The sequence below is a fragment of the Wolffia australiana genome, chromosome 19, assembly GCF_029677425.1.
Source record: "Wolffia australiana isolate 7733 chromosome 19, ASM2967742v1".
Lineage (NCBI taxonomy): Eukaryota > Viridiplantae > Streptophyta > Magnoliopsida > Alismatales > Araceae > Wolffia > Wolffia australiana.
This window is the reverse complement of record NC_135853.1, coordinates 488,026-560,114: the sequence shown is the minus strand read 5'-3', so window position 1 is coordinate 560,114 and position 72,089 is coordinate 488,026. Positions and strand designations below refer to the sequence as shown.

The following is a 72,089-nucleotide window of genomic DNA, read 5'->3' as shown; positions in this document are numbered from 1 at the left end:
ACCTATGTTCAGATTTACATCCGTTTGTCGCAGGCTTCCGGAGGGTGTCGACCTGTCCAGCATGGTTCTCCTCCTCTCCTGCTGATGGTGTCTTTCTTCTGCTATAGTTTCCTGCTGAATTTCTGGTTCTGTGACTGTAGATTTTGGAGTTGCGTCGCGTGCAACGTTCTCTATACACTTTTCACCAGCCCTTGAACGTGTCACTACCATAGAACTTCAGCAGAGAGTTAGAAAGACAATAAGCTGAGGATTTCAAGTCCTGCAGCTTTAGGAGAATGAGTAAAGAGTAACTGAAAAGACAGAAAAGAATCTACTACTGTAATACCCTGCTCCCCGGCAACGGCGCCAGTTGATAAGCTCAAATTTTGGGTGTTTTTACTGGTTATTTATCAGTTAAATCGTGTGAGGATTGAGCTTATGCAACAATACTTATAACCTCACAGCCTTAGGACAAGTAAGGGTCGATCCACAGGGAGCAGAGAAAACAGCAGAAAATTCTTTTCAGTTTACTGTAGATTATCAGTTCAAGATTTTTAATTTCAGCTTTAATGTTCAGTTAAACTAACCTCAGTTAAGTTCTACAAATTATTCTTCGTAAAACTTAACTGAACAGAGCAGTCAGCAGAGAATTTCCTGCTGATGGTGTGCTCTTGCCCTCTGAGGCAAAGGAGCAAACCCCTTGCACGCAGGTGCGGTCTGTGCGCAGGTGAATGCTCACGCACGGGGTTGCTGCCCGTACGCAAGTGCTACTTGCGCGCGGGATGGCTTCCCTATGCGCAGGCTGCTGCTTGCGCACAGCGCGGGTGCCTGTGCGCAGGCAGCTAACTGTGCGTGGGGTTGCTTGCCTGCGCGCGAGATGGCTGGCCTGTGCGCAGGCAGTTACCTGCGCGCGGGCACGACCTGAGCGGCTCGTAGCTAGCTGCGCGCGGCCTCTACTGCGTGCGGCAGTGCTGCGCGCGGCGTTGGCTACGTGCGGCGGTGCTGCACGCGGCATTGGCTGCGTGCGGCGTTGCTACGCATGGCCTTGGCTACAGGAAGCTCGACCTGCTGGCAACCTAAGCGGTGGCCTTGGTTGCTAGCTGCCTAGGCCCTCCTGCAGGAGTCGATTTCACAGAATTTGCTGAAGAACAGTTTAGGTTTTCAGAAAAACGAGAGGGAAAATCAATCTGAACAAACAAAGAACTCAAAGATCAAACTAGAAGATGAACAATCTCGTTTGGAACAATAGGGAGGTACCACTCAGCACCTTCCCCTCCAACCTCGATTGTCTTTGCAGGGAGAGGATGCACCAACTGAAACTGAAACTCTCACACCACCTTGTGTCACGCCCTTCCGGCAAGATGACGATCGTCGTGCTCCAGCTACTCCTCAGCTTGCTTCTCTCCCAGCTCCAATGCTCATCAGCCTTGGAGGGTCTGCAGAAATCCTTCCTCTCCAAGCCCTAGCTTCCTTGAGAGAAATTCTGGACAACCTACAATGAACTCTTAAGAGAGTATTTATAGGTTTCTCTTAAAACATGCCCCGGGGGCATTTTTGGAATTTTCTTCTTCCTGATATCTCGCCAGCTCCTCCTGATCCATTTCGTCTTCCTTTGGCTGCCTTACTCTATTTCTGAACTCATTAATCAAAATTATCAGATATAATCCACTTGATTCAAAGAATCAAGTGGGGTTAGTAAATTTATAAAACAATGCATATGGATGGCAACCAACATGAATTAGATGGATACAATTGATGCTTTTATGCTCAAAAAGTCTAAACATTTGATGACGTATCGATAGTCATCATGCGTGTTCAACGTGCTGCCTCTCAAGCGCATGTCCTTATTTCTGTGACGCATTTTGCTCCTCCATGTTATGTGCCGGGTCGCCGATGATGGTGGAATCTATCTGTTTGACTTGGTCAGGATTAACCGAGTCGACCGGTTGCACTCGATCTGAATTGATCGAGTTGGCCGGCTTGACTCGGTCGGGGATGACCAAGTTAACCGATACGTCTAGGTCGGTGTTGACCGAGTCGACGGGTCACTCTATCATCGGTGACCAAGTCAATAGGTTCTTGTCGGTCAAGTTTGACCGCGTCAACTACTGTGACTCTGCTAGCGTTGTCCAATTTGACCAAGTTGACCAGTTCAACTCGGTCAAGGTTGATCGGGACAACTGTTTTGTCACGGTCCTGGTTGACCAAGTCGGCTTGTTGAACTTCGGCTGAGTTGACCAAGTCAACCTGTCCGATTCGGTCAGGGTTGACCAAGACGACAGGTATGACTCCATCATCGTTAAATGTGGAGAGACATATACGGAGAGAGATGAAGCTAGTATCTAAATGTGCCAACAAGACAATTATTGGCATCGAGCAACGGTGCTTAAAAGTAACCAACCTGAGCAGTAAAACTTTGCTTAAAGTGGGTAAATGGTCAACACTCTTTCTCTCGACCTTCTTTGCTTGAGGTTGAGTGAGAGGTTGACTATGAGGATCCTAAATAAAAGGAAGAATTAGATAAAACACATGGAAGGGGAGAAGGTTGGAGATAGGCCATGTTGGGTGGAAATTGATAATAAGAAGGGTGAGTAGGAGGTGGGAAGTAGGGTTAGTAGGAGAATGACCATGTCCAGCCCTAATCCTATTCATCTCTTGGGAATACTCACTAGTTAATTCAAGAATGCACAATTTAAAAAATAGCTTCATGGAAATGATGAATACAAACATAAGATTTAGGTTATTATCAATCCACAATGTTTTCCCTCTCATTACGTGATGCTTATCTTTGAGCACAAGAGGTGGATAGAGGGAGAGAGTGATTGAGAGAGAGGAAGGGGAAGAGAGAGGTAAATAAAGTGATAGAGAGAGAGTTAGAGAGGGAGATAGAGTGAGTGGGAGTGTCAAAGGGGTGTAAAGAGAGTGGGAGTGAGAGAGGGGTGGAGAGAGGAGTGGAAGGATATGGGCGAAGAAATACGGATAGAGGGACTCATAGAAGTGTGTAGGGATACAGCTAGAGGGAGTGAGAGAGGGATGAAGAGAGGAGTGGAGAGATAAGGATGAAGAGAGATGGAGAGAGGGAATGAGAGAGGGGTGTAGAGAGACAAATAGAGAGAGTGAGAGAGGGGTGAAGAGAGACAGACTGAGGGAGTGAGAGGGGTGTAGAGAGAGGGATGAAGAGAGACAGAGAGATGGAGATGGAGTGAGAGAGGAGTGGATAGACAGAGAGAGAGAGGGGTGAAGAGATATTTGAGTGAGAGATTGAGATTTCAGAGAGAGAGAGAGGCAGAGATAGAGAAGGATGGGTCAGTCAAATGACCTATTTTTTTTGTCTCTGATGTTGGACAAGATGAGAATATCTTGGTTGGGACTATTTTCGGCCGATACGGGAAGTGGACAAGAAATTTGGGATGCGACGAATCCTAGGCAGGATGATTCAGACGAACCTCATAAAATCTCATCCATCATCCCCGTCTTGGACATTATTGTGCTATAAATACCCTAAAGAGAGATACGTAGAGAGGTGAAGAATGAAAGAGAGAAAGGTAGAGAGGACACTAGATAGAGAGAGAGAGAGAGTCATAACCAAAAGGGTTGGGCAGAATTTGAGTCTGGTTGACGAAAAACCCTTCTATCTGTAATCTCTACTTCACGATAGTAGAGATACCATTATCTCTTGCAGTTCATCATCGGAAACTAGCAACAAAAATATAAACTCCATTCAGCCTCTGACTTTGTAATTATTCCTCAAATATACTATTATTGCACATTCTTATATATCATGGAAAATCCCAACCCAGCATATTGTTTTGAATGATACTCTGCATGGTACATGATTCACAAGGAAAAAGTCTTGTCATGTACCAAATTTTAGTGGGCATGATGGGCAACACATCTATTCACATATTCTATTATCAATTTAATATATGACACAACATTTTAGATGACATTGGATTTAGGCGGATGGAAGACATAAGGAGACAATAGGAGCTATTCAGAACATAGATAGGGACTGATATCTTGGCATTATAAGATTGTAAGAACTGATGATCATATAATGTGATCAGTCTACGAGTACAAAGGACAAAATTCCCTCAGTGGTGTTTCACAAAAAATCTCCAAAAACTTACTATTCTGGTATGAGGTTAGAAGATCACAACCTAGATAAACCTAAGTAGTATTGGGTTGTATATGCCTTGGCATGGATGAAGATGAGGATTCTGTGCTGCGAAAGACAAGTAATGGAATCAATAACAACATCATTAAAGTCATTGAAATGAAGTACCTCAGCACGGATCACATACGTGATTCCTTTAATCCTCGAACAAGTCACGTTGAGCTGCTCATGTGTGACACCTCTAGAAGTATCCATGCGGTCCTCGGCATGTCAAAGCGGCTCCTTCTCATTGACGAGCCCAGTTCACTCTCCGTCGCCGTCGTTACGCCATCCCGATCGCATCACGAGTGGAGAGGAGGTGTGGAGGGAAGGGGAAAGAAGGGGAAGACCCATGAACAATTATGGTCTGAGTGAATTTTGTTCAGGGTCTTCCCCATTTTATACTAAGAAGGTATTTTTCATAAAAACACCCAAAACTTAAGTATATCGTCCGACGTCCAAAAGACCATTTGTGTGTGACCCTCTAAGCCCATTTATCAGTCTAGATAACAACTCGAGCGGCCCAATAACTTTTATTGGCCTTCTAAGTTAATTAACTATATCATCATGTCGATTAACCAAGATTAGACTGATTTAACCTAATCGATAAGTTGAGTCTCCAACAAATGGGGTGCCAAGCTATACCTTGTGCTCTAGAAGATATAAAGGAGTGTGTATCGACTCAATCATGGAACCTTTTAATCATCGGTTTACCGTGTACATATAGTTCCTCATCGATTTGATGCTCCAAGGATGACTTAGGCTACGGTCAATTGTCAAACCCTAATCGGTCAGCCGATTTAGAACTGATGCGTTTGGAAATCATTGGATAACTCTTCTTTGATATTTCACTAGCTTGGCCAAAGACTTCATCGCATCGTCTTCGTTGAGTTCTCACCTCTTATACCGAGGGTAAGCGATCCTGTCTTGACCACTAAATCCTCTTTGTGAACTTCTTGATGCACCCGAACTAAAACAATTTAGAGTCCCATGATTAGGGGCACGTAAGTCATAGTCAAAGTATACCTGTCCGTCCACAAGACATCTTTGGTGTCACAGGTCTAAGGACCATCAACACAACTGTGACGTGAATCAACCTAATTGACAGTTTGTTATAATACCATTTAGGAAATTCATATAGATCAACTGAGTAAACTCTTTCCAATTAAGAGAACCCACTATCTATCCTTAGTGACTCCACACTAATGGCTACGCGACCGGCCAGACTCATCATATGAGTGAGGCTAGATAGTGTTATTTTGTCTAGATATTTTAATGTCCTTCTTGAGTATCCTTCAAAGTGGAATAATTATAACGCAAGATTAAAGACTAGTGATCCGTATGATAATCTCATCATAATTCACTGAATTCAATCATGTATACATGGACTTCATCATAAGCATCACATGTGAAGTATTATGAATATATTCTATTAATGAACATCAAACGAGATATGGAATGTGTGATTGGCTTGCTGGCCACCTATATTTCCATTAAGTAGAACACAAATGAATTTAGGTCCTAACACAATGTCTCAAAGAGGAAATGAATAGATAGGTCTTCTGAGATCCCACACCAAAACTTAGCAAACTATCATATAAATAACGGTGAACTGGATCTAAGGAGATAATGTATCTTTTGACTCTTTTTTATGGATCACAATAATTCAATCTCTCTCATTTTCTTATTCCTATGTCTTGTATATTTGATGACATCAAGTATGTAGTTATCAATATGTGTTTTATGATTTATTTTCATATTTATATAAATAATATGCATATAAATATCTCTTATTCATGTTGAAAATTAAATTAACACTCAATTTTCTAATGGGTCCTAACTAATCAAGTGTAATGATTTATGATCTTTACTCATGTGATTATCTTTAATCAAGTGGTTTCTTTTTTTCGTGATTTCATTGGATTTATTTTTATGAAAGGCCTTAAATAATTGTAATATTAGCGATCTATTGATGATGGAGAAGAAAGTGCACTAAATAAAAAATTAAGCCCATTGTGGAGTAGTCCCAATTTGAATCACAAAAGGGTCTTAAGCCCCATCAAAGGAGGGCCTATTTTTAAGAACAAATTCAAGTGAGTGATTATTTTTTTTTTCCTAGAAAGGGGATTATAAAATTGACTGGCCAAATTTCCAAATCCTGGCCACACATTGTAGGTTTCTGAAATTAAGAAACTAGGGTCCCTAGTTATAACCATTTTCACCCACATTTAAGTATCCCTGAATTTTTTCCCAAACTCTATTTTGGCAGTCTTCAGTGCAGTAGTGTTTCATGGATCCACTCTTTTTGAGTGTGAGGTTTAGTGAAGAAGGGACATAGATTATCAGATTTGGAGGAAACTAAAGAAGAGTGCATCCTAGGCTTGAAACAGAGTGACACTACACGTTTGTGCATTCTCATAGTTTCCTACATTCCACAGTCTATTTTTATTTATTTGGTTCTTTTAGGACCTTGACGGGCAAGACCCAAGGCTTCACAACACCACAAATGGTGCTAAAAAAATGATCATATAGGTCAATTTATTGCATTTTTACTAATCGAAGACCTAGAGATCTACGGTGTGTTTTCTATAGTTTTCCTACAGGCAAACCCTAGTGCCCTCTAAAAAATTATCTTAAACCATTTTATGTAGCTATTATGTGATTTATTAACATTAAAATATTTAAAAGGTTTCTCAAAAATATATTTAAAGTTATTCTCGACATTATTTAGGTTTTCCTTCATTCCATCTGCTTAAAGATGAAACTATTGCTTCTCTATATTTAGCTTTTGGCCTATAAATATTTATAATGTAGAAAATTCTTCTAATTGATTATTCCCTCTCTGTGGTACAACCCTCAAATCTATATTTAGTAAGAAACCATTATAAATTTGTGGTTTAATCTATGAATTAACGATGACTTTTGCCCTTTTCTAGCTTATCAATCTGACAAAGAAAAATGTACTTCCAATGTCCCATCCTTTGACCTAATACCATATTAAAAATCATCGAATCAACTGCTCTTGATATTTATCATTTGAACTACTTAAATAAAATGAATGATCATAACAGCTTCCCTCAAATCAGTTTTGAAAGCTTGCGAGAGTGTATTAATCCATTGAAATATGTCTAACATTGTGTTATGAAGTTCAGATTATTTCTACATTAGAAATTGCCTTTGCATGTGTTCTTGTTTGGTGGTTAATATTTTATGCACATTTTACCTATAATCATAAGTTTCCTCCTCAAATTCAGGTCTTAAAACTCTTAACCTTTCACTTTTCCACTAAACTCATATCCAGAAATTAGTTATTTTACAAAGAACTTTTTTTAGAAAGAAATCTGACTTTTTCATTTTTAAGAGCTGAAACTAAAAGCTTCCAAATATATTGTTTTCAAAATCAATTTTGTCATGGAGGGCCATTAGACATTAAATTAATAATATATATTTAAATCAATAATTTAAGATATGTAATTGAAGGGGATATTCAACTTGTCCAAAAAATATTAAACAGCCGATACAATAGCTTCCTACTCATCTCATTTGTTGGGACAGATTTCCATTCAAGCTCTTTTTCACTTTCCTGGCAAGACTTTCAAGTAAATTAGCGTTTGTTTTTTAACTGAAATAGAGTGTAGTGATAGATCTCTGGGTTTCTGCTGGTTGATAACATCAAATTTGGTCAACAAAAATGCCTTTATACCTCAATTATACCACTTCACTTTAGGTTTGCCCGTTCATTATTCGCCATTAAATTATAAAGTGAGAAATTTCTAATTTATTTTCCTAAGACATATTTTTTATGAATTTTGTTATTTTTTAGACTAATCTCACTTGATTCCTTAAAGAGGTGGATTTCTCACATATTCTTAGAGTTTTATTTAAAATACAGGACTTAGGTAAATAAAATGGTGGATTTGGGATACAAATGGGAGCAAAGGAGAAACCCAATCCATGTCTAGATAATAAAAAGAGGCCAAATGCACCATAAATCCATTCTTCAATCCCATTCAAGCCATTTTTAATAACTGGGTCAAAGAATTGTCTATTTTCAATTCTGGGATGGAAGGAACATGGATCCAGGCAAGAAATCAAGTAATCCTAGCCCTCCAAACTTGTGAAATCAAATACAGTAGCTGTGAGAGTTACAATAATTCTATTTCAACTCTTCTTCCCACTCTTTTTGTATCCCATCTTTGGTTTATGCTCACAACTTGTTGTTAGTGGCCCAGAGCATCAGTTTCTTTGATCCATTATTTTTCTACAAGTTTGTAAAAGAGAGATTTCATGTTTGATCAAGATTATTAGAGAAAAAGGTATGTGTGATATTTGGTAGTTTTGACTTTAATTTTCTCATAATTGGCTCTAGATAAGCACTTAGTGGATAGCCTCGACAACAAGCTTTTGAACACATTAAACTACACTAAACATTTCCTCTTGCAGAAAATGTTTCAGCATTTTGTGTCTACTACAAGTCACTGCCCCATTCTATCGTCCGGAGGCACACGCACCACCCACAATTTACACACCCCCTAGCGCAACAGCCTGTGCGTTTTAGCACAGGAGCGGTGCCCAAAGGTAGCCAGATGCATCTAATTATTCCCTGATCTAAAAATCCTAAAAAAACCTTTAAAATTTTAATAAATAATGAGATGCTATTAAAAATAAAATAAATATCAATTTTATTTATTTAAATAATTTTCACTAGCCTTCATTGATTTTAATGATTTTGATTTAAGGAAATATTCTAAAATCAAAAAAATATAAAATCACATGAAAAATATTCTACAATATAATTAATTGTAATTTACTCTCTCATTACTCGCTCCTTGTGGATTCCACCCTTACCCTATACAAAATGAGGAAATAATAATAATTTACGTTGCATACATCAGAGTCTTGAAACTACATATTTAACCGAAGTCCTAGTTTAATCACTAATTAATGATGTACATTGTGTGAACGTCAACCCTAATCACACTACCATGTTATATTTATGGTCATTGGATAAAATGTTAGTTCATTATTGTTTCAGTGTGATGTTTATAATGAAGTCTATGAATATGTGCAAAGACCTAGTGAATTATGATGAGATCATACTACAGTGATCACTAGCCTTTAAACATGTATTCCAAATATTCTTATTCAAGGATGTCAAATTATCTTGATGGAATAGCATTCTATGATTCTACTTATACAACAACTATAGTTGATAATCTAGTGGTTAGGGTGGCGACACTACAGGAAGAATAATGGGAGCTGTGTGGAGAAAGAGTTCATTGAATTGATCATAAGAATCCCTGAATGGTATTATGCCTAAATGTCATATGATGGTTGCCTAAGTGAATCATTGACCTGAGACACCAAGGATATCTCGTGTATGGATGAATAAATTTCGACTACGACTTACGAGTCACTAGTCATGGGATTCAAATAAGTCATATTTCAGATGTAGTAAGAAGCTCAAAGAGGTGATTGAGGATTCAAGACGGGATTATTCTCCCTTGGTATAAGAGGAGATTGACTCAAGGAAGACGACCCAGCAAACCTTTGGTCAAGGTAGTGAGGATATTAGAGAAGACATTCTTTAATGATCCCCATTACGCATCAATATTAATTGAATGACAAATTAGGGTTTGACAATCAACTCATCGGTACATATATTATTACCTATGATGGTAAGGTTACATGAGAGTGTATGAACACTACTCGGTATCTTCTAGAGCATGAGGTGTAGCTTCGCAACCACGGGCTCGAAATTTCACCTCTCGATTGGGTAAAATCAATCCTTACTTAATTAACCTATATGTTGATATAGTTAATTAATAAGGTTAGATGATAATTTTTATTGGGCCACTAAAGTTATTAACTAGAATGATTCATGGGCCTAGAGGGTCACACGCATAAGATTATAGGGGCTTTGGTGAATATATTTTACTTGATAGATTTTTGACAAAATATTTTACTTGATAGCTTTACGCTTGCGTACAAGACCGAGAGCTGTTTTTGAGGGCATGATTACAACTGAAATTTATGAAAAAACTCTTTTAATTTTGAAATTGCTTAAAAATTCATATTTTCCATATAAATATATCCTATTCCTAGTTCAAATTCATTTCTTCCTCGAATAAATTCCCAAAAATTCCAATAAAATTCCAGAAAACTCTAAGAAAATCATAAATTTGTCGGCACATTAATTACAAAAAAATTAAATTTTAAACCCGCCATTTTCATTTAAAAATAATTATTCCAAGCTCAAATAAATCCCTTAAAATTCATAAAATTAACAGAAAATTAAGGAAAAATCAGAAATCGCTTGAAAACATTATTTTCATGATAATAACCCTTCTTAGTCTCATTAAATGCATAAAACTATGCTAAATTGCATGAAATAAAGACCGGAATTAGGGTGTTATCAGGCACTCATTTCATGCACCCAAGACAGCCAGATTTGAGACCTCCCCCTTTCGCCACACTCATGTCTACTCAATCAAGGTGAGAGTCTCCAAGGAGAGTTGAAGAAGAAGAGGTAGAGAACATGTGGTTACTTCTAGAGGCCGGGCACATGAACCACTTTAGAACAATCTCAAGTGAGCACATCAAGGATGGAATAAGTTCCCCACAAGGTACATTAGATCTTTGATTTCAAAGACTGGTTATGAATCGCTTAACATGTTTCTGCATCCATGGAATCGTGTTTTCCATTGACAAACTCAGGCACCCAACCCAACCAGCAATAACTAATATATACTCTATGCCTTTAAGCATTTATGCTTTTAGAGACATTAGCATTACGGCCTTTTCTATTTCGTGAACATATGAAGAAGAATGCATTTAAGGTTGAAAAATTGTGAAAAGTATGAAAAATTTAAATTTTTGTACAATTTTGAAATTAGATCGTGATGTTCAATGTTCAAAGATTTCTTAAGGGTTTTCCAAACCCACACTCCCCAACTTGAACGTTTTATTATCTTTAATAAAACCTTCATGCAGATATATCATGAAATGATGGATGCATGTCAGGATGAGGATTGAAAATTTATGTTGAATGTGTTTCAAAAAAGTTCATATGAATAGCAATAATGGAGCATTTCCCTTATTATTCCCCCTAAAACAAAAACTAAAGCAAGAAAGAGAGAGAACTTGGGTTGCCTCCCATAAAGTGCTAAGTTTTACGCCTTCCATCAGACGAGACTAGGATATAGGAGACATCACAGGTACTCCTCGATGATGGATCTAGGAATCCATAATTCCTGAGAGGACGATAATCGGTAGGACTCAAGAATGGATGTCGGTATCCATACCCTGCACCCATTCTTCCGGGTTGGTGTGACCACTGGTCTCATATATTTGCGTTGTGTCGGGAGCCTCATCCAAGAATGGGACGGTACTCGCTCCTCCTGTTATCCCAGAATATGCTCATAACTCCTCATCATGCGAAGAGATCTATTCTTCCTTCTATGCCTATATCTCTTCTTCTTTCTCCTTGGCATGGAGGCTGCATGTATATTGACCTGCTATCGGTGAAAGATTTCAACCTCATGCGCTTTCTTAAGATTCGTGCACATGGTATTATTTTCCTCCTTCAAAGCTTTTATATCATTTTTGAACTGCTCATTAACCATATTTAAAGCAAAGAGACCTAATTTTGAGCACGGACATAGAGGTGTGCATGGAGGTCGAGTAGGCGTAAAATATGTCAAAACATTTGTTGAGGGAGGAGTAATATGACGGGAAGTGTCCTCATCAGCCTCCACAAAATGCTCACTCTTCAGCTTGGAGAATCCAAGTGTCTTGCGGGACACTTTGAAATGGTTCCCATAGGGTCACTTCTCCTTCGTCTAGATCAATTATAGCATGAGCTGATTTGAGGAAGGTTTGACCCAGTAGTGTGGGTGCTTCCTCTGATTTTCCTTTAAGAATGAGTAAATCTGACCTAAAAAAGCAGCCATCAATGTCAATATGAACATTAGTGATTTGCCCACTTGGAACCCTTTGAGTTCCATCATCAAAGCGTACAATGTGAGACGTGGGGACCATTTTCCCGTTGGATGTTATTTAAGGACCATCGAAGGTATGATGCTATGGCTCACTCTCAGGTCAATGTGTACATGATAGAATCAAGTTCCACTGATTTTACAAGTATTGCTTGCGTTTCCCAGAGTTCTCTATTTCTTCACAATTTTCCAATTTTTTGAAGGTTTCCCATGTAAATTTTCATGTAATACTGGGGAACATGGGGTGCTGGTAATCTCCGTTGCACCCCCTAACTCAACCTGAGCGATATCGGCTATGTGATGTGGATCCCCGTTCCCAATGAGTTTTATGGTACTAGATTTCTCTGTGAGCTGTGTATCAAGGATCAGATCTGGAATTTGAAATTCATCTCCAGGAGACACTGAACTGATATCGGGTCTCCTCTTGACCCTAGGTCAGTCAAACCTACAAGCGGCAAAAGGATATGTGCATCATAGGGTGCCACGTGTGACTCACTCTCTATTTGCTCCATTTGATCGACCAGTTTTGCTAATTGGATCAAAATCATATTTTAAAATTTAACTAAATTTTGGACAAGGGGAGCATGCAGAGGATGATTTGGCAAGTCAATGCTCCTCCGTTGCGCACAAGGTTGCAAAGAATCCTCAGTGGTAGCGCCCCTCACCTGGTCATCATGCCTGATATCGATAGATAGGTCATGGATCGATGTAGTGGCCCCTACGTCGTCCTTATGAGGAAAATCCATCTTGTGATGTTAGGGACATGAGCAATAGAAGCATGGGAGGTTATTTTCCAAAAAAAATGATGATGCTTCGTCCAATTAATCATCATAAAATTCAAATGTGATCACGGATTGATCGGACCCTCGGACGAAATTATTGTCCCTCCTGGCCTCTTGAGGTTTTGGTTTCCCCCATGCATTGACCTGACAGATATTCACCCTATACTCTGCCATAGTAGGAGTGATATGATCATTAAATACTATTTTTGGATCGGGTGGCAGATAATCACAGTTTCATTTGCGCCCAAGGTTGTTGCCCATCAACGAGCTCATCATTCAAGGTCATCACCTCTTCAGTCTGGGGTTTAATGTCATATGGGTTGATGGATCTGATGTGCTTGGATGAGCGTGAAGGGTGTTCTGGAATCTTGTTGATGGTCACTCGTACGACCTGGTCTCCAACTCGCAACTCTACCTTGCCTTTACCCCAATCAGTAACTGCTCTTGCCGTGGCTAAGAATGGGGAATGTAAGATAATCAGAGCTTGACTTAGCTTTCTACTCGCCTTAATGTCGGTGACTATGAAGTCGACCAAGAAATAGCAGTTCTCCACACGGATGATCACATCCTCCAAACACCATGTGGTTGTCGAATAGATCACATGCCAATCTCAGATATACAAATAAGGGTTGAAGCTCCCCAGGCTTTAACTGATCAAATATGGCCTTAGGGAGGATATTTATGCGTGCACCCATATCTAGTACGGATCGGGTGAACATCATCCCTCCAATCTCTATTGTGATCATAGGTGCTCCAAGGTCTCCCTTCTTGGAAGGAAGAGTGTCCAAGATGATTGAGCTAACTTCCCACTCGATTGGACTCTCTTCTACTTCCTTTGTGGAGTGTAAAGTCCTTTAAAAACTTGGCATATGATGGTATATGTCTTATCACCTTGACCAGTGGGATTGTAATCTCGATCCTCCTGAAGGCCTCTAAGAGGTGTTCATCATTTTCCTTGGCCTTAGGCTTAGGTCTCTCTAAAATGTGCAGGTATGGAACAGTGGAAGTATATGTAGCTGGATTGGCTCTGCACGCCCAACACTCTCAGTCGTAAAATCTCCCTCTTTTCCATCATCCTCACTATCATCTAAATGTCGATGATAATCATCCTCGTTCGTGTCGATAAATAGGGAGGGGTGGCTAAGATTTCCCATATATGGATCAGGTAGCTTCTTGCCACTCCGCAATCCTCTAATCGCGCATGCATTAGTGGCGATGGCATCATGAATGTCAATCATGTTAACATGATGCCCTTGACTAGAGGATGCACCTGAGTGTCTAGGGTTTTCCATCGGTCGGTAACTACTACAGGTTTGCCTTTTCGCTGATCATGAGAACCCTCAATAATGGCTGGTTGTGAATGCTCAATCTTGTCCAGTTGGTTTGTGATTTCTATCAATTTTCTCATAATCTGAGCAAGCGCGTCCCTCAAAGACGGGTTAGTAGTAGAGGTAGGAGGTGGTGGGGATGCTAGGGGTGGACACCGATATTGCTGTGGTGGTGCAACCTGACAGTATTGGGGTGCTCCCTGATACATTTCCCAAGTTGGATGAGGTGGAGGTGAAAAAGTGGGCACTCATGAACCTCCTGTCCTATCATGACTTGGTCTAAATTGCTGCTGCATCGGTAACATTCCGTAGGGCTGATTCAGATTTGGATCACGTTTGTATCCACCTGATTGATATGGCACTTTTTAAAATAGCTTGAGTTATTATAATTCATTTGCTATGGGTAGGGTAGTAGGATCTGCCAGGCTGGTATGGATTACCATAAAATGTTGCGTCCTATCTAGTAAGTGCCATCGCAGGGGAATCAATTTTGACATGCTTGAAGCTAGAGCAATGAGCGCCGGATACGAGCTCCTCACGAGGTACTGGTGCAAGTCCTTTACTGCCATCTTTGATGTTAAACTTATCAAGCAACAAGTTCTGAACCTCAGTCATATGATCTAGTTGGCATAACAGTAACGCCGACTCCACTGCCTTGGCGTTGAGCATCCCTCCCAGTCTAGGCACAATGTCTCTACCTCCATAAGAATTCACCGTGTAGCGACGACTATTTTTCGCTACTATCACTATGAGCTTGCGCACTGCATCTTCATTATTGCTCATAAATGCTCCGCCACTCACTAAATCTAGCAAGTACCAGTCTGGTGCACCAAATCCAAAGAAGCTTTGTATGACTTCTCACGCTGTGATATTATAGTTAGGGCCCTGCTTTGTGAGGTCTCTCAGATGCTCCCAAGCCTCATCGAATATCTCTCCGGGGTCATGGGTGAACTCTCTAATGAGCTTCCTTATAGCGGCGGTCTTCCCTGGAGAATAGTACTTACTAATGAATTTCATTTCCATTTCATCCCAAGAAGTGAACTCATAGGTCAAATTCCGAAACCATTCCTTGGCCTTATCCTTTAGGGTGAAAGGAAAGAGACTCATCCTTACTATCTCGAGGGGTGCAATGCCAAAGTGGAGGAATTCCGTGATATGGGGAAATTCCTCTACATGCGTATAGGGCTCCTCAGAAGGTAGACCATGGAGAGAAGGTAGGAGACTAATGGTAAGAGATTCCATTTTAAGATTTTCTTGTTGGTCTACAGGCGCATTTACTCTAGTAATTGTCGTGTTAGGATATGGCCTCACGTAGTCCATCAGGCTCAACTTACCTTCCTCCTGCTGCGCCATAGCCGTTGCTCCGCGCTCAACGGGTCACTAAGATGACTAAAACATAAAAAATGTTCGCTATTGGCTCAAAGTGATAGTGGTTCGAGCTATTTGGATGCAACCAATCTCTAGTATCCCTAACTTGCTAACACAATGATAGACGCCATTAAAACAAGAAAGAACTAAATCACACATAAATTTTACTCTACGTCATGCTCACAGTGTTGAATTCCCTAAAAATACAAGATACATCCAACCAAATAGACGGAATTAAACTAAATTGTACAGTTTAGAGTCAACCTTTTACTCGTACACAAAGAACTCAACTCCACACGTGCAAGCCGCAGTAATTCAGTGAAATCATTAGCTCAAAAAACATAGACAAAGAACTAATTCAACTCTAAAAAGAATCAATAGCTAATGCTTGTGGGTCGAATAAACAATGCCCCTAAGCCCCCGACAATGAAGCCATTTGATGGGACAACAATTTGTGACTGTTAAATAAAACTTTATGCCTCAGAGGAAATAAAATAAGACTCGGTTAAATTAACAAATAAAACATTATATAGTGATGAGTCGAGGTAGAATCCATAGATAAATAGGTGTTTTCAGATAAAATATGCGCATAAGAGCAATAATTTCATAGAATTGGAAATAATGACAAATAAGTAGTGAAAACACAAAGAGAGATGAAATATCAGTCTAACGGATGCAAAATTATCAGAATCGGATCCATATCGAATGAAAAATCACAAATGTAGGAAGTCAGAATTAGAATTTGAAGGTTTTTTTTTAAACTAAGATTCAAAATTAAAACTAAACTTAAACCTAAATAAGAGATGATTTTGGTCAATCCGAGCATGTCAGATTGAGTTTGTCTTCACCACAAAGTCCCCGATTCAAGCCTGAGCATTTAGTCAAACACATGGTGACATTTGGTCCCCCTTTGTTCTTCGATGGTGGATCTCACCATCGATGCTTGCTCATGGCATTCTGATAGTTGATTTCACTATCAGCGCCACCTAAACTCATCGGGATCTCCTTCCTCTTCGATTTTGCCCAGAAAAACTAGAGAAGTTGGGTTTTTTTAAAGGAAAAAAGTGTCTCATGTTTTCTGTTTGGCCCTTATTAAGGGTGATTGCAGTCACTCCTGGTCTTCGGATCATTCTTAAGTGGGGGTGCGATCAACCAGGATTAGGCCACATCACCCCCACACAAAAAGGGGAGAACAAAGAGAGAGAAAGTGAGGAGAGAGAAAATTAGGTTTAGGAGAGGAAGAGAGAGGAGGAGGAGCCGCTGCTGTCGTCTGGTCATCGCCGTCGCCGCTGCGCCGTCGCTGCCACTGTGAGGCAGCCACCATGGCCTGGTCATGGCCACTGCCTCAATTGCAACATATGATCCCATCATGGGTGTTGCGACTGCGGTTGGTGACGCGGCTGCCACGGTTGATGCGACCTCCTTAGGTGCCACCTCCTCAGCTACCACTATTGCCTCAGCCGCTGCCGCCTCCCTATGCGTCGACTCCACCTGTGGGGCTGAGCGTTCAACTCTGCCCGTGGTGGGGAGCACAACTTTGAGTGCGACAGAGCGTGCAACTCTGCTCGAAGCTGAGCTTCTATCGTTGGCGCTGCCTTTGTTGGGACCATCTACAATAGCTTTCCTCGCGTGGTGCCATCTCGAGCGAAGCCATATGACCTGTAAACCAATTTTTATATCATCCGAAGGCTTCGAACTCATTCATCTTGCATTTCCAACCTAAGAAATTCACACATTCATAATCAGTGCCAAACTTAGCATACTAGTCTTGAAATGGTGCCACACTCGACATGCAACAAAGAAGAGCCGTGAAATTTCTTACATGCTTCCTGCAATCATAAAATCCAAAGAGAATGATTAATTCACAAAGATTTGACCTTGAGAAAAGTCAAACCTGTAAATCTCAACATATAAATTCAAGAAAATGAGCAAACATGTGATGTAATAGAATGAATGCTAAAATGATAAAATTATCAGATAACATGCATTAAATTTGTACAAATAACGAGTTCATATTGGTTATAAATGGTATTAATGGACATCATGATAGCATGTTATCAATACCCCGGTTACAAAATAAGATTCAGCTAGTGGGTAGCCGAGACACATAAGTAGGGTTGGCTCATAGAAGGCGAAGGGGAAGTGGTTGTTCACACAAGTAACTCATCACTCGATCCATGACTATAGTTCTTCAAACCAGTGATTTTAATATCTGTTATATCATCCTACCAGATATCCTTGCCATATGAGGATGGTCCACACATTTTTCTAAAATCCTAATTTTTACGATATAAAAAATGTTCAAGATCCGCTCTAGGAGCCAGTGTATTTATCTATACTCATGTTTATAGATAGATTATAATATCCCTCTGGTTCATGAAAACTTTAACGCCCAGCTTAGAATGATACATGAAGTTCTCTCCCTACTATTCCATGCATGGAAAATCACTGCATAAGACATGCATGAATTAAAAAATAAAGGAATTCTAGACCGTAGGGGCAATTCTTTGTCTTCATACATCATGATATCTTTTTTATTGTTCTGTCAGTTTTATGGTGATTCTGTATTATTATAATAGTAAATAAATCCAGATAAAAAAATCAAAAAATAAAGAACAAAATAAAAAATAATTTAAACAACTAACTTTATTGAAAGGAAGAACCTAAAAACAAAGTTTAACTCGTGACCTTGAAAACATGAGAAAGTTACTATCAATAGCCAAATGAAAACATTGATATGTCAAAAAAAATTTCCAGACTATCTTTACTCATTCTTTTGAAACGCATAAAGAGATTATTGGAGCAAGAAAAATAACATAATTAAAAAATATTTATGTTAGGTATAAATAAACATTTAATGAAACTTTTAAGTACGGAAGAGATATTCATGCCATCATATAAGATACATTTTTATTTTAATTTTAAATGGATCAATATAGTTTAATGGCATGTTATTTATTCATCCAACCATAAATGTGTTTTGATGAAACGATAGGGTCAATAAGTAATAGCTTTTTAATATTTAAAATCAACTTGGAATATTCAACATACCTAGAGAAAATAAATTTATCGTGCTTACCAAAAATAAATGATTCTGCCAATCAATATTTTTTTTAAATAACTGAATAAATATGGCTCAATAAATTCCCTTTTGACCTACAAAGTTAGAGCCATTCCAATTCCACGATCCTTTCTATTATCTAACAAATTATTCCCCTCACGAAAATCATCGCGTATGCTTAATAAACCATCATCTAAAAATAGATTATAACTGTCAGAAATAATTTGTTCTTCTTCACTATTGATCTTACTCTTAAATATTCATGAAAAATCTATCAAAGTGTCATTTTCATCATCCACAAACCATATGAGAGCATAAAAAATATGTAATATGATGCGTGCGAGTCAATATTAGCAAAAGATTCAAGATTTAGTGGATGGAAGATCACTGGTTTACCTGATGTGTAGTCCTTTTCATATTGGATGTTGTTTAGCTCTTCCTCTGGTTGTTGATGGCATGAATTTTGTTGAAATACAGGTGGAGGATCTCTATAACTTTCCCTTTGAAACTGGAAAAATAGATATTCCTCTTCTGCATGATCATAAGCACATCACATAGAATAATGTTAACAAAAAGACTAGCAATTCCATGACTTCCCTTCCCTCCATCAATGATTATTCTGGTCAGAGTTCATGCTATCATTTTCCTTTGTGGCAAGTTTCTTGATTAGCTCCTACATTTTGGTTTGCTGCTGCATCATCTTGGAAATCAATAATTTCAATGAGAATATTGTGCTTGTTGAAAATGACTTGAAGATAAAGCTTGAATGAGGATTTGAGTGCCACAATTTTCTCTCATATTTGGTTTTCTCTCTCCTCTGATTTTATCTCTTTGTAATCTGTGGTAGATATCCAGCATGGCACAGAATTAGATGGAGAATGTAAAAATTCAAAAAAATCCTTTAAAATATTAAAATGAACAAATTACTTCTTATAACATATTTAATTATTTTCCTTAGCAATTTAATGCTAGAAACTTACATAAATATCATACTTCAGGAAAAATCAGAATTTTATTTTAAAATTTAATAAAAAATATATAATTAATTTTATGTCATAAAAGTGAATTCGAGTACTAAAAATTACAGAAAAATAATCAATAATTCTTTAATCATTTATAAGTAGAGTTATCCCCCAATGACCAAATCATAACATTCATATAAAAGTCATTCATATATGATCATCATAATTTGTATGCATCTGAATAGGTCAAATGATCAATATTCTCATAAATCATTCATAAAAATAGTGGTTGTTACATTAATGTTATTCAAAGATTATTAAATAAATTTTTATTTATGAAAGCAGGACCTTACATTATTTAGGAATTTTCCATAGGCTATAATGAAATTTCAAGATTTATAGATTTTTACGGATTCTCGATATGTAATGGACTTATTGCATCCAAAATATGAATCAATATTTTGATCATCCTTGCTTAAATTAGTTATTCCATGTTGATATTCTTTAATCGTTATACTTAGTTTTTCACTGATAATCCCAATTTTGGTTTGAAGTTACACTATCATACAATGAAACTAATTGTTCCATTATCATTTCAAATTGGATACCATGAGGCAAGACATAGAAAATTTTGGAAGAAGCAGAAGGAATTCTCAAATATTTCATGGATAGAGCTCATAAAACTTCAAACTAAATACATTTTTACAATGGAATTAAGCATCTTATTAATTATTTTTCTTCTAATGGTTATGATTGGTAATATACGTGAGAAATATATTTATTTCCCTCTCTGTAAATAGATTTGACTTTGATTTTGTCTGGAAAATATGTTTGATAATATATGAGTCACAGAGCATGTTGGGAGAGGAGGAAGCAAACTAATAGGCAAATGGATGAGATCTAATTATTTGTATGCACATAGTGGGTCAATGGGCTGCATTAATGGAATGTGATAATTGGCTCAATTGGGATAGGGACAATCTCATGGAAGGCATTGTTGGGTTCTAGTGCATTGGTTGAATGATAGGGACCTATTTTCTATGCAGCATAAACATTCATATCTCAAAAAGGATATCTGATATCTATTACTTCATATTTACCTTGTGGGGAACTTGTGACTTCCTCACTTTGAGATTGATCTGATGCCTTTCATGTACCAGAACTCTAGAAGTATCCACGCAATAAAGTTGCTCATGGATATCCACTTCTTTTTCTCCAATTCTTCTTAAAAATCTTGTAGACATTCCCACCATAAAGACTATCTTCTTGGATGCATGGAGAAAAGCTCAGAATGAAGAGGGGAAGGGTGGGGAGGGCACCCAGCGCTAGTTGTCTTGGGCTCCTTACATGGATGCCCCTTTCCCTATTTATATTTTACTTAATAATTATCTCAAAAACCCATCAGATGAAATATATACACCAATGCTCCTATGATCTTATGCGTGCAACCCACCAGGCCCACATATCATTCTAGTTAATACCTTTAGCGGCCCAATAACAATTAGTACCAAACCTTATTTATTAACTATATCAAGATATAGATTAATTCATTGAGGATCAATGTAACCCAATTGATAGGCTAATTTTCCAGCCCATGGAGTGCTAAGCTACACCTCGTGCCCTAAAGGATACCGAGTAGTGTTCAAACTTTCTCATGGAACCTTTACCATCATCAGTTTTTGTATATGTATAATCCTTCATCCCAATGAGACTCCTGAATGACTTAGTGTATGGTTAATCATCAAACCTTACTCCGTCATTTGATTAGTATTGATGCATAAAAATGATCATCATAGAAGGCCTTCTTTAATTATGATCAGATCATAATACAGTGATCACTAGACTTTAAAAATGTATTCTAAGTATTCCCATCGATCGATATTTGAGATGCACGTAAAATTATTCGAGTATAATATCACTATCCGATCCTACTTATTCGATAAGTTTAATTGATCATGTCTCTATAGTGTGGTGATACTAGGGATAGATAATGGGTGCTCTTTGGAGAAAGAGTTCAATAAATTGATCCAAAGAATCCCTGAATGATATTATACCTAAACGTCAATACGGTTTATTCATGTCAAAGTTGTATAAGTGATCCTTTGACTTGAGGCACCAAGGACATCTCATGGATGGATGAGAACATTTTAACTACGACTTACGAGCCTTTGATCATGGGATTCAGATAAGTCATAGCTTTGTAGTAAGCAGCTCACGGAGATGATTGAGTGGTGAAGACGGTATTATCCGCCCTTGATATACGAGAAGATTGACTCAAGAAAGATGATGCAGCTAAATCCTATTGGGTTCTGGTGACTTGGTTCAATCATGGAAAATATAACGCCAATGGAGAGTTAGAGGTGATGACTGCAAATGGAGGATTGGAAAACTTCTTGTCAAGGATGGGAAGTTTTCCAAAGGATAAAGTGCCCCCTCATCCATCTTAAATCAATATTTTGAGGCACACCTTTACAGAAATTATGTTAATCAATGTTGTTTCTTGATGTTATCCTTACACCTTTTGCTCCTAAAGCCACAAGTTATCTTCAAGCTAGGTTTACATAATAAATTTCTACAATAATTTATTTGACTTATTTCTTATTCATCTGAATCTGAATTGACTTTATAGCATTCCATTTAATTTTCATCGACTTCTTATCAGATTCTTCTAAATTTGTTCCTTCTACAACTAAAGTTGTGCATGCCTGTAAACTTAGGCCTTCTTGATTTCATAATGTATTTTTCTAAGGATTATGTCATGTAAGAACTTGATCTTGCACCAAGATAATACTCCATTTCCCTTCCCGAAGGTTTCAAATTTTTAGAGTAAAAGTTTGATTTGTCTAAGAAAGATAGGCTTGAATTTTTTAATTGAATATTCAGATAAAGAAAGAAATGAAAGAATTAAATCACTCAAGGAGAAAGTTTATGCAAGAATTTGTGTGACGGTCATAGGAACATTAGATTACTATATACTTAAGCTCTGTGTGTTTATGTTAGAGAGATTTTCCAAAGGCACGACTTTAGGCGCGAGTTTTTGAGATAGGGCGGGTATGAAATAAATTTTTATATATAATCTACATGTTACCAACAATTTAACTATTAAACATATAGAAGTTTACTGTAATGTTGGAATCTAAAGATAACCTCCTAAGGAACCTCTTATTCCCCATCTTTTTCACCCCCTCTGATGGCGCGTCACCACCGGTCGTCATCGAGCCAGCAGAAGAGGAGCAGCAGGACTTCCCCGACTCAGCACCCGAGGAGCCGGCACTACCCAGCTCGCCACCGAGACGAGTCCAGCCACCACGACGAGCCGCCGCAGCAACACGGGATCCCGCATTCCGTTACTCGGCATGACGCGGACGCCGACCACCGGAGCACACCGTTACAGTCGGTTACTTTATCTTATAGTTTTTCCCTTTATTCGTATTGTCGTGTAGCGGGGGAAGGGCCCATAGGCGGAACCCTTTTCCCCCTTTTTCTTTTATGTTGGGCCTGACAAGCCCGTTTCCTATTTCTTGCTTATTTTCTCTCCTTTTTTCTGTTGTGTTATTGGACTAAGGAAGGGCCATCTCACCCATATATAAGGGGAAGAGGTGGGCGCTTCCCTTACCTTGACATAATTTTTGAAGAATTGCACTTTGAGAAAGAAGGGTCAGGTCGTGGAGAAGAAGAGAAGAAAGAAGAAGAAGAGGAGAAAGAAGAAGAAGAAGAGAGGAAGAAGAGAAGGGAGAGGAAGGAAAGGGAAGAGGAAGGAAAGGGAGAGGAAGGAGGAAGGGAGCCGCCGCCGCCGCCGCCGTCGCGCGCCGCCCCCACATGCCCGCCGCCGTTCGCGCGCCGCCCAGCGCCTGCCGTTCGGCGCGCGCCCGCCGCCGCGCCGACCGCGCGCCCGCCGCCGCGCCGACCGCGCGCCCGCCGCCGCGCCGACCGCGCGCCCGCCGCCGCGCCGACCGCGCGCCCGCCGCCGCGCCGACCGCGCGCCCGCCGCCGCGCCGACCGCGCGCCCGCCGCCGCGCCGTCGCGCGCCGCCGTGCCCGACCGCGCGCCCGCGCCCGCGCCGCGCGCCCGCCGCCCGCGCCGACGCGCGCCGCCGCCCGCGCCGCGCGCCCGCCGCCCGCGCCGCGCGCCCGCCCTGCCGTCAGCGCTGCGCCGCCCGTCGCATCGTGCGCCGTCTGCTGCGCCCGCTGGCCGTGCTCACCGGTGCCTTAGGCGCCTGGCCGTGTGCCACCGTCCTCGCGATGTGCCCGCCGTCCGTGATCCGCGCGACGCTGGGGTTCCCGTTTCGCTCACACGGACGCCGCCGCCCCTCCGCACCAGTCAACCTCCGGCGCCCCCGACAACTCCCTCCTCCGGAACCAGTTGGTACGAAGATCCCGTCGCCAGCGCGACGAAGGTACTCTGCTTCACTCGCCCCTTTACGTCATTTATTTCCTTCAGTATTCTTTCGTATTGCTCCACCGCGCTCGGGTTAGATAGGTGAGTGAGACAGATTGAGAGTACGACGAAACAAAGACGGCGTCTTACCTGTCGGTGCAGTCGGGGCGCCCGGCCGTGTGAGCATTCCAGTGGGAGTTACCCCATTCGACGGTGTGCGCGCCCTCGACCCGCCTCGGACGACTTGGAGGGCTGGTTCAACCTAGCTAGGCGACCCATCCCCGCTCCGGATTGGCTCTCATAGCTTGTCGGCGCATTGCACGTACCATAGTCGGACCATCATCCTCGTTATCGTCATACATGCATTTCTGTTCTCCACATATCCATCGGTTGACGTCGTGGACGTAAATCGATTAGTTAGTGATACGACACCGAGTTCCTACCCTCGGTGACGGTCGGACGCCGTTGAGACGACGTCCGGCATCACCCTCCCTTCAACAAAATGATTATATTGACTCATCCCACTAATCAATGGTGAGATATGTTAGGTTCGAAAGGTCTAGATCTGGATGAAGAATTCTAAACAATATGCCACATAAGATTTAAATGGAATCAAACATACGTTAATAAAACATGAAATGGATCTCCTAAGCATGGATTACATCCAAGATATCTTCTATTCGAGAGCAAGACAAGTCAAGTTGCTCATGAGTGCAGCCTCTAGACGTATCCACACAATCCTCAGCATATTGAATCTCCTCCTTCACCTTAACAAGCTCTGTTCACCCTCTTTCGTCGTCGTTATGCCATCCCAATCGCATCGAGAGTTGAAAGGAGGTGTGGGGAGAAGGGAGAAGAAGGAGAAGGCCCCTAAACAATTCTGGTATGGGTAAATTTAGTTCAAGGCCTTAAGAATATCTTCATGAAACCCCCCAAACTTAAGAATATCTTTCGACGTCCAAAGATCATTTGTGTGTGACCCTCTAGGCTCGTGTATCACTTTAGTTTATGACTCAAAAGGCCCAAGAACTTTTATTAGCCTTCCATATTAATTAACTATATCATCATATAGATTAATTAATGTCAGGTCGATTTAACACAGTCAATAGGTTGAGTCTCCAACATGTGGGGTGCCAAGCTACACCTTGTGCTCTAGAAGATACAAAGAAGTGTGTATCGACTCACTCATGGAGCTTGTTCATCATTCATTAGCATGTATAGTCCCTCATTCAATAGACGCTCTTAGGATGACTTAGGGTATGTCAACTATCAAACCCTAATCGATCATCCGAGTTAGTATTGATGCGTTAAGAAATCATTGGAGAACTATTCTCTGATATTTCATTGCCTTGACCAAGGACTTCATTGCCTTATCTTCGTAGAGTTGTTACCTTTTACACTATGGGCGCACAATCCATTCTTCACCACTCAATCATCTTCGTGAACTTCTTGATGTACCTGAACTAAGACTATTTAGAATCCCATGACCAGAAACTCATACATCATACTCAAAGTACAATTGTCCTTCCACAAGATGTCTTTGGTATCTAAGGTCAAAGGACCACTTACACAATAGTGAACCTGATTTACAGTTTGGTATAATATCATTCAGGGATTTGTACAGATCAATGCACTGAACTCTTTCCGCTAAAGACCACCCAATAATGGCTACGAGAACAACCATACTCATCATATGAGTGAGGCAAGATAGTGCTATTCTATCTAGATACTCCAATTTCCTTCTCAAGTATCATTCAAATAGGAATATTTAGAACACATGCTTAAAGATTAGTGAACTCCGTATTAAGATCTCATCATAATTCACTAATTTTGATCATGTATTCATAGACTTCATTATAAGTATCACACATGCACTATAATGAATATGTTCTATTAATGAACGTGGAAGGAAATATTGAATATGTGATTGGCTTGCTGGACACATATATTTCCATTAAGATCCCCATTCCGGACGTCAAGGACAGCCCCAACTTTTCTATATCAGGCGGCGTCGTCTCCGGTGATCCCAATCTCTTCATGTTGGGACTCGGTAGTACATTGCTTCACCAACAACTACATGGGGATAATCACGTGCTGATCATCATGCATCCCTCACCAGAAGGTTACACAACATACAGATCATCATCACCAGCATCTTGGTTCATCCACAAAACTCTTCTACCCTTCACGCATTCTCACCTTCTCTCTAAAGTCTTGTCTGTTCAGAGAACTGTCTTCATATCTATTTTGGGTTCTTGAATGACCAGGAGGGCCAGACTGGAAGTCGTTTTGTTTGGAAGGCTCTCTTACTCTCCTCAAGAGATTTTACAAACACCATAGTTGATTCAATCAATAAGATACTCAGTTCACTCATGATGTGGTACCTCAAGGAGAACTATTGGTATTCATGTTGAAGTATGGAGGTTATCTTTATCGTAACCTCATAACCTTCTACGATGAAGATGTGTACTGAATTTATCTTTAGAGAATTTATGATAGAAAAGAAGGATAAGGGCTGCATGGAGGTAGTTATGGTAATGTCAGCTGATGTATGAAGGCAGGTGTTGGCCAACTCTGAGGTTCTGAAGGAATGCCATATAAGTAAGCAAAGGAAAAGTTCTAAGTATCTAGCAGAGACTTCCCATATTTTTTGTGTTTCAGATATTTCCTTTATCTAAGCTACATTAATGGAAAACTAATCTGCTTGTCTTGGTGTAATACGCACTCATCAAATTGGTGTTAAAATTTATAACTGATCAGGTGTTCTCATCCTTTAGAGGATTTGGAATTCCTCTTCTAACTCGTCCCAGAATTGGCTTTATGCCAAAGAACAATAACAAAAACATAGGAGACAGTTTTTCAACAGAACTAAAAGGTGCCTCCATAGGTGGGAATCTTTACAACAAACAGACTATGTTTAAACCAAGATAACAATAAAAATAACTTTTGTCCCAATTCATATTTATGACATCATAAATTTAGCAGCTCCGGCCTCATACTGTCTTCCCCGTTACCTTTTTTGCAAAAAAACCACTCCATGATGGTAAAGTCTCATCTTTTATCTTGACTGAAGTGACAATAGTCACATTGAACCTTTGCATTTTCTCAAAGATCTAAAAAAAGTCATAGTGAGAACTTTAAATCTCAGCTTCCATCAAGAATTTAATGGGGTTTTCCCTTATTTCAACTAGAGAATCAAATAGAGACATTATTGTCCTCATTCAAAAAATGTACAAGTTTCTAGGCTAGCTTTGTCTTTTATCCTCTCAATATTCATATGGATAATTTTATAGGAGCATCTTGGGAGGGGGGCAAATCACTTCAAATCTGCCCCAACTCTAGTTGGCCAGGAAGAACGTAGAAGATCTCCGAAGTAAAATTTTCTTGAAGTTTTTGGATTCATTTGCTGAGTTTGTTCTTCGTTTATTGATGATCTTCTTTGTTTTTTTGTTAAAATGCCTAGCTTCGAAAGATATCCCTTCTTGAGTAGATATCATTTGGGGAAAGCATGATTACAGTTCAAGCGTGCATACAGAAAGTCCCCAAAAAGTAGATAGGTGTCTCTCATTGGTATGATCATTGCTCAAAAATCTAATTCTTCATAGTTATTTATTATTTTTCCATTAAAAATCATGTGATCTTGTCAATTTTTCCCTCTAATTGGAGAGAAAGTTTACAAAGGTATAATTCTATCATCCCTTCTCTCCCGTCCTCTTAGGCTTTGATCTTTTAAGGATCACTGAGTCCTAAATTATCAATACCATTACTATTCTTCCCTTTGGAGACCTAACAATGAAGGGGAAGTTCAGGTCAGCCTAAATTACCCATCTCATCTCACATTCTCTTCCTCCCTCTTAAGCATCATCCACGCGTGCTAACTTTATCCCTATCTCACTCATAAATTACATTTCATATTTTACATCTCCCCCTCTCTGTAGATCGACCCCTTCTCAGTCTACACTTCGTAGCTTGAAAAACGGAGAAACATGCATATTAATTCACAAGTCTAGAACTAAATGACTCGATTAAATTGCATTAATCAGATACCAAATTTAGTCTTCTCAGGTCCAATATGCTTTTGGAATCTGGGAAAATGGATGCAGGTGTATGCCATAAAAGTGATCAAATGTCATGCCTTCATTGGATGAACACGATCTATGTTTGTATGCATGAAGACCACTGGAAGCATAATTTCTTTCATTATCTGTCATATACTCATTGAGAAATAAAATAGGAATGTTATCTTTGATAAAGGAAATGCCAAAAAATACCTTCTCCATGAAGGGATTTGGGAGAAACAACCTGTTTACTATTAGGAATACAAATCTATAGAAAGGGCTTGGAGATACTCTCCCAAGGACCAATTCAAGGTTGAAATTAGTTATCCACAAGGTAATGTGATTATTTTATATTTTTTAAGATTAATTCTGGATTTATTTACTCCTTTCTCTTAAAGAAAAAGTATGTTCAGTACTCAATCAAAACCCATAACACACCATAACTGAACCAGAAAAGGTCCATGACATACAGCTCCAACCTTTCAAAGCTAACATTGAAATAAGACTTTAGTTTTTCCAGGATCTGATGACCACTTGGACTTTTTAGTTCCCTGGACCAAGGTCCATTTACTTCATCTCATCTATAAGAAGCTGTTTATCTCCTCCCTATAGGATGAGATCAAAACGCGGTGCAAGCTGCAAGACCTTCTCCTCGGAGAATGAGATGGTTCTCATTCCATTGTGTCCTATGTACCCTCGCATCAGTGGTAAGTCGCTATAAGTTGGGCCATAGTCGTGGGCCATATCAATTTTTGGCCCCATGATGCTGCTTGGGTCCCTGTCAAGGAGACACTTGGGTCCTTGGTTAGAGCAGAGTCCAAAAACCTGGGGGTAACTATGCTCAGAGCACACTGATTGGCCAACGTTGGGAGACATATCCTCAATAATCGGCTGGCCTTATTTTCCCTTGCTTCCCATCAATTAAAATATTATTCCATGGGAAAATAATGATAACCTGACTGGTACACTGAAGACAGACAGCATTACTATTTTCAGTTTAACTGGGATTTTGGACATGGATATTTTAATTCTCTGTAGTCTGGTCTAGTCTGTTAAAAATTATATCAGCAAACTCCAAAGGTATTGTACATAGACTTGTTTTATCGTTAATACCCATTTCTGCGCGCTAAATTTTGATCCAATATGACTTGAATGAGTTTATGATCCAGCAAAAGATGCATTTTCAATGTTCATGACCTCTTGGTGTCAGAGTTTTTCTCTGCTCAGGAATCAGGAGGAAAAAGACGTCACTAAAGTTACCAATCGAATGTTAATCCTCCTGATCAATTATTCTGGACCATTTCATATTATGGCCTACAATTATTACTTGTTACGTATTAGTCTCCACTTTATCATTCAGACGCTTTGGAAATCATTTTTCTTCACATGCACCTCGAAAATTTTTGAAATTTGTATTCAACTTCAAATTTTCGTAGTATATTACTTGTACATTAAGAATTGGGAGGGTCGGCCGGGCGAGCCAACCCCATTGGGGCCCACAAATTATGTCGGCCATATGTCTTGATAGCCATACAGCACCCGCCGACGAAGGACGGGAGTGGCACATTTAGCCAACCGACCCTTTTAATCCTCTGCGGTTGCACGGTAATTCAATATATTATCATTCAACGGTAAAGTTCCTAAAATTCCCGATATGGGTTTTAATATACGCCGGCAACGGCAATAGGTTGCGGAAGTGTTCTTGCAGATGGCGAGCCGAGGACAAAGACAGAAAACCTTGCTCGTCAGATGATGTATCTCTCTTGTTGTTCTTGAAGAAGCTTGGCGGAGGATTTCGCGTCCAGGTAGAGCGCAGCGACCTCTTCGATGTCCGCCTGCGATGAAAAGGAGGGTCTCAGATGGCCAATCCAGATCGTGATTGTGCACAAGAATCAGTAAAACCTACAAAACAACACCTTGCACATCTTGTCCCGGCCGTTCATCCGAGAGACGATGCTCGCCGGAGACATCAACTGCACCGCGTGCCTGCGACGATTCAAGATTTTTAGGGTTCAGGCAGAAGAAAAGTAAGATTTTTTCTATGATTCGCCAGAGAGGATCAGAGAGAGGACCTAAGGGAAGCTCGCTGTCCGATTTCCCCAAGGTAGGCGAGACTTTCTTCGTCGATGACCAGTTCTTCCACTTGTGCTCGGATCGCCAATATCTTCCCCCCAAAAAGGAATTTAAACTCTCTATTTTTTCAATGTGAAATAAAGAATCAGAGATTGGATAGGATTCGGGGTAATCCGAACCTGAATCATTTCCGTGAGCCCGTAGGTTTCTGTCCGGACAATCACCAGCCGATCGAGCAAGTCGACGGGGATGCCGTGCGGACTGCTAATATCCGTTCCCCTTCAAAAACAATAACCAAAATGAAAATCCCCAGAAATCAAAGCATGAAAATAGAAATGATTCATTAATAATCAACGGTTTGGTCTTTAGAAAATTGACCCACCGCACGTTACAGATTCCTCTGTTGGTGGCAAATATTACGATGGGAGAAAGTGCGCTCTCCAAAGCCCGGTTAAGGTATGAGAAGCACTCCATATCAAGCATGTGAACCTAAACACCAATAAAAAATTATAAAAATTATGTCGACCCAGAAGAAAAGAAAACTTTTAATGGGTCATAGCATTGATTGCGTACTTCATCGATAAATAGGACACCAGGAACAAGCTCGGCTACACCTTCGTCGATATATCTGTTTACCACCTGAAAAAAAAGGCTCGGGAAGGAATCAAAATAAAACCAAAATGACCAAAAAACAACTCATGGTGGTTAGAATATTCGTGCGCTATAACAACAACATACCCAGGCTAATGATTTTACTTAACTACCATGATTTTCATCTAGATACAAAGAAGTTTCAACCCAAGTACCTTGTTTATCTCCTGCCGTAGCTTCTCTGTGATTTCAGTCTTCCTGGGCTTCATCATCTGACCCATTAGTGATAATATGTCCTGACCACCCTGTGGACGAGCATTGGCAGCGTCTAGATCGTGAAGCGTGACATCCTGGTAAAATTAAAAAAGATCATCATCGACAAAAATAAAAACTAAAAGTAACATAAGAAATTAAAAAACATTAATGAATATAATTTTGATTGTCCAAGGTGATTAAAGGAAAAGGGCTGATTTCTTTCTTTCAAGAAAAAACAGTATTTCTTTCTTTAGCAGTAGTACCTGAACAATCTCTTTCTTTTTATGAACTTCGCCCTTCGGGAGGGGGACATATTCTTCAGCTTCAAGATCAAACTCGGTGGCAAAAGCGTCACTTCTGCCAACTCTCTTGACTGCCCCGCTGTTGGCTTCAATATATATGACATCCCCTACGGCGACCTAAAACATCATTCCCAAATTGGCATTGATCGACACTATGTACAGATATGGATGATCCCACACCAAGTGTATGAAAAAGTTGACTACTCTCACCTTTTCTTTGATTAAAGCGTCATAAATAGTGGGATCAAGCTTCAGCTGCTTCGTTCCTTTCACTGTTTTAAGCCCTATGATGACGTGGCTTATGCTCCGACCATAGCCACCCGTGACACTCCCTGTTTCTTCTGGCGAAAGCTCAGTCACCTGGTACAAAAGATGAATCTGTTAGGATCAATGTATGTGATCTATGATAAAATTTATCATGGCCATTCAATCTCTGCCATCGCCATCCTCTACAGCTCGAGTGATGATGACTATTTCATCATCATCGTCATACTGGTCACAGATAAATTGATAATGATGATGATGATGATGATGATGACTTAGTGTCATCAGAGCAAGATTAGCACAGCTTTTGTCCTCTCGCCATCGTCATCCGAGACCGGAACCACTAGCTAGGTGCCTAACTCTTGAAGGAGGTTGGCGTTCCCCATTAAATATAGGCAGCCATGGCTGACAAGGGAAGAGAAGAAATCATGAACTGGGCGGGAGAACCCTGTTAAACACAACTTTGTAGACATAATTCCTTGATGGAGGCCTACACCAAGTCTCCATCAGAATCAAAATGTAAGTTGAAGAAAAAAATATTTTAATTTGAAATAGTAGAGCTCTATGAGAGTACCAACTTAAGTGAAAACCAAGAGAGAAGACGACCCCTTACCTCTCCTTCATAGACTTCTTTGTTCTCTTTGATGCGCAGACCAATAGACCTGCGGAAGTTCTCCATGAGCACCTCTGTTTTCTTGACCTCTGATGAGTAGACTTCGGACCCAACCATTGGGCAAAAGGGAACCTGATAAATAAATAAATAAACTCGGCTTCATAAATAAACAAGCGTTTGCAATAGGCACGGAGACCTCATTTTTTCATAGAAATATGAGTTGTTGATTTATAAGAGAAACAGTCTATCTTTCTAGATTAAAAAGGTCTCGGAAACAGATACTAACTACTATTGCTACCAAAAAAAATCGTCGTGAGCCCTTTTTAAACAATGAGAAACAATTTTCGAGAACCGATCATCAGACTGCATTTCTACTTCTAGCTTTGTTAGCGTGAAAAAATAAATTTGGCAAAAGAAACATTAGTGGAAAAGAGATCACGAGCAAACATCTTGGCTTTGGCATTTCACGACATCAACTATAAATCAACTTCCAATATTCAAACAAAAGAATAACCTACCCCTAATGGTATTTTCCAATCATCAATCAAGGTCACGGAAATAAGGAAAATAGAAGAGGAAATCGACCTAAAAAAAATACGCGCAGTACGTACTCACAGAAAGCCCTCTTCCGAATACCAGGTCTTTGATTTCGACAGCGGGGAATCATCAAGAACACGAAGAGAAAAAGGCCTACCTTGCTGCCAAGTTCTTGGGCGATGCCGAGGGCTAAAGCGGTTTTCCCAGTGCTTGGAGGACCCGCAAGGAGGAGTGCTCTGCCCGCCATCTTCTTCTGTCTGATCATATCAACGACCAATCCAGCAGCTTCTCTGGCGCCGGCTTGACCTACGAAGCCAGCAGCCATCGGGAGTGCCCTCCCGCTAGCCTGAGAGAATGATCACAATCATCAAATTCTAGAAAAAGGGCCAAAGATTGATTACAATGGTAACATGGCAAGAAGATTGAAGAACAGAGGGATAGAAAATCGTCAAGAAAAAGAAGAGACTGACTTCGAGGCCGAGCCCCTTGATATGCGTGTGAGTAGCGATCCTCTGTTTCTTCGTAGTGGACTGCACCTCCTCTATTTTCATGGCCATCTCTGCGAAACCCTTCTCGGCTTTCGTCCGCAGGAAGAAGGGTTCTTGGAGATGGACGCGAGAAATGAGGGGAGGCGGTGGGCCGAGAAGGAAACGATGCTTACACCCTTGTATCGAGTTTCCTGCTGTATGAACGAAGGCAGAGGCGGGGTTTCTGCTCTCGCTACAACCCTGAAAAGAGGCAACTTTGGCCAGTGGTGGCGCCCCCGCGTAGTTTTAAATAGTGGGCAAAGGTAAGAACCATGTTAGGGTGAGTTAAAGAAGCCGGACTCGTTCATCTTCTATGTTCAGGAAGAATTTGGACAAGATCATGCAGATGTGTGAGAAATCATAATAGTTGATTCAGCCCAGACACATTCTAATGCGGGACACGAAAATGGACTTCATGAAATTAATGAATTAACACACTTATATATATATTTAATCATGTGTTCCTTGAGGGTGTGATCAGAATTCGGTTTAATCCTATAGAAGGGGACTAAGTCAATAGAGCAAGGATTTAACAAAGACAATTTGGTAATACTTGTGATATTCCAAATTAACGGGAATAGGAGATTTGAGATGGACGACCAAAGTTTAGCACACGATAACTTCAAATTAAACAATCACTGAGAGCAAATTAACCATTATCATGGACCACGATTATCTCAAAGTTAAGGTGACACAAGGTACCTTAGTGATGGGAGCCAGTAGCTTGGACGTTCTGATGTTGAATGGCCTTGATTGACGTTGATCTGCAGCTCCACGAGCAGGTGTGAATAAAGAGAGGGGAATGTGTGGAAAAGCGGATAAAAGGAAGTGTGAGATTTGATCTGCTCGAGAGGATGTTGATGTGTAATGTGAAAGGGGTGGAGATGAAATGTGGAGAATGATTTACAAATTGGATGGGACAAGGAGTGGGAATTAATGAAGTTAAGAAGAAGGGAGACAATGAGAACTAGATGGGGATGATGAGGTGAGATGAAGGGGTGGTTCAATGATGGGGATAAGATGATAGGGAAATGAGGGAGATGACAAAGTATGGAGAAAGAGAAAGGAATAACCCAACAGGAGTTGACAATGTTGAAGAAGAGAAGCCGTCGTAGTCGTTCCGTTGACGCTCTGTTGCCGTAATTGCCAGAAAATCACCACGGAATCACTCTTTTCTCACAAATATAGATCAGGGTTGCGGCTGGGACGGTTTTCCCGTTCCCGGATGGAAAAATTGTCCTGTCCGAGGGCATGGACAAAATTCGGGACTAAAATTCATCCGGGGGAACACTAGACGGGACGGTTTACGTCCGACAGGATGAAAAAACCGTCCATCCGGAAGACCCAGACGGTGGACGAACGAATGCTGGACGAATTAGTAATTAAATTCATTGATTGAATTCCCCAAAAATTATATGGCTTTCCAAGAAAATGTGGAAAATTCAATATTTAAGCCGTCATTAATTATGAATAATATTTGTTTTTATACATGTCGTTAACATTTTATTATAGTATTTAATTTGCGACAAATGAGTACTTTAATAGATAATTAGGGTAAAATCTGATTTTCACAGACCATTTATCCTTTGATTAATTTCCCAAAAATGCGATATAATTATAGAGAGTTATAGAAATTTCATTATTTAATCCCCAGCATCATAAAATTATTTTTATTACAATGGTGTCTTTTTGCAAGTTAATTATTGAAATCTTCGTAAAACTTAATTCTGAAAAATTCAATAGATTTTTACATAATAGAAAGTTGCAGCTAAATTTCATTATTTAAATTATAGATAAACGTAGAAATTTCATTATTTAATCCCCAGTTTTGTCAATCTTAGAAATAGTGTTTGAAGAAGTCATTTCCATTTTACAAAGATGGGTATTCCATCATGGAATTTCCATGCTTAAATATGTCACATGGTATGCATAATTGAACAGATATGTTAAATACTCTTATCCCGATCTAAAATTGAAATGGCTAAATATGTTGTAAAAGAAAATTGCAGATATTTCTTACGTCCACCCTTTGAAATGTCCATTGGACTTAAAGGAAAAGCACACTGACTAAAATGTAAAAATTGTTTTTCAGAGTAAGGCTAGATGTGGCGTTTATCCATCACATCAAAGGTGAACAAAAAAATAGGCAGTGTTTTTTCAGAATCTGAGACAAAATAATGATGTAGAGTTCACGCAGCCATCCATCCAGCTCACTCAAAATCACCTTCACTGCGGTGTAGAATGGCGGTGTTGAGATGGCCTTCTCATCTCTTGTGGTTTTAGGCAGTCCACACTGAAACCAGATCAACGACATATGGAAACAAACTAAGATTGTTAATTCAAACAGGAAAGAAGAATCTGAATGTGATCTATGGGTAATGAAGATTGATTGATGCAAATTGCTTCCGATGGAAAATGATTGACTAGCTTTTTTAAAAATGTCTCATCCTAGTTCTGAAAGTAAAGGACAGCCTTAAAAATTTTGATTCAGAAAACGTAAAGGACAAAGTTCGATTCATTATTGAGTAAATTGTTTCAGATGTAAAGATGGTATATCCTAAGCATTGTTTGATTATTTTCTTGATCAAAGTTGACAAAGCTCCAGCTTAAGGGTTCACTGAAGATTTGATTCATCAAGAAGATTTGATTCATGAATCAGATGCAAAATAAAATGTTAAATTTGTATTCTCAAGAAAAAATCTAAAATCAAATAAAAATTTTTCGTACAAACCAAATGGGTTAATTTCAGATCAAATGTCTGAAGTGAATATCAGATATACAATGCTTAAAACTTCAGTTGAGGAGTTCAGAATTGGCTCAATATCTATATCAAAAAAAGTTCAAAGGATATCCAAATAACTGAGCAGAAATCTTCTGAAATTACATATAAAACTCATCCAAAATTCCTGATTAACAACTTCTCTTTGTAGATTAGATTGGAATACATTTGGCAAAGCCAAGATCTAGAATCTATGGAAATCAAAAATTAAATGTACAGGTAATGAAAGAGAAATTCGAAATTACACATCAAAAATACATATTTTAATTTTCAAATAAGAAATAGGAGTTCCAAAATTTCATTTGGGAGCCAAACATTTGAAAAATGATAGCCATTGAAGATTCAAAATCTCAGATCAAAAACAAATTCAAAATTTGGGAAATGAAGATCAGAGACAAATTCAAAATTACAGATTATAAATGGATATTTTAACTTTCACACTAGAAACAGACGTTCGAGAAATTAAGATCAGATCTAAGAAACAGAAATTCAAAATATCAGATCAGAGAGAGAGTTGGCATTGCAGGTGAAAGACTGATAATGAGCATTGAAGCTCGGGAACAGATGCAAAATTGCATATCAGAAACATATATTCAAAATTGCATATCAGAAAAGAAATTCGAGAAATGCAGATCAGAGATAAGAAACAGAAATTCAAAATATCAGATCGGAGAGATCAGGGACAGGGACATATATTTGCAAAATGAAGATCAGGGACATATTCGAAATTGCATATCAGAAACAGATATTCAAAACATGAATTCGAGAAATGCAGAATAGTGAGAAATTTAAATTGCAATTCCATCGGTAATTTCTAGAGCATTTAAATTCTTAAATGAGGAAAGGTGAAAAAAAGCAACAAGGATGGGGTACTAGCACGACTTAAAGTAAACATTAGAACGTAGCAGCAACTTAAACCTGTCCATTGCCTTCTTGTTTTTTCCCCTTACTCAGTTACATGGAAAGGAGAGAGTTAAGAAAAAGAAGCATGCTCATGTAGAGGTCAGAAAGCGATATAACATAACGCACCAGCACACGAGCTATCGTCGTCGACAGAGTCATCATCGGCGTCAGAGGAGTACTAGTCTAGGCGATAGAACCATGCCCAAAGCATCATCAGCATCTCAATGCTCTCCGCATCTAGGCGTGATCTTCGATACGTGGTGATGCCTCGGCCAACTGAAAAAAGCCGCTCCACCGGTGCACAGGTCGGGCTTACGGCAAGAAAATTGCATGGAATTTTGGTTAAGTTCAGAAAGTATCGTGTCCTGATGTCCTTCCACTAGCTTAGTGGATTATCTTCCTCCTCGCTGCATGGGATGTTTAGATACTTATCCAGCTCTTGTTTGGGCATTGAGCATGGTCATTGACAATTGCACGGACGCGTATACTGTTGCTTGGAGGATACATATTGTTGCGGATGGCGACTTTCAGACTGTTCACCACGCTATGAGTCACATTCAGTTGTTTTTGTATTAGACGCGCAGTCTAAAAGACCGCCAAGATAGGAAAGCATGTCTTGGCGATATGATGGATGCACGACGTCTATTTTGGAGAATGGATCAAATGTCGCTGCCGTCATGACCGCATGATTGCCCCAAAGTACCATTGCGTACTGCATCAACTTGTTATGCATAATACTACACGCCGAGAGCAACACATCCCTATGCTCAGCATCCAAGGTTGCCTCAGCATTGTACATAGCCTGCTCAAGTTGAGTCTTAAGCTCCGTGATCAATGACGTTACCTCAGTGATTGGCAATTTCTTTGCCAAAGACACAAAGTCAGAACCCTGGCACAACGGGCTGAGGATGCGCATATATTCATCAATCAACTCCCAGTCCTCCTGACATTGGGCATAATCCTTATTCGATGTCGAAAGGAATCTCACGTCCATATGGTCCTGTACCTCTCTCTTGGCAAGAACGCACTCTAACATAATGAAAGTGGAGTTCCAGCACGTTGGGCAGTCAACCTTTATCTTGATCAAATTTGGGAGCTCAAACATTTTTCACATATCAACATATTTCTCCATTCGTTGTGTGGATCCCTAAATAGCATTAATGATGGCTCTCACGCGTGAAATGGCTAGTCCCAAATGTGCAACTATCGTCATAGTATTTTTGTCGACATGTGATTCAGTCGATTCATCTGTGTCAAGCGTTGTATCTGTGTGAAAATCTCGGACGCATAGCATATTACTTCATGGTGCCTCGGGATTACGAATGATCTTTCAGTCCGGCCTTGACAACGAGGTTGAGTACATGGGAAATGCATGATATGTGTCGGTCCATAGCGAATTGTGGGTTTACGGTCTTCAATTGATCTACAATAGAGGCTAGCATCATTCTGTTATTAGACGCATTATCTGTAGTGATAGCACAAAGCTTCAACTCGATGCTATATTCATATGCAACTTCCACGACTATCCTCACCAAGTTGGTACTGCAATTGGATCCCTTGATCCGTTGGATAACAAGAAATAGCTCATAGAGCTTCCAGTCGGTGTCAATCCAGTGGGCAGTGACACCTAAAAGGGCAAGGTTATTTTGGGATGTCCAAGCATCCATGGTAAGAGAGACATTGTGGACGTCAGCAAACATCTCTATTAATTTCCCTTGGACTTCGCTGGACATCTTAGAAGTCGTTGCTTTGACCACATCTGGACCAAGGATGTCCCCAACCACTTGTGTCCAGTAGAACCATAGTCTTTGGAACGACTTCTTCTTCACAAGTTGCCAAGGAATATCATTGTCATAGATGAACCTGACGAACTCCTCCTTCGTACGTTGTGCGTTGATGTCACATAAGTACAACTTGTGGGATAGTAATTCATAGTGGAGTATACTTCTCTACTTCGTCTGGACTCCCTTGAGTTCATCATGAAATTTATGGTGTACTTTCTCTAGATATCTCCAAAATATGTTTGTGCTCTTATATTTATTCTACTTGATGATGACCTTATGGGTGGGGTTCTGCGCTTGACAAAGCGTACACTGGTACTCGTTCATGACAACTTCAACAAATTGATCTAAAACTTTAGATCGATTGCATCTTACGCTTGGAGATGAGACGTTGTAATCAACCTCTATGGGATAACACTCCGCGGGCACTGATGGCATAGCCCTAGCCATTGATTTTGGAGTGATAGCTGATGTGGACTTCATATTTCTATCAAAATAATTCACAATATGCAGTCATTTTCACAATGCATGTGACATGCAATTTTCACGACATACTAGAGACACATTCAAATATAAAAAATTTAATGGAAACTTAAATAGTATTTTCAATACTCTAAGTTCATAAAAGTAAAAAACTCAGAAAATAATGATGCTCTATTACAGTAAGTCAATTGAAGGACACGTATATCAATCAGAACAAACAATCCATTAATCATATTTACTCCATACACTGATCGAATCCTAATCCAATGAGTAGAATTGACTGATGGATCCATAACAGTAGTGCATATGCAAAGGAGGATGGGTGGAAAGAACCCATTTCTTCTTCTCCATATTGTCAAACCCATTTGGAGATGACCATTGATTATTAATCGCAACTCTTTAACTGACTGAACTAACAATAGATCGACGGATCGTCAACATTCTGGCAGACTCAAACACGATAACATAACGCATGCGACAAAATGATATATATATGTAACTAAAAATTGATATATACGACAAATTGATATATATGTGACAAGTTCATATATATATATATATATATATATGCCTCTTTTGGGTCGATGACAAAGATGCCTGCAATCAAGAAGCTCCACAACAGATGTGTAGTAATGATCTGAAATATTTGACAGGTTCCATGGAGAAAATACATATAAAACAACCAAATAAAAATATATTGGGGCCTACTAAGTATAATATTAATATTCTGTGAAAAATTTCTAGTCATAATAATTATAAAATTACCCATATACTTTAGGTTTGTGGGCTACATAAGCGGATGGGCTCAATTTAAAGAAAATGAATTGAAGTGGATCTAAAAATAATGATATATTCTTGATTCTACAAAGTTGAGCTAAAAGTTGCATCATCAGCACGACCATTGTCATCTGGGATCACTTTTCACCATATTTTATCTTGATTGAATTTTCAATTAAGATAACTGATCTTGCACTTTTTTCATTAGGCGGACATGCTTAAGAAATTGTTGAAATGTTTGAGGGGGGATTTGACTACACAACTGTTGTGATAAGTAGATATGGTTTTTATTTAAACATAAAAATAAACCCATTCTTCAAATTATGTGAATGTATTATACTTGCTGATTCTCTCAGGACCTTCAGAGAAAATGGGAGAGGAGGTTCAGGGAGGCACCTTGACGGAAGGTTCTTGTATACGATCTCCGTCGATCGTGCCCTTTGCCTGGCTGATTTTGATGAGGTGCGCATTTGTTCTTCATTTCAAATCGTTTCAATTGAATTCAATGAATTCAAGAATTAGTATGAATCATATCAATTTGAAGAAACAATTCCCATACGAATCTGAAGAACAATATGAAGAAAGTTCTATAGCTTCTTTTCGGCCTGCCAAACCAAAACAGATTACATTATTGAACAGCAAAATAAATTCACAATTTGAGGATGGATTCAACAATGTTGATATCATTTATTGGTTGCAGGATAGGAATTTGGTGGACCCAACAGATTACTAGACTGCGGAGCCGGATCCGCTCTAGAGCTTCGCGGAGAGGATCGTATACATAAAGATAAACCCATTGGGTACTTTAAATAGAATATTGACGACAAGATGGAAAGATAGATGGATGGTTCTTAGAAAGAACTACGGGAAAGATGGAATGATATATGATTGACATAATATATAAGAGAAAGATGACATATAGATGATAGATAGAGAGAAAGATGGATGGGTACAAAGAAATAGGGACGACAGATGGATGGATAGATGCTAAACCAAAAGATAGATGGATCATGGATGGGTACAAAGAAAGAGGGACAATAGATGGATGGATAGATGCTAAACAGAAAGATAGATGGATCATGGATGGGTACAAAGAAAGAGGGACGACATATGGATGGATAGATGCTAAACAGAGATAGATGGATCATGGATGGGTACAAAGAAAGAAAGACGACAGATGGATGGCACATACCTCGACGTCTGGGAAGCAGTCTTCGACGATGCGAACGGGCATAGAGGGCCACCGACCTGGTTGCTCCAAGGAGGGGGTGGAGGATCGTCCTGCGCCGGGTAGGGGGTGGTCTTCTTCTTCCTTTTTTGAAGAAAGCAACTAGGGTGCGCCTAGTTCTTTCAAAAGAAACAAATTGAATTTTAAAGTTATTTTTTTTAAAAAAATTCATCGGGGACGAGGGGTGGGATGGTTTTATCCCTGACTGGACGAAAAACCATCCCAGAATGGTTGGACAGGACAGTTTTTTTAATCATTGGACAAAAATCCGTCCCGTCCTTCATCTTGGGACTAACTCTAGATGTCGGACAGGATAAAATTTGTCCTATCTCATCCATCGTCCATGTCTGGGACACTCTGGATCTATACTCACAAACAACTTCACAATAATTCTCAAGCAAAAAAGTGTTCATACAAGCAGGCTCATGGCCCTTTTAAAGGAAAATAAACATGCAGTTACAAAGAAAATAAACTGTCAATTCGAAATGGTAGTTTTTTAAGTGAAAGTGGTAGAGAGAATGGTGGTTCACTTAGAGGAAGTTGTGGGGAAAGGTGAGGGAGAGAGGTTGGAGGAAAGTCAATTCGGAAGTTGTAGAAAAGAGAGAGAGAAAGAAAATTAGAGAGGGAAGAGAATGCTGGAATAGTCAACAATAGTGGGCAGTTAAGAGGGTGACAGAACGGATAGAAAGAAAGCAAAGAAGTGGAGAAGAAAAGTCAAAGAAAGGAGTTGAGTGAGGAGAGAGAAAGGAACGCCAGAGAGGAAGAAGAAAAGTCAAAGAAGGGGGCTCAGGGAGGAGAGAGAGAAGAGAGAGAGAGAGAGTAAAAGTTAAAGAAGAGAGAGAGGAGAGAGAGGGAAGGCGGTTAAGCATTTCCCATCACTTTCCTTCTTGGTTCCTTAGATTAAATGACATGTTCGTGCAACGTCTTCTCAATGATGTTAAATCAAAATTTCCATGTTTGTGTGCTACTTATTGACAATGTCTCATGACTAGTCCTTGGGATTTATGATTTTTGTTTTCTTTATTTAATTTTTTATTTTATGTATTGTTTCAATCATATGCATCTAATTTAATTGCCGGAGAGCCTATGTGCAGCAAATGAGTGTTTATCGAATCTGTTCAAGTGCATGTCAAATATGTTATAAAGATCAACTACAATACTCTTCTTTTTAAAAGGTGGTGTAGCCCAGAAGCCAATTTTCTGAGGCCCATTTGCAACTTGTGGCCTAAGAAGTAGATTCTTCCAGAACTAACATAATCTACAGAAAAGTACCTAGAGCCCCTCAAAAGCCTAAGGCTGTATCAAAAGGGTATATTTCTCACTAGGCCCAGAAAGGATTTGCTGACTAGGTCTGATTTAATGATAAGTTGTGGATCAACCCTATGTTGGCACTATACATATTTTGATACACTTCCAAGTATCGGTATATGACCATGTCATTTCAACGTGCTGCACTGTTTCTCTCAAAATAAAATGGTGTCGCGTATTGAAATATAAGTTTTATGAAATTCATTCACCAGTAGTGAGTGATATCCAGGGAGCTTTAGTTTTATTAAAGTGATATTCGGGGGCCTTAGTTTTATTTCAAATAAATATTTAAGATTTTTTATGTTTTACATGGATGTCAATGATGTTGAATAAATATGTGAGCCTTATCCATTGAAAGACTTCTCTCCACAAGCCTGAATGGAACTCCCACTATTTAGAAGTGTGAATGAAAAAAATATTATGGTTCCATGGAGATGCCAGAATAACCCAGGTAAATATGCCTCTGTCATCAAAATATATGTCTTGAAGGTAAAGTGGAAGACACCTAGAGGTGTAAGGGGAGTCATAAAGTAAATATGATATATTTTTCATATTGAGTATGGATCAAGCGATAATGATTTCTTCTTTCTACATATGATGTGTCTTTAACACAGATAACCCATGTTAAGACAGGGAGGTTTAAATTAATGTAACGTTCATAATTATTTCCAGTTTGGAGAGATAATTATTTAGACAATTATTGTCTTAAATTTGGCGAAACAGTTTTTATCAATAACATTTATTTATCAAATAAACTTTTTCTAGTCCCTCTGTATATTTATTTTAAAATACCAATTTTTAATACAAAACAATACCATAAAATAACATTTCATCAATTCTCATAAAATGTGAACAAACAAATGACATTGGAAAGAAGTGTCAACATCAGAAAATTTCCATTTTATATTATCATGCGATATAAAAATCTGCATAAAAAATAAGGATCATGTAAAGGCAGACAGAATAGTTGAATAAAATAGAAGAAAGTGCATCTATGATGACCAAAATCATCAAATGTATCTTTGCGTCAAACAGGCGCATACAGAACAAGCTTGAAGATAAATTCAAATACACTCTTTGTAGGTATAGGTCATCCATTTTCTTAACTTCTTTTATAACTGATTTAGAAGAAACTTCGTACTCAGATTATTATTTTCCTTATAGAAACTTTTGAGCTATTTTTTTGAAAGAGAACTTTCTCCATCCCATCAATCCTTAATGATGAGATCCCCAAGAGAAGGGTGTGAGAAATGGATTTGAATGTATGATTTAGTGCATGATCTGAATGTACCTAGAAATGGATTACAGGAAAAACAACACAAAATAAATGTTTTAATGTATGATATTATGTATTATTCATGATACAAAGAAATTCACAAATTCAAGATGTCATGTATTATTCATAATTTTGATAATAATAACATAAAATTTTGATAACTTACTCTAAAAGGCTCATAAGTTACTATAATCATCAGTATATTTGTTGTGTTTTTTTATAATTAGATAAATATTTAATTATCAATATTATGATATTATACTATGATTTAATTACATTTGATTTATTTATTTTTATCTATTTATATACTAATATATTATTTATTTATTATCTGTATATTTATATTATTTTATTTATTATATTATTTTCAATATATTTCTCATATATGTGATTTAAATTTTCTTATAACTCACACAAATTCACTGCCTCATTTAATATAAACCTCTTTTATTTAAAATATCAGGATCTAATCATGTATTTCTATCAAACGTTTTCATCATCCTTTCTCACCAATAAGTTTCTTTGAAAATTTTCATCTTTATCTATTAAAAATATGATTACTCTCCTTTCTTTTCACTCTCAAAAACCGAGAGACAATATCTCTGTCTTTTCTCTCTAAAAAACCTGGATCTCCTAAATCCTTCTACCCAAAAAATCCCACAAGAAAATATATTCCTCAAAATCTCACATTATAGTTTTTTCATCTTTTTAAATTCCTCAAAATATCTCCAAATCAGGCATCATTTCTCACACTCTTCTTTGTTTTTCAACACTCCTAAAGGGGGAGCAAAAATTTAAAAATAGCTCTGAATCAATAAAAGAAGATGAACAAATGGCAATATATTTATTAGGAACATATTGAAGGCCATTTAATGGAGCACACCTTAAATATAAATGTTCTCCTCTTTCCTATATATCCAATTATGATATTGGACATTTTATATGGTTATTATAGTTATTAGTTTATAGAAACTATAGGTAGATAATACTTAGGATGATGACATCTACTTTTAGTATTATAATAAAAAATATTAAAATAGGTAGTGTCCACTTTATTTTTATATTCTAATTAAGATATTAAAGTAATAGGCTAGAGAGTGTGTGATAGAAAGATTAATAAAGGATATATTTTTTACTCCTATTCATTTTAATTGATTGATAGGTTGTTCGTAGGATAGGCGAATAGGATATAGTAATGAAAGGAAGATTAAGATTGAAGGAGATAGCCAGCGGGTTTATTTTATTTTCAATAAACTATGAGGAAGAATGGAGGCAAAAAGGAATAAGAATAATATGGATAATAAGAATAGATTAATTGATTATATATAGATTGGTGGAGGATGAAGGCTAGACTATGTCTTAAAAGAGCTTAAAATCAGACAAATAATTTAGAGAAGATATTGAAATTTTTACTAAGATGTAATATATTCTATAGAGAGGGAGAGGAGAATGAATGATAATAGAGAGAGTAATGAAGATGAATTATAAGTTAATTATATGTGTTAATATAGGGCAATGAGGTGGGTTATCTTAATATAATAAGATATATATCAATTGATATATTTAAAATTTATGGTATTTTTAAGAATATACATTAAAATAAGAAAATAATAGAAAATCAATGGAAATTCAGATGAGTCACATGTGTTCGATAAAATGCATCAAAGAGGATATTCTAAGAAATTCGAATAAAAGATTTTGTACTCAATTTAAGCTAAATCTATGTAATAAAACATGGATGACTGATTATCAACTGAATCAAGTTCAGAAAATTGCCAGATATTCCCTAATTTAGACGAGCAAGGTCAATGGCACTGATCGCCACCCCTGGACTTCGACATGCCTTTTTGCTTGTCTTCCTATATGCTAGAACACATCTGAATCTCCCTGAAGCTCCTCTATTTCCATATCAAGGTTCACAGCCCCCAAATGCATCTCACTACCTCAGAAAAGGGTCCTCCACGTTCTTATTTTCTTGTGATGAAAGGCCTTTTAATGGTCGAGATAGATTTCTCTTGATGTAGATAGTGTGGAACACCCCACAGATGGTCTACATGAGCCATCATATTTTTTAAAGGACCTCCCATCTTTGGAGTTAGACAACAAGATATTTTTTACTACTTAAATAACTGTCTCCATCTCCCATTGTTCAAAGGACTGTCTCCGTTAACCGCCAAGGATGTAATTTATGTATTTTTAGTATTTAAAAATGAATTTAAAATAAATAATAAAAATATGATTATTATTTCTGGTTGTTTTAACCTTCAAATAAATTCTATAAAAAAACTCTAAAAATATTTTTTATACTTTATAATCATTTTTTGTCGAATTTAATCTTATAAATTTGTTTAAAATCCAAAAAAATATTTTCTCCATTATAAAATGAAGCATAAATTAATTATTTAACTTATTTTTATTAAATTTCTTAGTTTTTTGATATAATATAAATTCTATAAAATCCCAAAAATCTTTGAAACACTTTTCAAATTTTTATTTTACTTCGTTCATTTATAAGCTTAGAAAAATCCATAATTTATAACTATTTCCCTAGGTATCGACCTTTTACTTACCCTATATTATTTATAGAGTATTAATTTGAAAAAATATAATAAATATTTTTTCTTAATTCTAATTAAAATAGAGAAATAAAACCCTAAACCTGAACTAATAATTAGCCAAGTTAGCACAAACCTATAATTGCTTCGTCTTAGGTTCAATGAGAAAACTGCGTCCGAAATCGAGAGTGTAGTAGTCAACTTTTGGAATACATTATTTCTGCCCAAAAAGATATGTCAAACTTTATATGTATGATAACAATATATGCTTTTCTACTGATATATTGAGTATATGAATCATCTTAAAATCCTACATAATTTGAAGGACAGAAGGCCAAAGAAATTGTTGCAAAATTCTTGATAATGATATTACCTTGTATCAACTTTTCTGTAAGTTACAAAAGAATAGGAAACAAGAACAAGAAATTACAAAAATTATGAAACAAGAGGAAGATATTACAAAAAATTCTTTGTAATCAGTATGGCGTTAGGATATGATGTGAACTATATAATGGTAATATATGAATCATTTTTTAGCTTAACTATAAAAAGTTAAATTTTAGAATATTCATAAGAAAATAAGAATACAGTAAATGAATAAAAATAATATAGAGAAATATATTAGTTTTCACACACTCTCCATTTTTAGATATCATATTTAAGCTAACACCATGAGGTCCATAACATGGATCGACACATGTTGGTATTATTTAATACCTATCTAATGTGATTGTGACTTTTTTATGCATAACATGGATCGAATTAAGATTTTACATTGGGTTACATTAATAAATAAAGAAAGTACTTGTATTTTTATTGATGTGGATTTGAAATAAACAAACCATTGATTTGATTATTCTAATATATATTTATCAGATATTAATTTTATCAAAAAAAATCACAAGGAAACAAGACTTTGAAAATCACCAAATTCTTCATAATTAATATAACGATAGTGTATGATGTGAATAAATATGGTTGTAACATATGAATAATTACAAGCTTAATCGTAAAATGTAGAGGGGGATAATTAGCTCATTTTGGACTATAATTATAAGAAAAGTGAAATATTGTAGTTGCATTAAAAATATAGATAAATAACTAATTTTTGTTGGGAAAAGTCAGTCATACATGTGCAAGTCGACAACTGCAAGCGTCAACTGGGGGTTTGTCAGCCCGACATGGGCACTGCCTGTTGAATTCATTTGCACTATAGGTCCGAAGTGACTGAGCATGCTGAACGTAGTCAAGAAGAATTGTCAATTGAGTTGAGGGACAAAGGTTTATACACCATTTCTCCTTTGTTCTTACGTATGGGACAAAATACACATGTAAGATCTAAAATATAGGGTAAAAATTTATGAGAACAGTAAACAAGTGTGTTCTCAACCCATGTACCCCCTAGTATCATAGTAAGGCAAGAACAGGTTTGTGAGAACAAAAGACCCCTTAGAACCAGGATTTTAGACATAGTGATAACGACTTACGCCTTATAAAACAACCATACATCTGGATATCAGAATCAGATACCGGGATATCAATATTTAGTCAAATATTGGAATCCCATACCTGCTTCCGGCATTCGCCATATCATGACCCCTATGTTCGCCCGTCTTGATGCCGGTATCGGATACCGGTATCAAGACAGATGCTTAACCGGATACCGGAATTGAATTTTATGGTATCCGTTTTTTCCGATATCCGGATACCGGTATCTGTCCGATACCGGCATCCGTCTCCCGTCTCAGGGGGGCAGATGACGGTACCGGATATCGGTTTTCGATAACTGCATCGAATACCCTTCTCTCCCTCTCCCAGAGTCCCAGTCTCTCTCTCGCCCCCCCCTCTCCCTCTCTCGCTCAGTCTCTCTCTCTCGTTCTCGCCCTCCCTCTCTCTCAGTATCTCTCTCCCTCTCCCTCTCTCTCTCTCTCTCGCGTTCTCGCCCTCTCTCGCTCAGTCTCTCTCTCTCTCTCTCTCTCTCTCTCGCGTTTTCGCCCTCTCTCGTTCTCGCCCTCCCTCTCTCTCAGTATCTCTCTCCCTCTCTCTCTCTCTCTCTCTCCCTCTCCCTCTCCCTCTCTCTCTCGTTCTCGCCCTCTCCCTCTCTCTCTAGTTCTCGCTTTATCCCTCTCCCCCTCCCCCTCCCTCTCTCCCTCTCTCTCTAGCTTTTCATGCCTTGCTCTTTAAAAATATGAGAAGCACAGGAATCATGTTTCTCTAAAAATATGTGCGTCTGACATTTCATTTCTCGCAGAGGTAACGTTGGCAAGGGGCACCAGAAGATATTGTTATTTTGTTATATTACCAAGTCATTATATACACGTCACATTTTTTTCATTTGTTCCATATGGGATAAAGGGATTCTGGGTTTTGTGGTAAACTCAGAATCCCTTTATCCCATATGGAAAGATAAAATTTTTTTTTACTATATAATAACGGGCTTAACATATACATTGAAATCTACTCATGTTACTTTAACTAAATATAACTATGTGAAATGAATGATTATTTTACCGAAACCGGTATCCGATACCGGATATCGCGAAACAGATATCCGGTATCCGATACAGTCTTCGTCCTCACCCCCCGGTATCGGATACCGATATCCGTCTAACCCCGGATAGACGGATATCGCACGATATCCGATATCTGGAACCATCCCATTTTTTTCCGGATATCGGATATCGGTTGTCCGATTCCGGATATTGGACGGATATCGGGACGGCGAACAGCCCTTTGATATCCATTCCGATAACCAACATCCCGTAAGCCCCTATGATATCCGGTATCTGCAAGTCATTTTTTTCATCCGGATATCAGATTATTGGTTCTCCCTTGCATCAGACAGGATGGGCAAACATTACTGTGAGATTGTGTGTTTCCAGGTTCCTCATTTTCCAAGAGAGAGTGCTTCTATGTATAAAATTGATTGAATGATAATTATTCACTAGGTGGGGGTTAATGGGCAATTGGGCACTGAAACTTGGCCTAATGGCGTTCCGTCCCGTCCCGTCCCGTCCCGTCATCGAACTCCATTTTTATACCTTCCTCAAGTTGCAGTTAGGCGGCGGGTAGGGTCGTTTAGAGAGAGAGAGAGAGAGAGAGAGAGAGAGAGAGAGAGAGAGAGAGAGAGAGAGAGAGAGAGAGAGAGAGAGAGAGAGAGAGAGAGAATACCTTGGGGGAGGTAATGGAGGCGAGGATGACAGCAGAAGGAGAAGCTACGGGAGAGTCAGGCTTTGCTGAAGGAAGGGATTGCGTAGAAGGTGCCTCTGAGGAGTGCGACGGGCTTCGCGGTTCTCTGGATGACGCGAGAACGCCAGAGAACCGAGTGAAAGGGCCATGGTCGTCGTCAGAGGATGAAATCCTCCATGACCTGGTAAACAAGTTTGGACCCAGAAATTGGAGTTTGGTTGCGAGGGCGATCCCTGGGCGCTCTGGGAAATCTTGCCGGCTTCGATGGTGCAACCAGCTCGATCCTAGTGTGAAGCACAGACCCTTCACCGGTATTTCTCAGAGTTTAACATATCCGCTTAGGTTTCATCTGTGCAAGTCGGATTCGAGCTTCTCATCGTTCTCTCAATCGTTTTTTCTTCTCGGCGTGACTTTTGCTCTTACTATGTCTGGTTTTTTTCTTAAAATAAACAGTGTTGTGGAAGATGAGTCACGCCTACAGGGGTTTTTTTGGCTTCCCCTGTTGGTAACATGGATAAAGGGAGATTTTGATAAATCAGGAGTGATTTGATGATATCAAAGTAATGTGGGAACGTTGTCACTAGAATTTGGGATTGACCAGGTTTTTTTCCTTGGCCGAATAACTAAGCTTGATGGAAAAACTGAAATTTGCTCTTTTCTCTTGAGGAAGTGATTTACTTTTCGGGTGCTGCTTATCCTCTTAAAACAGACTTTGGATTAGCATAAATCTGGTATCCTATTCATCTGATGTTGGGGATTCGGAGGTTTTTACTGACGCCTTTCATTATCCTAATTTATAGGGGTCGTGAAGAAATTTTCTATTATTAGATTGATAATTTTTTTCTAAAGAAACTTATTGAAGTAGCGGGATCTTTTCTCAAAGTGGTAAAATCTAATCTTTTGTGGTATTATCTGTTCGAGTTTTTTTTGGTCCTCCTGCTAAATCAATCGGCATTCTAATCGTGTTTCTATTGGATGCCACTCTTTCTCTTCTCATTTTCGAGTGCAGGCTGCGTGTTGAAAGATGATATTTTCACTTGTTTCATTTCATATAATTTTCATTTATTCCAAAATTAATATTAATGTCCATAATCGAGTCCCTTGGGGCTTTTAAATGGACAATAATATCGCAGACATCTACCTTCCCGATGGTAGCATACACTCATGTGGAGCTTGTTAATTTCTCATATTTTTTTAAATTTACACAAGCAAGCCATAACTTCGTGAAAGTACGGTTAATTCCTTCATCTAACTTTGAAATTAAGAAGTCGAACACAGGACATTAAATTTTCGCTTAAAAGTTTGACCGCCATGTGGGACTCGGTCATCCGATTGTACGTATGGTCTGGTGTGACTTAAAAAAATAAATATATAAATTTCTATATTTTGACGATTTTGTGATCGCATTGAAATTTGTTGTAGAAATGGTGGAGAAAACATATTTCATGAGTTGGCATCGATCGTCCATTTGTAGAGGGATAAGATTCATTTTATGCAAGTCTTTGAGGATTAACCTCTTCATCGATTATTGCCTCAAGTAGTGAACATTCGTCACGTCTTAAGGCTCTTAATGATCGTTCTTTCAGCCATCCGGATTTTATTTTATTTTCAAGTTAGCGGTAAGGAGAAAAATACAATAAGAACGCGTCATAGTTTGGGAGCCACGGCTTTTCAATTACTATAGTGAAAAAAATGCGGTTAAGCTTTGATAATTTTCATCCTCCAGCAATACTTTAATATCTTACATTATGACTTTTGAAATCTTCTGTATGCGACATTTATTCATTATTTACGCAGAAAGTGAATTAGGTACTGATCTCCGGTCTCATAACATATCTTTTGATCCTGGAATGTCTGAATGACATGAGGTTCTTTGAGTTCCAGAATTTGAGTTTTTGGTTCTATGTTTTTGGGACGAATTGGATCTTGGAATAAGCTTCGTCAGATCAGATAACCTTAATTTGGTTCTTTGTCCCCGTCAATTAATTTGGTGCTTTACTCAGTCTCGTCATAAATGCAAGATTGTGGTACTAACAAGAGGACTTGTTTGTTTAATATGGTTGAGGCCGGCAAAAGGGGCGTCTCTTGTTGCCCATAAGGATTGATTACAATGAAATCCTCTGTCGTGAACCATGCATTATTGGGGAATAGAGTTTATCCAATTTTGTCCGAATTATTCTACCATGGCATATTCAAACACTCTTTTTTAGTCTTTTTGTTCTGGAGATTCCAAATTATTCTACGTTGTTATTTCTAAACATTATGTGTTTTGGAGTCTTCCTTTTCTAAAAGATCTGAATTATTCTAGCGTATCCTATTCAAACACTCTCTCTTTCATGGTTTTGACTGGTCTAGCATTTGTGTTTTGTTCCAGTTAATTTCTTTTCATCTCTCCTTTTTTACACTCAAAATTTGGTTGTGTTATTGAGCACAGAGGAGGAAGACCAGATCATTCTGGAGGCGCACGCCATCCAGGGGAACAAGTGGGCAGCCATCTCAAGGCTTCTGGATGGTAGGACCGACAATGCCATCAAGAACCACTGGAACTCAACTCTAAAGCGCCGCCGCCTCGGCAGCTCCCCGCCGCCAAGCTCCGCTGCCACCCCCGAAGCCAATTCAGACAACAACTCCGGCGGCGGGTCCTGCGAGGACCAGGCAGCCCAATCCGACCACGAGTGTGGCTACGCCGGCGACGGCCCATCCCCAGCCCAACCGCCGCCTGCAACCATAGTCCGGCCCATCGCCAGAGTCAGTGTCTTCAGGACGCCACCTCTGCCACCACAGCCTCAGGGGCCCCTGTCCAGGGGTGGCGGCAGTGTGGGCCTGGGGCGGTCAACGGGCAGTGCATCAGCCACGTCTTCTCGGTGTGGGCACGGCTGTTGCGGCAAAGGCGGCCGGGGATTGCTGCTGGGTCCCGAGTTCGTGGACTTGGTGGAGCTGCCGCCGGTATCCGCTGGCCGGCTGGTCGAAGAGGCCGCGGACCTCGGGTACGTGGCGTGGCTCAGAAGCGGTCTCCAGGAGCCATCCCTCCCGCCGTTGACCGCCCAGTCAACGTCGGCGTGGCCATAAGTCAAGGCCAGTAACTCTTGAAAGTCAACTCCCGGTGCTCTAATGTAACGCGTTGGCAAATAAACTGGGTTTTGACCGGCGGGCTGTTTGACCACGCGCACGCTCCACGTGTTATGTTCGGCCCAATATTTCCTTCCCCATTCCCCCCCCGTCGGCGGCGCTGGCGGCGCCCCAAATTTCCCAGGGAATGAGGAACCCTAATCGGCCCTTGTAGCATGGGCGGCGACGGCGGCGGCGGAGGAGAGGAGGGCGGCGGCGCGCCGCCGGAGGCCTACCGGAGGGGCGGCGAATCGGAGGGGAGCTCGCAGGAGATGGCGGATTTGGAGAGGGGGAAGACGGTGGAGGAAGAGGAGAGCAAGACTGGGAAGGCCGGCAAAGACTGCAGAATCTGCCACATGCCTCTGATGGGAAGCTCGCCGGAGCCGCAGTTGCCCATCGAGCTCGGCTGCTCCTGCAAGGGCGATCTCGCGGCGGCGCACAAGAACTGCGCCGAGACCTGGTTCAGAATCAAAGGCAACAGGTCATTTCCCCCCTTCCCCTCTTAATCTCTCCCTTGTTCTTTTTTCTTGACCTTGTTCTTGACCTTGTTCTTGTTCTTGTTCTTGGCAGGACGTGCGAGATTTGCGGGGCGACGGCGAAGAACGTGGCTCCCGGGGAGGTTCCCGAGCCGGGGAACGAGTCGAGCGGCGAGCTGCCGCCGGCCGCCGCGGCGGTGGAGCGGCGGCGCTTTTGGCGAGGACACCGCTTCGTCAACTTCCTTCTCGCTTGCATGGTCTTCGCCTTCGTCATCTCGTGGCTCTTTCACTTCAACGGCCCCGGCTGAGGCGGAGAGGAAAGAAACCCGCGTGCCTTGATGCTTCTTCTTTGCAGAGAGAAACCCGCCATGGGGACTGCGGTGGAGCTCGTTCCTCCCTTGGCTTTTCCAAGGTACTCTTCTTGTGCAGTACAACAGAAATTTACAGTGGCGTGAATTCTTGTCCTTGGTTGCGGGTGCAATTGGGTACTTCTTGTATAGGTGGAAGATAGGATGGATCATCTGGGATTGAATCTGTGTGTCTGTTGATTGTCTAGCGCTGCCAGAATCGATTTCTTTGGTTACTTGTTCATGGGAAAGAATGTATGCCAGAATGGTTCTTGGTTTTCTGTGAGTTTCTTTAGTTGATCCTTGCGCCAAGAAAGTGCGGACACTCGAGGATGGATACCTGAGAGGGCTTCAGATGAAGATATTTCGTACTGTTTCTTGAATTTTACGATGGAATGTATTCAGTCAGATGCGGAGGATAAAGCAAGATGCTGAATGAAAGAAATACTTCCATAAAAGTGAGACCGCATGGTCTCCATTTCAGAGAGAAAAAACATTGACGGAAGACTAAAAGCTAGCGACATCTTCTCAGCTGAAATGCTAAAAAAAGTTCCAATCCCAGTTGAAGGACAGTACGCGATGATTTCTAATATTGTGGCCCTGTGAATAGGCTGGATCCTTATTTTACTCTTTCAAATTATTGGGTATTTACTACATTTTAATTTTAGGCAATATCATATTCCTTAAAATAGCATGTTCTCGAAGTATAGTTTCCATTAAACAGTTAATATTCAGTAAATTATATGTTTCCTCAATAACTTATTTCGGGTTGCAACTTTGCATAATTTGATGATTCAGTTGTTATTACTAATTAACAAATATGATGAAAATGCTTCAGTCAAATATTTGACGGCATTAACGATTATATCCTGATAGATTATTAAGGTGACTCTTAAGAGATAAGATCATATTGCTCACCTATAATGCAAAAATAAAGATTTGAAAATAGTTTGCCTCCCCTAGGACAGATCACCGCATCCCGGGGCTATTACGCCTACTCAGGAAACCACGCGTTGTGTCATCCACCAAAAAAGCAAGAATGGAGGACAAGGATTTATATGGTGGAAATAGGGAGCTTATTGTGGACATACAATAGAATGAACATATGTTGCCTTTGAAATTTTTGGCCTTTTCTTTTCGAGCTTTGCAGCTTTTGGGCGCGGTTTTGGCTCCTGCTTATTTGGATAGGGATTTCCCATGATGTATACACAAGAATTCTGCTTTTGTACATTTGCAGGCTTTTGAACACGAATATACAGTATTTGCTCCATTATTCCACAAAAAAAAATGATAAAATCAAGGAATTCAGAAGAAAGGTGGTTAGAGGATGTAGTCTAAAGGGATAAGACGTAGATGAAAGACATATGCCACTTTTGCCTGCTCCCAATTAAACAACCTTTACTTGAGGCTTAGCTAACCCAACCCAACAAGAGTCAAACAAGTAGGTAGAGCAGATATTTTTGAGATATCTAAAAGGGCTGAGATCCCAGGGTTTCGGTTTACTAAGGTGACGGCTTAACCCCAAGGAATACCCTACAAAATCCAAGTCGCTAAATCAGATCCCTCTAGCTCGATGCCACACCACATGCTACTTCTCGTTAGGTCCACTCATGGACGAATGCAATGATGGACATTATGTGGCCATCAAGCCAATCACACCGTCATGTTTATTTAAGTTCATTGAATAAAATATTATGTTCATTATTATTCTAGTGTGATGTTTATAATGAAGTCCTTGAATACATGCAATGACCTACTGAATTATGATGAGATCATGATATAATGATCATTACTCCTTAAATATGTATTCTAAATATTCCTATTTAATGGATAGTCGAGATGGACATCGAATTATCTGGGTAGAATAGCTCTAATTGATCCTACTTATACGATAAGTAAAACTGATCCTGCGGCAATTAGTGTGGTGACACTAAGGACAGATATTAGGTGCTCTCTAAAGAAAGAATTCACCAAATTGATCTGTGTGAATGCTTGAATGGTATTATACCTAGGCGTCAATCAGGTTGATTCATTTCACGGTTGTATAAGTGATCCATTGACTTGAGACACCAAGGACATCTTGTGAATGGATGACTACATTTTGACTACAACTTAGGAGCATCTAATCATGGTATTCAAACGAGTCATAGCTCGAATGTATTGAGAAGATGACAAAGATGATTGAGTGGTCATGAAAGGATCCTCCACCCTCAGTGCAGAAAATCCCTAGCCAAGTTAGTGAGGATATTGGAGAAGGAGTTCTCCAATGATCCCCGTTACACGTCAGTATTAATCAAATGATGGATTAGGGTTTGACGATAAACCATACCTTAAGTCGTTCGAGAGTCTCACGTAGATGATGGATTATACATATACGATAACTGATGATGGTAAAGGTTCCATGAGAGAGTTCAAACACTACTCGGTATTTTCTAGAGCACAATGTGTAGCTTCGCACCCCGCGGGTAGGAAATTTAACCTATCAATTGGGTTAAATCGATCTTTGTTAATTAATTTATATGTTGATATAATTAATTAATAAGGTTGGCCAATAATTGTTATTGAACCACTAAAGTTATTAACTAGAATGATACATGTGCCTAGAGGTCACATGCACAAGGTCAAAAGGGCATGGATAGGTTTTTGAGAAAAAATTAAGTAAAATATAAATTGGGAAGCGGCACTGATAAGCCAAAAATAGGGGTTAATTTTACCAAATTTAATCCCTTGTCGCTGTAAATTTCAACTTATACAATAAAATTTGTAAAAACCCTACTTAAGATGTGTAGTGATAAGTAAAGGTATCGTCCAAGGGAAGCTAGTAAGAAATTCAATTTGATGATTTTCTTGGTAATTCAACCCTAATTAGAGTTAATTTGATCTTCAATGAAGATCAAATCACCCTAATTAGATGAGAAATTTGGAAAGGGGGTAGAAGAGATGGGATGAATAGAAGAAATAGGGAACTCTAAATTGGCTTCTTTGATCTAAAGAGAAGGGTCAAAGAGGACAATTAGAGAGGTTGAGAGGGAAATTTTGAATTGGTTTGGTTGGTTATGTAGCTTTGATAATTCAGAAGTAACAACACTATTAGATAATAAAAAGGAAAATTTAATCTCCTAGAATGTTAACCCTTTTTATAGTTTTCTTTTATATGCACTTGGAATAGCTAGGAAATCTCTCAATTATCAAAGTCAGGGCTTGTACATTCTGCTCAAGCCAAGCGATTTAGAAGTTCAGACAGGGATCAAGAAGAACGATTAAGAAATGCAACTAACAACATCCAAAATACACCAAAGGTTCAAATACAAAGAAGAAAAAAATACCAAATAGGTTGATCCAAGTTGGAGTTCCTCTCTGTCTTGCAGCTATGATAGAGTACCATCAAGAATGAGCTCCCCTCTCGAAATCCAGTTTTTATACTTAGGTTACATGGTAAAAATTACCATTTTACCCCTATTTAGTAATTAATTTTTATCTATCAATGTAGGCTTTATCTGAATGCCTTACAGATAGAAAGAGGGGGTCAAGATGAGCAAACCTATAAAAAATCATCTCAATCGGACCTCAAGATCAAAAGTTATGAATAAATGAATTTAAACCAATTTAACCATTTGATTTAAATCCATTTATTTAATTATTTTCTTTTAAAACACGCAATGATGTGTCGATTTTTCATTGGCTGACTAAGTTTGAACTTCAAATGGCGGGTTTGATCTCGTTGCGCCACGTACCCCTTTCATGAAAATCAGAATAAAGAGACAATAAAAAATACAAATCGTACAAAGCGCTATGCATGTATGTGTGCACTTGTACTATATCGCCCAATCAAAACAGGCCACGTCACCAATGGTGTGTGTTCTGTGCATACACAACAGGGGAGAGAGAATTCTATAGAAATTTGCAGGAAAGTCCTTTGTAAAATGTACTCTTCCAAAATGATGCAGCCCTATAACTATTTATGCATATTTCCTTTTCGCTCTCTCTCCTCTCTTTCCTCATAAAAACCATTAAAAAAATACTAATTAATTGCCATAAAACCCTATAACTGTTTAAATAACAGCTTTACGCCTGCGTACACGACTGAGAGCTGTTTTTGAGGGCACAATTGCAACTGAAATTTACGAAAAAACCCTTTTACTTTTGAAATTGTGTTAAAAATTCATATTTTCCTTATAAATATATCATTTTCCTAGTTCAAATTCATTTCTTCCTCGAATAAATTCCCAAAAATTCCAATAAAATTCCAGAAAACTCTAAGAAAATCGGAAATTTGTCCCCACATTAATTAACATAAAAATTATATTTTAAACCTGCCATTTTCATTTAAAAATAATTATTCCAAGCTCAAATAAATCCCTTAAAATTCATAAAATTAACAAAAAATCAGGGAAAACCAGAAATCGCTTGAGAAAATTATTTTTATGATAATAACCCTTTTTAATCTCATTAAATGCATAAAATTATGCTAAATTTGCGTGAAATAAAGACCAAAATTAGGGTGTTATCAGGCACTCATTTCATGCACCCAAGACAGCCAGATTTGAGACCTCTCCCTTTCGCCACACTCATGTCTACTCAATCAAGGTGAAAGTCTCCAAGGAGAGTTGAAGAAGAAGAGGTAGAGAACATGTGGTTACTTCTGGAGGTCGGGCACATGAACGGCTTTAGAACAATTTCAAGTGAGCACATCAAGGATGGAATAAGTTCCCTACAAGGTACAATAGATCTTTGATTTCAAAGATTGATTATGAATCGATTAACATGTTTCTGCATCCATGGAATCGTGTTTTCCATGGACAAACTCAGGCACCCAACCCAACCAGCAATAACTAATATATACTCTATGCCTTTAAGCATTTATGCTTTTAGAGACATTAGCATTACGGCCTTTTCTATTTCGTGAACATATGAAGAAGAATGCATTTAAGGTTGAAAAATTGTGAAAAGTATGAAAAATTTAAATTTTTGTACAATTTTGAAATTAGATCGTGATGTTCAATGTTCAAAGATTTCTTAAGGGTTTTCCAAACCCACACTCCCCAACTTGAACGTTTTATTATCTTTAATAAAACCTTCATGCAGATATATCATGAAATGATGGATGCATGTCAGGATGAGGATTGAAAATTTATGTTGAATGTGTTTCAAAAAAGTTCATATGAATAGCAATAATGGAGCATTTCCCTTATTATTCCCCCTAAAACAAAAACTAAAGCAAGAAAGAGAGAGAACTTGGGTTGCCTCCCATAAAGTGCTAAGTTTTACGTCTTCCATCAGACGAGACTAGGATATAGGAGACATCACAGGTACTCCTCGATGATGGATCTAGGAATCCATAATTCCTGAGAGGACGATAATCGGTAGGACTCAAGAATGGATGTCGGTATCCATACCCTGCACCCATTCTTCCGGGTTGGTGTGACCACTGGTCTCATATATTTGCGTTGTGTCGGGAGCCTCATCCAAGAATGGGACGGTACTCGCTCCTCCTGTTATCCCAGAATATGCTCATAACTCCTCATCATGCGAAGAGATCTATTCTTCCTTCTATGCCTATATCTCTTCTTCTTTCTCCTTGGCATGGAGGCTGCATGTATATTGACCTGCTATCGGTGAAAGATTTCAACCTCATGCGCTTTCTTAAGATTCGTGCACATGGTATTATTTTCCTCCTTCAAAGCTTTTATATCATTTTTGAACTGCTCATTAACCATATTTAAAGCAAAGAGACCTAATTTTGAGCACGGACATAGAGGTGTGCATGGAGGTCGAGTAGGCGTAAAATATGTCAAAACATTTGTTGAGGGAAGAGTAATATGACGGAAAGTGTCCTCATCAGCCTCCACAAAATGCTCACTCTTCAGCTTGGAGAATCCAAGTGTCTTGAGGGACACTTTGAAATGGTTCTCGTAGGGTCACTTCTCCTTCCTCTAGATCAATTATAGCATGAGCTGATTTGAGGAAGGTTTGACCCGGTAGTGTGGGTGCTTCCTCTGATTTTCCTTCAAGAATGAGGAAATCTGACCTAAAAAAGCAGCCATCAATGTCAATATGAACATTAGTGATTTGCCCACTTGGAACCCTTTGAGTTCCATCATCAAAGCGTACAATGTGAGATGTGGGGACCATTTTTCCATTGGATGTTATTTAAGGATCATCGAAGGTATGATGCTATGGCTCGCTCCCAAGTCAATGTGTACATGATAGAATCAAGTTCCACTGATTTTACAATTATTGCTTGCGTTTCCCAGAGTTCTCTATTTCTTCACAATTTTCTTATTTTTTGAAGGTTTCCCATGTAAATTTTCATGTAATACTGGGGAACATGGGGTGCTGGTAATCTCAGTTGCACCCCCTAACTCAACCTGAGCGATATCGGCTATGTGATGTGGATCCCCGTTCCCAATGAGTTTTATGGTACTAGAACTCTTTGTGAGTTGTGTATCAAGGATCGGATCTGGAATTTGAAATTCATCTCCAGGAGACACTGAACTGATATCGGGTTTCCTCTTGACCCTAGGTCAGTCAAACCTACAAGCGGCAAAAGGATATGTGCATCATGTGGTGCCACGTGTGACTCACTCTCTATTCGCTCCATTCGCTCGACCACTTTTGCTAATTGAATCAAAGTCATATTGTAAAAGTTAACTAAATTTTGGACAAGGGGAGCGTGCGGAGGATGATCTGGCAAGTCAATGCTCCTCCGTTGCGCACAAGGTTGCAAAGAGTCCTCAGTGGTAGCGCCCCTCACCTGGTCATCATGCCTGATATCGATAGATAGGTCATGGATCGATGTAGTGGCCCCTACGTCATCCTTATGAGGAAAATCCATCTTGTGATGTTAGGGACATGAGCAATAGAAGCATGTGAGGTTATCATCCAAAAACAATGATGATGCTTTGTCCAATTGATCATCATAAAATTCAAATGTGATCACAGATTGATCGGACCCTCGGACGAAATTATTGTCCCTCCTAGCCTCTTGAGGTTTTGGTTTCCCCCACGCATTGACCTCGCAGATATTCACCCTATACTCTGCCATAGTAGGAGTGGTATGATCATTAAATACTCTTTTTGGATCGGGTGGCAGATAATCATAGTTTCATTTGCGCCCAAGGTTGTTGCCCATCAACGAGCTCATCATTCAAGGTCATCACCTCTTCAGTCTGGGGTTTAATGTCATATGGGTTGATGGATCTGATGTGCTTGGATGAGCGTGAAGGGTGTTCTGGAATCTTGTTGATGGTCACTCGTACGACCTGGTCTCCAACTCGCAACTCTACCTTGCCTTTACCCCAATCAGTAACTGCTCTTGCCGTGGCTAAGAATGGGGAATGTAAGATAACCAGAGCTTGACTTAGCTTTCTACTCGCCTTAATGTCGGTGACTATGAAGTCGACCAAGAAATAGCAGTTCTCCACACGGATGATCACATCCTCCAAACACCATGTGGTTGTCGAATAGATCACATGCCAATCTCAGATATACAAATAAGGGTTGAAGCTCCCCAGGCTTTAACTGATCAAATATGGCCTTAGGGAGGATATTTATGCGTGCACCCATATCTAGTATGGATCGGGTGAACATCATCCCTCCAATCTCTATCATGATCATAGGTGCTCCAGGGTCTCTCTTCTTGGAAGTAAGAGTGTCCAAGATGATTGAGCTAACTTCCCACTCGATTGGACTCTCTTCAACTTCCTTTGTGGAGTGTAAAGTCCTTTAAAAACTTGGCATATGATGGTATATCTCTTATCACCTCGACCAGTGGGATTGTAATCTCGACCCTCCTGAAGGCCTCTAAAAGGTGTTCATCATTTTCCTTGGCCTTAGGCTTAGGTCTCTATAAAATGTGCAGGTATGGAACAGGGGATGTATACGTAGCTGGATTGGGCTCTGCACGCCCAACACGCTCAGTTCTAAAATCTCCCTCTTTTCCATCATCCTCACTATCATCTAAATGTCAACGATAATCATCCTCATTCGCGTCGATAAATAGGGCGGGATGGCTAGAATTTCCCATATATGGATCAGGTAGCTTCTTGCCACTCCTCAATCCTCTAATCGCGCATGCATTAGTGGTGATGGCATCATGAATGTCGATCATGTTAACATGATGCCCTTGACTAGAGGATGCACCTGAGTGTCTAGGGTTTTCCATCGGTCGGTAAACACTACAGGTTTGCCTTTTCGCTGATCATGAGAACCCTCAGTAATGGCTGGTTGTGAATGCTCAATCTTGTCCAGTTGGTTTGTGATCTCTATCAATTTTCTCATAATCTGAGCAAGCGCGTCCCTCAAAGATGGGTTAGTAGTAGAGGTGGGAGGTGGTGGGGATGCTAGGGGTGGACACCGATATTGCTGTGGTGGTGCAACCTGACAGTATTGGGGTGCTCCCTGTTACATTTCCCCAGCTGGATGTGGTGGAGGTGCAAAAGTGGGCACTCATGAACCTCCTGTCCTATCATGTCTTGGTATAAACTACTGCTACATTGGTAACATTCCGTAGGGCTGATTCAGATTTGGATCACGTTTGTATCCACCTGATTGATATGGCACTTTTTAAAATAGCTTGAGTTATTATAATTCATTTGCTATGGGTAGGGTAGTAGGATCTGCCAGGCTGGTATGGATTACCATAAAATGTTGCATCCTATCTAGTAAGTGCCATCGCAGGGGAATCAATTTTGACATGCTTGAAGCTAGAGCAATGAGCGCCGGATACGAGCTCCTCACGAGGTACTGGTGCAAGTCCTTTACTGCCATCTTTGATGTTAAACTTATCAAGCAACAAGTTCTGAACCTCAGTCATATGATCTAGTTGGCATAACAGTAACGCCGACTCCACTGCCTTGGCGTTGAGCATCCCTCCCAGTCTAGGCACAATGTCTCTACCTCCATAAGAATTCACCGTGTAGCGACGACTATTTTTCGCTACTATCACTATGAGCTTGCGCACTGCATCTTCATTATTGCTCATAAATGCTCCGCCACTCACTAAATCTAGCAAGTACCAGTCTGGTGCACCAAATCCAAAGAAGCTTTGTATGACTTCTCACGCTGTGATATTATAGTTAGGGCCCTGCTTGGTGAGGTCTCTTAGACACTCCCAAGCCTCATAGAATATCTCTCCGGGGTCATGGGTGAACTCTCTAATGAGCTTCCTTATAGCGGCGGTCTTCCCTGGAGAATAGTACTTACTAATGAATTTCATTTCCATTTCATCCCAAGGAAGTGAACTCATAGGCCAAATTCCGAAACCATTCCTTGGCCTTATCCTTTAGGGTGAAAGGAAAGAGACTCATCCTTACTATCTCGAGGGGTGCAATGCCAAAGTGGAGGAATTCCGTGATATGGGGGAATTCCTCTACATGCGTATGGGGCTCCTCAGAAGGTAGATCATGGAGAGAAGGTAGGAGCCTAAGGGTAAGAGATTCCATTTTAAGATTTGTTTGTTGGTCTACAGGCACATTTACTCTAGTGATTGTCCTGTTAGGATATGGCCTCACGTAGTCCATCAGGCTCAACTTACCTTCCTCCTGCTGCGGCATAGCCGCTGCTCCGCGCTCAACGGGTCACTAAGATGACTAAAACATAAAAAATGTTGGCTATAGGCTCAAAGTGATAGTGGTTCGAGCTATTTGGATGCAACCAATCCCTAGTACCCCTAACTTGCTAACACAATGATAGACGCCATTAAAACAATAAATAACTAAATCACACGTAAATTTTACTCAACGCCATGCTCATAGAGTTGAATTCCCTAAAAATACAAGATACATTTAACCAAATAGACGGAATTAAACTAAATTGGGCAGTTTAGAGTCAACCTTTTACTCGTACACAGAGAACTCAACTCCACGCGTGCAAGCTGCAGTAACTCGGTGAACTCATTAGCTCAAAAAAAATAGACAAAGAACTAATTCAACTCTAAAAAGAATCAATAGCTAATGCTTGTGGGTCGAATAAACAATGCCCCTAAGCCCCCAAAAATGAAGCCATTTGATGGGACAACAATCTGCGACCGTTAAATAAAAATTTATGCCTCAGAGGAAATAAAACAAGACTCGGTTAATTTAACAAATAAAACATTATATAGTGATGAGTCGAGGTAGAATCCATAGATAAATAGGTGTCTTCAGATAAAATATGCGCATAGAATTGAACAAAGATTTTAGAGAATAATGACAAATAAACAGCGAAAACACAAAGAGAGATGCAATATCAGTCTAACGGATGCAAAATTATCAGAATCGGATCCATATCGAATGAAAAATCACAAATGTAGGAAGTCAGAATTAGAATTTGAAGGTTTTTTTTAAAACTAAGATTCAAAATTAAAACTAAACTTAAACCTAAATAAGAGATGATTTTGGTCAATCCGAGCATGTCAGATTGAGTTTGTCTTCACCACAAAGTCTTCGATTCAAGCCTGAGCATTTAGTCAAACACATGGCGACATTTGCTCCCCCTTTGTTCTTCGATGGTGGATCTCACCATCGATGCTTTCTCTTGGCATTCCGATACTGGATTTCACTATCAGCGCCACCTAAACTAATCGAGATCTCCTTCTTCTTCAATTTTGCCCAGAAAAACTAGAGAAGTTGGGTTTTTTTAAAGGAAAAAAGTGTCTCATGTTTTCTGTTTGGCCCTAATTATGGGTGATCGTAGTCACTCCTGGTCTTCGAATCATTCTTAAGTGGGGGGGTGATCAACCAGGATTAGGCCACATCACGCCCACACAAAAAGGGGAGAACAAAGAGAGAGAAAGTGAGGAGAGAGAAAATTAGGTTTAGGAGAGGAAGAGAGAGGAGGAGAAGCCACTGCTGTCGTCTAGTCATTGCCGTCGCCGCTGGGCCATCGCTGCCACAGTTAGGTAGTCACCATGGCCAAGTCATGACCACTGCCTCCATTGCAACATATGAGTCCGTCATGAGTGTTGCGACCGCGGTTGGTGACGCGGCCGCCACGGTTGGTGCGACCTCCTTAGGTGCCACCTCCTCAGCTACCACTATTGCCTCAGCCGCTGCTGCCTCCCTATGCACGGACTCCGCCTGTGGGGCTGAGCGTTCGACTCTGCCCGTGGTGGGGAGCACAACTTTGAGTGCGACAGAGCGTGCAACTCTGCTCGAAGCTGAGCTTCTATCGTTGGCGCTGCCTTTGTTGGGACCATCTACAATAGCTTTCCTCGCGTGGTGCCATCTCGAGCGAAGCCATATGACCTGTAAACCAATTTTTATATCATCCGAAGGCTTCGAACTCATTCATCTTGCATTTCCAACCTAAGAAATTCACACATTCATAATCAGTGCCAAACTTAGCATACTAGTCTTGAAATGGTGCCACACTCGACATGCAACAAAGAAGAGCCGTGAAACTTCTTACATGCTTCCTGCAATCATAAAATCCAAAGAGAATGATTAATTCACAAAGATTTGACCTTGAGAAAAGTCAAACCTGTAAATCTCATCATATAAATTCAAGAAAATGAGCAAACATGTGATGTAATAGAATGAATGCTAAAATGATAAAATTATCAGATAACATGCATTAAATTTGTACAAATAACGAGTTCATATTGGTTATAAATGGTATTAATGGATATCATGATAGCATGTTATCAATAGCCCAGTTACAAAAATAGGGTTGGCTCATTGAAGGCGAAGGGGAAGTGGTTGTTCACACAAGTAACACATCACTCGATCCATGACTATAGTTCTTCAAACCAGTGATTTTAATATCTGTTACATCATCCTACCAGATATCCTTGCCATATGAGGATGGTCCACACATTTTTCTAAAATCCTATTTTTTACGATATAAAAAATGTTCAAGATCCGCTCTAGGAGCCAATGTATTTAAGTATACTCATGTTTATAGATAGATTATAATATCCCTCTGGTTCATGAAAACTTTAACGCCCAGCTTAGAATGATACATGAAGTTCTCTCCCTACTATTCCTTGCATGGAAAATCAATGCATAAGACATGCATGAATTAAAAAATAAAGGAATTCTAGACCGAAGGGGCAATTCTTTGTCTTCATACATCATGATATCTTTTTGATTGTTCTGTCAGTTTTATGGTGATTCTGTATTATTATAATAGTAAATAAATCTAGATAAAAAAATCCAAAAATAAAGAGAAAAATAAAAAATAATTTAAACAACTAACTTTATTGAAAGGAAGAACCTAAAAACAAAGTTTAACTCATGACCTTGAAAACATGAGAAAGTTACAATCAGTAGCCAAATGAAAACATTGATATGTCAAAAAAAATTTCCAGACTATCTTTACTCATTCTTTTGAAATGCATAAAGAGATTATTGGAGCAAGAAAAATAACATAATTAGAAAATATTTAAGTTAGGTATAAATAACACATTTAATGAAACTTTTAAGTAGGGAAGAGATATTCATGCCATCATATAAGATACATTTTTATTTTAATTTTAAATGGATCAATATAGTTTAATGGCATGTTATTTATTCATCCAACCATAAATGTGTTTTGATGAAACGATAGGGTCAATAAGTAATAGCTTTTTAATATTTAAAATCAACTTGGAATATTCAACATACCTAGAGAAAATAAATTTATCGTGCTTACCAAAAATAAATGATTCTGCCAATCAATATTTTTTTTAAATAACTGAATAAATATGGCTCAATAAATTCCCTTTTGACCTACAAAGTTAGAGCCATTCCAATTCCACGATCCTTTCTATTACCTAACAAATTATTCCCCTCATGAAAATCATCGCGTATGCTTAATAAACCATCATCTAAAAATGGAATATAACTGTCAGAAATAATTTGTTCTTCTTCACTATTGATCTTACTCTTAAATATTCATGAAAAATCTATCAAAGTGTCATTTTCATCATCCACAAACCATATGAGAGCATAAAAAATATGTAATATGATGCGTGCGAGTCAATATTAGCAAAAGATTCAAGATTTAGTGGATGGAAGATCACTGGTTTACCTGATGTGTAGTCCTTTTCATATTGGATGTTGTTTAGCTCTTCCTCTGGTTGTTGATGGCATGAATTTTGTTGAAATACAGGTGGAGGATCTCTATAACTTTCCCTTTGAAACTGGAAAAATAGATATTCCTCTTCTGCATGATCATAAGCACATCACATAGAATAATGTTAACAAAAAGACTAGCAATTCCATGACTTCCCTTCCCTCCATCAATGATTATTCTGGTCAGAGTTCATGCTATCATTTTCCTTTGTGGCAAGTTTCTTGATTAGCTCCTACATTTTGGTTTGCTGATGCATCATCTTGGAAATCAATAATTTCAATGAGAATATTGTGCTTGTTGAAAATGACTTGAAGATAAAGCTTGAATGAGGATTTGAGTGCCACAATTTTCTCTCATATTTGGTTTTCTCTCTCCTCTGATTTTATCTCTTTGTAATCTGTGGTAGATATCCAGCATGGCACAGAATTAGATGGAGAATGTAAAAATTCAAAAAAATCCTTTAAAATATTAAAATGAACAAATTACTTCTTATAACATATTTAATTATTTTCCTTAGCAATTTAATGCTAGAAACTTACATAAATATCATACTTCAGGAAAAATCAGAATTTTATTTTAAAATTTAATAAAAATATATAATTAATTTTATGTCATAAAAGTGAATTCGAGTACTAAAAATTACAGAAAAATAATCAATAATTCTTTAATCATTTATAAGTAGAGTTATCCCCCAATGACCAAATCATAACATTCATATAAAAGTCATTCATATATGATCATCATAATTTGTATGCATCTGAATAGGTCAAATGATCAATATTCTCATAAATCATTCATAAAAATAGTGGTTGTTACATTAATGTTATTCAAAGATTATTAAATAAATTTTTATTTATGAAAGCAGGACCTTACATTATTTAGGAATTTTCCATAGGCTATAATGAAATTTCAAGATTTATAGATTTTACGGATTCTCGATATGTAATGGACTTATTGCATCCAAAATATGAATCAATATTTTGATCATCCTTGCTTAAATTAGTTATTCCATGTTGATATTCTTTAATCGTTATACTTAGTTTTTCACTGATAATCCCAATTTTGGTTTGAAGTTACACTATCATACAATGAAACTAATTGTTCCATTATCATTTCAAATTGGATACCATGAGGCAAGACATAGAAAATTTTGGAAGAAGCAGAAGGAATTCTCAAATATTTCATGGATAGAGCTCATAAAACTTCAAACTAAATACATTTTTACAATGGAATTAAGCATCTTATTAATTATTTTTCTTCTAATGGTTATGATTGGTAATATACGTGAGAAATATATTTATTTCCCTCTCTGTAAATAGATTTGACTTTGATTTTGTCTGGAAAATATGTTTGATAATATATGAGTCACAGAGCATGTTGGGAGAGGAGGAAGCAAACTAATAGGCAAATGGATGAGATCTAATTATTTGTATGCACATAGTGGGTCAATGGGCTGCATTAATGGAATGTGATAATTGGCTCAATTGGGATAGGGACAATCTGATGGAAGGCATTGTTGGGTTCTAGTGCATTGGTTGAATGATAGGGACCTATTTTCTATGCAGCATAAACATTCATATCTCAAAAAGGATATCTGAAATCTATTACTTCATATTTACCTTGTGGGGAACTTGTGACTTCCTCACTTTGAGATTGATCTGATGCCTTTCATGTACCAGAACTCTAGAAGTATCCACGCAATGAAGTTGCTCTTGGATATCCACTTATTTTTCTCCAACTCTTCTTAAAAATCTTGCAGACATTCCCACCATAAAGATTATCTTCTTGGATGCGTGGAGAAAAGCTCAGAATGAAGAGGGGAAGAGAGGGGAGGGCGCCCGGCGCTACCTGGCTTGGGCTCCTAACATGGATGCCCCTTTCCCTATTTATATTTTACTTAATAATTATCTCAAAAACCCATCAGATGAAATATATACACCAATGCCCCTATGATCCTATGCGTGCAACCCACCAGGCCCACATATCATTCTAGTTAATACCTTTAGCGGCCCAATAACAATTAGTACCAAACCTTATTTATTAACTATATCAAGATATAGATTAATTCACTGAGGATCGATGTAACCCAATTGATAGGCTAATTTTCCAGCCCATGGAGTGCTAAGCTACACCTCGTGCCCTAAAGGATACCGAGTAGTGTTCAAACTTTCTCATGGAACCTTTACCATCATCAGTTTCTGTATATGTATAATCCTTCATCCGAATGAGACTCCCGAATGACTTAGTGTATGGTTAATCATCAAACCTTACTCCGTCATTTGATTAGTATTGATGCATAAAAATGAGAATCATAGAAAGCCTTCTTTAATTATGATGAGATCATAATACAGTGATCACTAAACTTTAAAAATGTATTCTAAGTATTCCCATCGATCGATATTTGAGATGCACGTAAAATTATTCGAGTATAATATCACTATCCGATCCTACTTATTCGATAAGTTTAATTGATCATGTCTCTATAGTGTGGTGATACTAGGGATAGATAATGGGTGCTCTTTGGAGAAAGAGTTCAATGAATTGATCCAAAGAATCGCTGAATGATATTACACCTAAATGTCAATACGGTTGATTCATGTCATAGTTGTATAAGTGATCCTTTGACTTGAGGCACCAAGGACACCTCATGGATGGATGAGAACATTTTAACTACGACTTACGAGCCTTTGATCACGGGATTCAAATAAGTCATAGCTTTGTAGTAAGCAGCTCACAGAGATGATTGAGTGGTGAAGACGGTATTATCCGCCCTTGATATACGAGAAGATTGACTCAAGGAAGACGATGCAATTAAATCCTATTGGGTTCTGGTGACTTGGTTCAATCATAGAAAATATAGCGCCAATGGAGAGTTAGAGGTGATTACTGCAAATGGAGGATTGTCCAGTTCAGAGTCTGGCATCACCCCCAGGAGCAGCAACATCAACCGCTGTAGATAAAGAAAGTGTGGTTCTAGACATGGACAGCCTCGCGCAGTTGGCAGATATGTGCTTTCGGCAGCCCCAAGATGACCAAAGCACTGTCCCAAAAAGGTTCGAGCCACATGGACAGGCGCAGGCCCAAGGAGCAGGAATGGGATGACCCCTCCAAGAGGCTTCATTGAAAGTCGTGTGCTTTCCAATGGACTAGTTAAATCGGACTCGGTAGAGCGAAAGAATAGGAGGTTCAATCGATTCCCAGACATTCATCCCATGAAAATATTGCTTTTCTTTGCCACCTTGTCAAGCGTGGGGACGATGATTCTCATTTATTGAAAGCTCACGATTGGCCGTCGCGGTGGTTCATAAATGAAGTAAAGCACCGCGTAGCTGCCGTCTTTCTCCATCACGACATGGACTAGGAAATTGTGTATTCCAGGTCAAGTTAAACGTGGGTGGTGCGACAATTCACCCTTACACCAACAATTAAAGGCCCCAACGTTTGAGGTTAGACTCGACGGAACCCATTTTGACATAGAAGCGGCCACTATTACAAGTTTTGATTATGATGATCATTTTGATGAAATAAATCATAGAAAATATGTTTTCCTATGAAGAGGAAGCAATTGTTGATTCCAAATTGATTTATTCCGCACATCATATGTGAACTCTAGCCTTCTATTATAAGTAGGGATAAAAGTGTCTTTAGAGAAGAATAAAGGGTGAACATTAGAGAAGATGTTCTCCAATTGTCTGAGTTATGCAACAGTACAAACTGGAATGACCAAATAGGACTTGATGCTTAACCATATCCTGTCATTTGATGCTGATTAATGTAATAATATATAAAGAATTAATGCAAATATAATGAATTCATGCACGGGTGCTGATTCTTCCAAAGTATTAATTAATTTTCTTGAAAAATTGTATAGAAAACTGTGAAGTGAGCATAATTGCGTGAATAAATTTCAGCTTGTTAGTGGGTCAAGGTTTCGTCATTTCAAATTTTTGTTCATTTAATTCATCTCATATGGAAAGATAATATAATCCTTAAACATTTATTAAATTGTAAAAATACCAATAGTGCCTTTATAGGACAATTTGTTTGAATAAAAGTTTATGCCTATAATTTCTAAGCATTTCAATTTCTAAAGACTAAAATTTACCAAAGATTAGTAAGCTTGAAGTTTATACTAAAGACTATATAAATGTGACCATGTGATATGAAAAATAAATCAAACGATGTGTGCACCAATGGAGCTTGAACTTTTATCATCACAAATTACCAGGGACCCCCACTCCCACTTTTTCTCCAAGGTAGATTCATCTGCCAACGCAGAATGCCTAGTGTTGGATAATGAAAATTTTAACAATGAAAATACACAAATGAAATGAAAAATTAATGCAATAATCTAATCAGTATCCCAGATTCATCTAAACCTAAAAGTAAATATGGATCAAATAAACACTTGAAATTTAATCAGAATTAAAATGTGTATATAAAGCATGAATTTTTACCAAAGAGGAAAAAACTAAGTTGTGAATAAATGTATACAATTGTACTACATAATATATAATTAAGGTCCTCTAATGTTTAAATAACATGATTTTTTAGATATTAATTGAGATGTTTTTGTTTTTTAGTGTACTAAAATGAATTGTAATCCTATATTGGGGTGTTATGAAGCTTGAATTTGTTGATATGATTGCTAAGTACAATAAAATGGAATGTAGATTAACAATTTGTAGTGATCCATATCATATCATGTTTCTTTATCACCAATTCTAGATTTCTAAATCAAAACCCTCACTCATTAAAAAAAGAGGCTCATTGGTATATGGAATGATTACTTAGTTAACTGGATATTTTAACATTTATGAGTAAAAAAGTTTTTTGATTTTTTTTCATGTCAATGATTAATGCACATATTAATCATATGATTTTCAAGATATACGATTTAATAAAACTAATTTTTTGGTGTCTTTTATCATGATAATCATATAATACATTATTCACAAATGCATGTTACTTATTACTTATGGTGTTGAACTTTTTTTAGTTAATCTAAATATTTTTAAACCAAATAATCTAGGAATTTATGTATAACTCATTAAATGATCTATATATAATTCTGAATAAAAGTTGACACACGAGTCAACACACTCATTAAATAATCTGATAGGGCTCTTTTTCAAAACATGTATGGTCTAATGGAATAATAAGAAACTAATTATTAGATTAACCTCATAAATATCAAATTTTTATATGCATTAAAATAAATTCATGTGTGTGATAAAAAATGAAATACTAAAAATATTTATAGAATCACACTTTGCTTTTATGAATTTTTAAATATTTTTATGGAACTTGTGATATCATATTTGTAAAGAAAATAAATTTTAATTAAAATATATCTTAAAGTGTTTTCTGACATAAAATTCATAAAGATATTATTTTTCTTAGTTATAATAAATATTCATAACTAATTAAAATTTTATTTGGTTCTAAATGGATTTCTTTTGCTATGAAACACCCTCCACCATGTATTTCATTTTGATTAATATGAATGGAAAATCATTGAGTTTTGCCAATGATTACCTATAACTAGTTATGTCAATCATTGATGAAAAACTTCACTATGTCATCATAAATCACAGTGACGTAACTGGCTAAT

The 72,089-nt window shown here is 38.7% G+C and overlaps 3 protein-coding genes and 1 non-coding gene across 4 annotated transcripts; 2 read left to right on the top strand and 2 right to left on the bottom strand.

The window, feature by feature from the left end:
• Positions 1–29,526: 29,526 nt before the first annotated feature.
• RIN1 (P-loop containing nucleoside triphosphate hydrolases superfamily protein) lies at positions 29,527–33,465 on the bottom strand. The gene is made up of 12 exons (XM_078590721.1): positions 33,174–33,465; positions 32,861–33,049; positions 32,167–32,298; positions 31,500–31,649; positions 31,251–31,406; positions 30,948–31,082; positions 30,715–30,780; positions 30,524–30,630; positions 30,321–30,420; positions 30,141–30,232; positions 29,985–30,054; positions 29,527–29,903 (listed from the first exon to the last, which is right to left on the bottom strand). Exons 1-12 carry the CDS (start codon positions 33,258–33,260, stop codon positions 29,814–29,816), a joined length of 1,374 nt encoding a protein of 457 aa, XP_078446847.1. The 5' UTR covers positions 33,261–33,465; the 3' UTR covers positions 29,527–29,813.
• LOC144715960 (U11 spliceosomal RNA) lies at positions 29,529–29,655 on the bottom strand. Its single transcript, XR_013584785.1, has one exon. It is a non-coding gene; the product is annotated as a U11 spliceosomal RNA (small nuclear RNA).
• A 15,941-nt stretch (positions 33,466–49,406) lies between the features above and the next one.
• LOC144715610 (transcription factor MYB1-like) lies at positions 49,407–52,685 on the top strand. The gene is made up of 2 exons (XM_078590556.1): positions 49,407–49,820; positions 51,944–52,685. Exons 1-2 carry the CDS (start codon positions 49,505–49,507, stop codon positions 52,576–52,578), a joined length of 951 nt encoding a protein of 316 aa, XP_078446682.1. The 5' UTR covers positions 49,407–49,504; the 3' UTR covers positions 52,579–52,685.
• A 25-nt stretch (positions 52,686–52,710) lies between these two features.
• On the top strand, positions 52,711–53,726 carry LOC144715611 (RING/FYVE/PHD zinc finger superfamily protein). The gene is made up of 2 exons (XM_078590557.1): positions 52,711–53,098; positions 53,188–53,726. Exons 1-2 carry the CDS (start codon positions 52,794–52,796, stop codon positions 53,399–53,401), a joined length of 519 nt encoding a protein of 172 aa, XP_078446683.1. The 5' UTR covers positions 52,711–52,793; the 3' UTR covers positions 53,402–53,726.
• The last annotated feature ends 18,363 nt before the right edge of the window (positions 53,727–72,089 follow it).

Bases quoted from the DNA above. Each gene is read 5' to 3' on its own strand.
- RIN1 (XM_078590721.1), bottom strand. From the start codon at position 33,260: ATGGCCATGAAAATAGAGGAGGTGCAGTCCACTACGAAGAAACAGAGG. The intron at 31,650-32,166 runs GTAAGGGGTCGT...CTTTTGTACCAG, and splicing joins AAGAAGTCTATGAAGGAGAG to GTGACTGAGCTTTCGCCAGA. The intron at 31,083-31,250 runs GTACTACTGCTA...TAATTTTACCAG, and splicing joins AAAAGAAAGAGATTGTTCAG to GATGTCACGCTTCACGATCT.
- LOC144715610 (XM_078590556.1), top strand. From the start codon at position 49,505: ATGGAGGCGAGGATGACAGCAGAAGGAGAAGCTACGGGAGAGTCAGGC. The intron at 49,821-51,943 runs GTATTTCTCAGA...TATTGAGCACAG, and splicing joins GAAGCACAGACCCTTCACCG to AGGAGGAAGACCAGATCATT.
- LOC144715611 (XM_078590557.1), top strand. From the start codon at position 52,794: ATGGGCGGCGACGGCGGCGGCGGAGGAGAGGAGGGCGGCGGCGCGCCG. The intron at 53,099-53,187 runs GTCATTTCCCCC...TGTTCTTGGCAG, and splicing joins TTCAGAATCAAAGGCAACAG to GACGTGCGAGATTTGCGGGG.